Source organism: Emys orbicularis, chromosome 7 (assembly GCF_028017835.1).
Source record: "Emys orbicularis isolate rEmyOrb1 chromosome 7, rEmyOrb1.hap1, whole genome shotgun sequence".
NCBI classification, from domain to species: Eukaryota; Metazoa; Chordata; order Testudines; family Emydidae; genus Emys; species Emys orbicularis.
The window spans coordinates 66101104-66172872 of record NC_088689.1 but is presented as its reverse complement, the minus strand read 5'-3'; the positions used below and the strand labels follow the sequence as shown (position 1 = coordinate 66172872).

Here is a 71769-nt window from a genome sequence, read left to right as displayed (position 1 = left end):
AAAGAAGTCTCTAAAGTCTGTAGGATTTAAGAATATTCCTCTAGAGCTCTATTGGGGTTCAGCTCAGAGGGATCTCTGGACATTTCTGACGAACATCGAGGTGGCAGACTCTGGTGAAAAAAGAAGTTTTGAAATACATCGTGGAAGACTTTGAAAAATGGGGACTCAGTGGCTTGCAATGCTTTTGCCAAATGCAAGGCTGCAAGTTTAACAGGAAGGCAGATTTTCAATCTGCAATTAACAGAAGAAAAAAATCATTATACCTTAGCAACTGGTACCTATGTGCTATTTAATATGCTGTCACTGGCACGTTACATGGGCTTTCCACAAGCCCTTGGTATCCCCTCTGAATCTGCTGTTGGCAACTCAGCATGTGTCCAGTCCAGAGTGGGTTCTTTTCCTCCCCTAGTTCTTTTCCTAGTCACTTATGTCCAATGGATAAACCCTACAGCTTCTCTGTGTACTGCTGGATTAAGGTGTTGATTCTCCCTGATTTAAAATAGCTGTGGTTTTAAGTCTTGCTACCAGCAGTCAGAACTGTGCTACACGCTGTAATTAGGAAAGCACAACAGCACCGTCCAGCTAATAGTTTATTTACTGTATGAACTTCATTCTGATCTTATAATAGCCACGGTAATGGAGCAAGGAGGCTGTGAATCACGAGATGCTCAAGAAGGAGGATTCCCTTAAGACAAAGTACTCCTCAGGCTGGAAGAATTAGAGCTAAAGCAAGAGAAATAAAGTGACCTTGACATTGCTAACAGTCCACCAAGTGCTGTCACAGTGTTCAGATTTCATCAGTGTCAAAAACTGTCAATAGGTATAAGGTACATCAATCCTGATACAAACGTCGATGGGGAGAAAAGATTGAAAGAAAAAAAGTCTTGCAAGGAGAAGGAAAGACAAATAAGCATGTTAATATCCTGCCATTCAAAAAGGTTCTAAAGCACTTACCCTTCTCCAGGCAGTGCAGATGTGTGTGATTGTGGATTAAAAGGTCTTTTACTTCTACTTGATTTACTCCTTGACCAATTTCATCTGGCTGATGCTGTCAATAAAAAGATGACAACGCTGTCAAGCTTGCAGGATTTCAGAATATCTGACGGCACGGGTAAAGGCTTTTGATATTCCTCAGCAGTACAGCGAATGGCGTTCTCTACTGCTTACTTTTAAAGGAGCTGGGAGAAACAGCTCAAAGTGCCTTCCCTCCTTGCAGCTTGCAAGATGAGCATGGGAAAGACACTCTTCATCAAGTGTGCATGGGTTTAACTCTCTGGGCTGGAATTTCAAATGAAAAGACTCCAAAAACCTCTAGGCTGAGGAATATCCTGGCAGTCAATTTGTTGGGACAAATAATGTGTCCTTCAGGGAACAATGTCAACTTGGATTTTACTTGGATATTTTTGAAATTGAGTAATTAAAAAACAATCAGGTTTCCGATAGCACATTCTTTAAATAGGATTACAGATTTTTTTTTTAAATCCTTCAAAATGTGTTTTAATAAGGGTGTTTCTGTTCTCTTGGTGATGTTTATAATGGAGGAAGCATTGTATACTAGTTAAGGCACTGAATTAGAAATCAGGAGACTTGCTTTCTATACCCTCCTCTGCCACTGACCTGCAGTGTGACCTTGGGCAAAACACACTACCTCTCTGTGCTTCTGTCATGTCTATTTAGGTTGCAAGCTCTCTGTCTCTCACTGTGTGTTTGTTTAGCAGCATAGCACCCAGTTCAGGGGGTCCTGATTTTAGGGCAGCTAGGTGCTACCAGAATATAAAGAATGAGAATAATTTTTCCAGCAAAGGAGAGTTAGCAACACCCCCAAACATGCATTGGTCCCCCCAATTCTGCTTCCTCTCTTTGCAGTTGCCTGCCTGCTGCCTTTTCAAGTTGCTTTCAGGTTTTTTGCTTTTCCTGGTAAACCCCCCCCCCTTTGTGTATGTGAATTCTGCCCAGAGCAGTCCATGCAAATGACAAGCAACAGAACCTGACTATAACAGAAGGGGCTTCCGAATGCATCAAGTACACAGGGAGGAAATATATTTGTTCCCCCAACTCTGCATCACTAATTTCTCCTCCATCACTCAGCAGAGGAGCAAAACTATTCTTCAGATCATTTTTAAATTTGCATTCTGCAATGATTCTGACACACTGAATACCACTTTCAAAGTGCTAAGTGCCGTCATCTCCTATAGACACCAATGGAACTGAGAGCACCCTGCATCTCTCAGAATTGGGCACTTATATTACAGACATTATATATTATTCACTATCTACTAATTGCATCTGTTGTCTATAACACATGAATATGGATTGATTCTTTCATATAATAGGCCGAACCCTAACACCTCTGAACTTCGGGGGAGTTCAGATTTTGATTTGGAAATCCCACTGGCAGGAATTCAACGTCCAAGGTTTTGGTTCAGTCCACTGTAAAGCTATGTACTCAAGGCCAAATTTTTAAAGGCATTTAATCATCTAACTCCCATTGGTGCCTAACTCCCTTTAAAATATCTGGCTTAGTTCTGCAACACACTCCGTGCTGGAAGGCTGAAGGTTCAGGGTACAAATGATGATGCTTATAATGTGACGGGAAGTTGTTGTACATAATAGACTTTGAGAGGAAGGGGTGGTCCAATGGTTAGTGATCTAGCCTGTGACTTGGGAAACCTGGTATCAATTCCTTGCTTGGCTGCAGCTTTTGTGTGACCTTGGCCAAGACACTTTCTCTGACTCTATTCCCCATCTGCAAAATGGGGGTTCTACTTCACATAGGTGTTCCGAGGATAAATACATTAAAGTTTGCAAGGTGGTCCGATACAACGGTAATGATGGGCCACCTGAGTACCATAGACAGAGGATGTTTGAGCTGATCTCAGTTTCTTACACTGCAAAATCTAGTGTTTTGCCAGTGCTAGTACTTTTCTCATCTAACACATGTAGCTTCAAATAGCTCTTTTACCGAAACTCCTTTTTACTTTCTTCTGCGTATTGGAGTTTCTCTTAGATTTTCCAGGCCAACTTGTTACTTGTTCTGTATTTAGTGTATTGTGAAGCTCACTTGACCATTTCCTACTATGTATTTGTACAGCGCCTGGCACAGTGAGGCTCTGCTCCTGTCTGAGCCCTTTGAGTAATATTGTAATGCAAATAATAAATAGACTTGGTCAAACGAGAAGCCTATTTTCATGGGGGCGAAATGTGAAATTTTGAAGCTGTCATCATTTCGGAGTATTTGAAACTGCTCCATTTTTCATCTTTTAAAAATTTTGCCTGAACTTTGTTTTTGATTTTACTCTCAACATTTATATCAAAAATGATATTGAAAACTTTATTGAAATTGTCCTTGAAATGTTTTATTTACCGAAACCTGGTTTTCAATAAATAAAAAATGTCAACCACCATTTCAGTAATGTTTTCAAGAACGCTTTTAATAAAATTGGGGAAAATATTTGGAAAAAGAAAATGATTTTTTTTTTTGCCAAAAATAAACATTTTCAGCAATGTCAATTTATTGTGAAATATTTCACTTTTGAAAAAAGACAATTTTTCAATGAAAGTCTTTGTTCAAATAATTTCCCTAACTCTAATAAATAATAATAGCCGCATAGTAATGCATTATATGTCTTTCAGACAGCTGATCATGAGTGTGGTTCTGTTTTGCCAATTTCTTACTACTCACATCTTAGAGCATCTAAGCAACAGTACAAAATTGTGCATTCAAGAGTGAGGGTTGGTATATTATCTATAACAGTATGTATTTGAAATATAGGTTTGTTGTGCTTTTTGATCTAAGCCAGCACCACAAGTCGTTTCATGGTTATATAGGGAGTTCCTAAACAGAGAAGTAGCTTCTATTTGTTCATAGTGCAAGATCCCCAGTATGATTCATAGCTCTGCATAAGGACAAGAATTATAACTACAAGTATCAAAGATGTTTTTTGCCGATGAGCTGTGTGTTCTTGAAAGCAGAAAACCTGAAATGTTAGCAAGAGGAGCTTTTATTCAAGGTGTTTATGTTGCATTGGAATGCAACCCATGTGTATTATATTGAAAATTCAGATTGCCAACATTTCACCTGGAGCTCTTTTGCCGTTAAAAACGTTTAAGAAATGCAAGGCCTGTAAAACAGAGGACGTTTTGCACCATTCTGAATAGTGGACAGTTGGCTGAAACGCTGTAATACTTCATTCGGCCAGGAGATGGCAGGAAGAAATTATTTTGAAAGATTTATAAAGGAGTGATAGAGTAAGATCATGATTGGATTTTTAAAAGAAATGCATTATTGACACACAAGACACAACATTGACTGGGTGGGAGAAACACATGGGATTAATTCTGATAATAAACTATGTAGTCACAAACTGAATATGGTAAGTAATAATCTACCCTGCATTTTCTGTTTTAGAAAAGTTCTGCAATGGCACCTACTTCTCTTAGATGAAGCAATGACCTGGTGCAATTCAAACTGGTTCTTGCTTTGGTGGCAAAAATCCTTGGTGAATGAAATCCATTGTACCAGAGCAGACTGTTGAGTAGTCCAGGATATAATGTAATTAGCCAAAGTAAAAAGGAATATGATTTTTTTCCTGTTTTTATTAATCCATTCCTCAAATGTATTCCCAACAAAGATATTTGTGTCTGATGACCAAGAAAGTTGCAATATTTCCCCTCTTGTTTTACAGACTGATTTCCAGAAAGATTAGATTTGTTTCTGGCAACTTTATTAAGTTGCATAAAATTGGAAATCGGTTGCTGAAATCTGTCTAATACATCTGTCATCTGGGCACTGAATACCTTATTAAGATTTGCATGAAATTTGTCTAGAATGGAAACTGCTCTTGGTTACTTCCAGGTGTCTGCTTTCACTTTGATAGTTGAAAGTTTATCCGTCAGCTTCTGCTACTGGGGGAAGGAAGACTTCTGCTCTAAAATCAGAGTAATCAATAGCTTCAGCATCCTTCTGTGATTGCAGTTGTTTTTGGGTCATAAGCAGAAAGACAGTCTATAAGATGTTTAGCAATCAGAATGTAAGCCTTTTGGAAGAAAGTTTAAGTGAAGGTGCTTTCATTCCCAGAGAAAGAGCAAAATAAGGGCAGTTATTGGAGATGACCCAACCAGGACTTTGTGTCTAAATCCGTTTGAATAGTCTGGATTCAAATCCTCCAATCAGAGCTCACATTTCTGGTTTTATTTCCAAGTCAGATCTAAAACCAAAAAGGTGTCCATTTTCTGATTCTGCCTTTGAGGTGGTAGGGTGCATACACCTTGGAGCACCACCTAATGTGATGTCACCAGTATCTTTGGCTCCAGCATCTCCTGCAGGCCGGGCCGTCTGCCTCAGGTTCCAGGTCTTCTGTGGCTCAGCCCTCTGCCCAAATCACGTGAAGTTCACACCCCTTCCGGGGTAACTAAAGGTCCAACTCAAAGTCCAAAATCAATATCCAAAATAGTAGTCTTTCTGCCCCTTTGGGGTTCCACTTTCTTGGCCCTTTCTAGCCCCTACAGAGCTTCTCTCGTCTTGCTTCTTCTCCAGCGGGATTCCCTTACTACTTCTCTTCCTCAGGGATTACGATAGCTTTCCTTAGGGGTCTCTCTGCTGCCGAGCTTCTTTTACAACTAAATAGTCTTTCTGCTTTTCCTGGGCTTCCTTGTAGGTCCTACCTCAGGGCTCCCCCCCAGAAGCGTATGATATTCTCAGCCTGACTTACTCAGGTTCTTCCCACAGGGGAACTCCCCTTGTTCTTTCCTCCAGGGCTTGGCTACACTTGCGAGTTACAGCGCAATAAAGGAGCCCCGGGCACCCTAGCTCACTCCCCGTCCACACTGGCAAGGCACATAGAGCGCTCTGTCTCCGCGGCTACAGTGCTGCTGGTACTCCACCTCGGCGAGAGGAATAATGTTTGCTGTGCCTTGGCTGCAACGCATGGGCATCAGTGTGAACGAGGTGTTGGGTTACTGCGCTCTGATCGGCCTCCGGAAACGTCCCATAATCCCCTTAAGTCAAGTGGCCACTCTTGTCATTGTTTTGAACTCCTGTAGGAATGCGGAAATGCCCTTTCAAAGCTCCGTTTCTGACAGCCGGCTTGCAAGCCATTAGTGTGGAATGCTGTGTGTGAGAGAGAGAGACGGGGGGGGAAGGGGGTCTGCTGCTGTCTGAACTTACAAGACAGCATGCTGACATGCTCTCCCTCAGCCCCCCAAAACCCCACTCTCTCTCTCCCCCACATACACACAACACACTCCCTGTCACACTCCACCCCCACCCATTTGAAAAGCACGTTGCAGTCACTTGCATGCTGGGATAGCTGCCCATAATGCACCGCTCACAATGCTGCTGCAAGTGCTGCAAATGTGGCCACTCCAGTGCGCAAGCAGCTGTCAGTGTGGACAGACTGCAGCGCTTTCCCTACTGTGCTCTCTGAAGGCGGGTTTAACTCACAGCGCTCTACATCTGCAAGTGTAGCCATGCCCAGGATCTTCCCCCATCTACTGAGTTCCCAGCTCTATTTAAGTCCTAACTCTGCCTCGTATGCCAGAAGGCAATTAATCAGTCGCCCCCCAGGTGTGCAGCCTGACTCATTGGGGTCAGTTTCTAATTAAGCCCCATTACACCCAGTGAGGTGGGGTGTCACTAATTAGCTATTATGTTGCTAGCTCATCAGAAAGGCCAAGTGATAGCTGCTAATGGGCAAGGCTGAGACCTGTTTGCCTCAGAGGGTTGACAGGCTGAAATCCGTTTCAATGGGACACTGTGGATGCAAGAATGAATAGCTGCATTTCCTCCTGTCGGAAATAGGGCAGTGACAGAAAAACATTGTTCTGTGTGGTGTTGGTACCAGGATCAGTGTTTCTTTTGTCCATGTAGCCCCATGTCCAGATGCCACCACGGGAATCCTATTTACCATGGTCTGGAAACCTAGACAGAGAGTTTAGGTGTAAACTTTTGGTGCACCAGACACAAGTAGTCAGTCTGACTTATCACATGATGCCATGAATGCAGGAGGCAGCAAGACTAAGTATAAAATATAGGGGTCTTCCTCAGCTCCTCATACAAAAAACACTTGTTTGGAGGATTCCTAGACACTAACAGTATCTCTACAGAGTCATGGTTGGTATTGCCAGGGAGATGGCAAAGTAAGTTATCTGTGATTTTTATGGTCTAGCGAAAGCCTCCTTCCCATCGAGGAGGCTCTAGATTTAAATAGGGTTCCCAAAAATGCATCTTTTCATGGGCATTTGAAATACATAGCAATATGAACAAAGTAACTGAGAACAGTGATTCATCTTCGTGCCAAAGTCCGCAGATCCATTACAATGGATACTTCAGTCCACTTGCAGCGTAGGGGCAGAACCAGACCTGTCAGTCACTGTCAGGAGGGGAATGCCCCACCTACTGAAGTTCCCTCCAGTTGAGATAACTTCCACAGCCAGGACTCTACTTTCTTAATTTACAGATTATTGAGGGTTTTTCCCTCAACGTATATTTAAAACAATTTATCCTACTGCAGAGCATGGTAAATTCCACCTAATGATGACAGACCCAATTACTTAGATGTCCATTTCCATCTCAGTTCTGGATAATCCGTTTGTCTTCTGGGAGAGCTGGATCTGTGGACCTGATTACTCAAAGAAAGGAAATATTCAGGTAAGCATAGCTAAACTTTCCTATACAGGTTTGATTGCATCATAAAATGTTTGTTTTTTTTCCACCCCATTAAGTCCCTATTTCTTGGAACTTTCTCTTGTGTATGTGGCTGAAAAGAAAATCCATTGGTCAGTTCTGGCATCTCAGAGCCACAGTTTCCCACTGAAGCTTTCTCCAGATGTTGGAAGAGACAGTCAAGCATATATACAGTAGCTCCCACACAAGTCTTCGCTATTTAATTTCTGCCTCTTGATGGCATTTCATCTCCTGCCTCTTTCTTGCTGTGCATGAGCTAGCATCAAATGCTAATTAGTTTTATCTAACCTACCAAGGATGGTGGATCAGCTAACATTGCCTCAAGCCAGCCCTGGACAATAGTTTTAACAGAAGCTTATGCACACACATTCCACTGCAGAAGTTTATGGGTGAGGTTCCAAAACTGTTTAGGGGATTTGGATGCCTAATCTTAATTATTTTTTATGGGAATTGGATGTCCAAATAATTTAGGCTGCTCTGAAAATCTCAGACTACAGTTTTATAGAATACTATAGAAGATGCTAATTGACAAAAGCGGAAGGGGAAGGACAAGTCAAGCATCAAATCTACTAATTTCCTATTCTAAGATCTCTACCACCCATTATAATGCCTGTGTGGTCTAGGGTGGAACTAAAAATTCGTATAGCTCCCTAATATCTTGTATGATTTGCCTCAGAATTTTTTCTGAATATAATGGAGTCAGGACAGCTTAAGGTCCTAGACCAGGGGTAGGCAACCTATGGCACGCGTGCCAAAGGCGGCACATGAGCTGATTTTCAGTGGCACTCACACTGCCCGGGTCCTGGCCACAGGTCCAGGGGGCTCTGCATTTTAATTTGATTTTAAATGAAGCTTCTTAAACATTTTAAAAACCTTATTTACTTTACATACAACAATAGTTTAGTTATATATTATAGACGTATAGAAAGACCTTCTAAAAATGTTAAAATGTATTACTGGCACACAAAACCTTAAATTAGCGTGAATAAATGAAGACTCGGCACACCACTTCTGAAAGGTTGCCGACCCCTGTCCTAGACTGAGGACAGGTCTACACTACAGCCGGGATCGATGCTCTGAGATCAATCCACCAGAGGTCGATTTAGTGGGTTTAGTAAAGACCCGCCAAATTGACTGCAGATCGCTCTCCAGTTGAACCCTGTACTCTACCCCCGACGAGAAGAGTAAGGTAAGTCGATGGGAGATTTTCTTCCGTCAACCCCCTGCGGTGTAGACCCCGCAGTAACTCGACTTGAGGTACATCGACTCAGCTATGTTTCACATAGCTGGAGTTGGGTAGTGTAGGTCAACTTACCGCGATAGAGTAGGCATAGCTTAAGGCTCGTGAGATCTGGGTTCATTTCCCAGCTCTGACACAAAGGTCCTATGTGACTTTGGCCATGTCACTTAGTCTCTCTGTGGCTCAGCTCCCCATCTGTACAATGGGGATACTAATCCTTTCCTACCTCCCATAGATATTTTGAAGATAAATTCATTGAATTCATGAGATGCTCAGATGCTATGGTGATAGTACCATATAATGACTAGATAGATAGAAGAGAGCAATTGTAGCATTTCAGGTAGGTTGCTTTAAATGTGGTGAAGTTAGGGGATGGTCAAAGTCAGGCTCAGAGCTGTATTCTTAACAACGGAGAGAATCTAAAATGTCCCCTTACTGTATGTGTTCTGAAGATAAATGTTCTGTAAATAACTTCCATGGTATCAGAAGCTATAGGTGAGGTTGAACTCCTATTTCCATTCTCCTTCTTTTCACTTCTTCAATTTCCCATAACATTCTTAAATGAAAAATTGCTGTTGAGGCTGAGATTTTCCACGTGAGACTCAGCCCAGGGGTGAAATTTGGTTTGGAAAGTTTAAGAACATAAGAATGGCCGTACTGGGTCAGACCAAAGGTCCGTCCAGCCCAGTATCCTGTTTACCGACAGTGACCAATGCCAGGTGTCCCAGAGGGAGTGAACCTGACAGGTAATGATCAAGTGATCTCTCTCCTGCCATCCATCTCCACCCTCTGACAAACAGAGACTAGGGACACCATTCCTCACTCATCCTGGCTAATAGCCATTAATGGACTTAACCTCCATGAATTTATCTAGTTCTCTTTTAAACCCTGTTATAGTCCTAGCCTTCACAACCTCCTCAGGCAAGGAGTTCCACCCACAGGTTGACTGTGCACTGTGTGAAGAACTTCCTTTTATTTGTTTTAAACCTGCTGCCCATTAATTTCATTTGGTGGCCCCTAGTTCTTGTATTATGGGAACAAGTAAATAACTTTTCCTTATTCACTTTCTCCACACCACTCATGATTTTATATACCTCTATCATATCCCCCTTTAGTCTCCTCTTTTTCAAGCTGAAAAGTCCTAGCCTCTTTAATCTCTCCTCATATGGGACCCATTCCAAACCCCTAATCATTTTAGTTGCCCTTCTCTGAACCTTTTCTAATGCCAGTATATCTTTTTTGAGATGAAGAGACCACATCTGTACGCAGTATTCAAGATGCGGGTGTACCATGGATTTATATAAGGGCAATAAGATATTTTCCGTCTTATTCTCTATCCCTTTTTTAATGATTCCTAACATCCTGTTTGCTTTTTTGACTGCCGCGGCACACTGCGTGGACATCTTCAGAGAACTATCCATGATGACTCCAAGATCTCTTTCCTGATTAGTTGTAGCTAAATTAGCCCCCATCATATTGTATGTATAGTTGGGGTTATTTTTTCCAATGTGCATTACTTTACATTTATCCACATTCAATTTCAATTGCCATTTTGTTGCCCAATCACTTAGTTTTGTGAGATCTTTTTGAAGTTCTTCACAGTCTGCTTTGATCTTAACTATCTTGAGCAGTTTAGTATCATCGGCAAACTTTGCCACCTCACTGTTTACCCCTTTCTCCAGATCATTTATGAATAAGTTGAATAGGATTGGTCCTAGGACTGACCTTTGGGGAACACCACTAGTTACCCCTCTCCATTCTGAAAATTTACCATTTATTCCTACCCTTTATTCCATGTCTTTTAATCAGTTCTCAGTCCATGAAAGGATCTTCCCTCTTATCCCATGACAACTTAATTTATGTAAGAGCCTTTGGTGAAGGACCTTGTCAAAGGCTTTTTGGAAATATAAGTACACTATGTCCACTGGATCCCCCTTGTCCACATGTTTGTTGACCCCTTCAAAGAACTCTAATAGATTAGTAAGACATGATTTCCCTTTACAGAAACCATGTTGATTTTTGCCCAACAATTTATGTTCTTCTATGTGTCTGACAATTTTATTCTTTACTATGACCGGTACTGATGTAATTGCTGGGATCACCTCTAGAGCCCTTTTTAAATATTGGTGTTACATTAGCTATCTTCCAGTCATTGGGTACAGAAGCTGATTTAAAGGACAGGTTACAAACCATAGTTAATAGTTCCGCAATTTCACATTTGAGTTCTTTCAGAACTCTTGGGTGAATGCCATCTGGTCCCGGTGACTTGTTACTGTTAAGTTTATCAATTAATTCCAAAACCTCCTCTAGTGACACTTGAATCTGTGACAATTCCTCAGATTTGTCACCTACAAAGGACGGCTCAGGTTTGGGAATCTCCCTAACATCCTCAGCTGTGAAGACTGAAGCAAAGAATTCATTTAGTTCTCCGCAATGACTTTATCATCTTTAAGTGCTCCTTTTGTATCTCGATCATCCAGGGGCCCCACCGGTTGTTTATCAGGCTTCCTGCTTCTGATGTACTTAAAAAAACATTTTGTTATTACCTTTTGAGTTTTTGGCTAGCTGTTCTTCAAACTCCTTTTTGGCTTTTCTTATTACGTTTTTACACTTGATTTGGCAGTGTTTTATGCTCCTTTCTATTTACCTCACTAGGATTTGACTTCCACTTTTTAAAAGATGCCTTTTTATCTCTCACTGCTTCTTTTACATGGTTGTAAAGCCACGGTGGCTCTTTTTTAGTTCTTTTACTGTGTTTTTTAATTTGGGGTATACATTTAAGTTGGGCCTCTATTATGGTGTCTTTGAAAAGTGTCCATGCAGCTTACAGGTATTTCATTCTAGTCCCTGTACCTTTTAATTTCTGTTTAACTAGCCTCCTCATTTTTGCATAGTTCCCCTTTCTGAAATTAAATGCCACAGTGTTGGGCTGTTGAGGTGTTCTTCCCACCACAGGAACGTTAATGTTGTTATATCATGGTCACTATTTCCAAGCAGTCCTGTTATAGTTACCTCTTGGACCAGATCCTGTGCTCCACGCAGGACTAAATCGAGAATTGCCTCTCCCCTTGTGGGTTCCTGTACCAGCTGCTCCAAGAAGCAGTCATTTAAAGTTTGAGCAAAATCAGGTCAGCTGCTTGGAGTTAAGTGAAGAAAATGCTTTCCTCAAATTTTCTGAGTGACTTGTTTGTATTCTCATCATTTACAACTTAAGGAAACCTCACACTTAGCTTGTGTATAGGCCTCCGTGTGGGAGAACGGATGGCCTAGGATGAAAGGGTAAATTAAAATCATCAAGACCAGGGATGGATTCTGACAAGCTCCATGGATCCACAAAGCTGGACCATTGCCTAGGAGTGAATTCTTGGTCCTATAAAGTTTGGCTCCAAGGTGTATGACCAGAGAGGATCATTCCACTGCTGACTACAAGAGCTAGGGTGGAACATTTTGCCAAGAGTTAACATTTCTGGAACACTTTGTGATTTCTGTCCACCCCTGCTGTCTTCTGACCAGCTCTTTTGATTATTTTGGCAGATGGAAGTGAAGCCTATGGGTGGTGGTGGAGACTATAAGTTGTTGCAGGGAGCGAAGAAAGGCGGAGACAAACAAATATAGGGAAGGAAAGGAAAGTGAGATGGGGTGGGGGGAAAGGGCAGTGATAGCTGGGGTCCTACAGGTGCAATGCTTTCCCACTGAGTGATTCCCAGTGCAACAATGAGGCACATAATAATGATAAAATCTAAGCTAAAAGTTCAGGTTCAAACTTTCCAGTGATGCCTCAATTTCCGGGTGCCCAATTTCAGAAACCTTAAAGGTGCCTGATTTTCAGACAGTGAGTGCTCAGCATTTTCTAAAAATCAGGCCCTGTTAAGCTGTGTCAAGTTGGGCATTGTAACAGGGTATACTGGCCCTTAAAGGAAAAGAGTAATTAGGAAGGAGGTGGCATCCACTGCCAGGCTATTCTGTTCAAAGTAGACTCCACTGAATGATGATGTTGGGGACAGCTGGGGTAGACATGGGGAGAGAGAAGATGGTTCTGGGGGAAGACTGAGTCTCAGGGAGAAGACATGACTTTCTTTAAGGGCCCCGGGCAAAGAAGCCTTGTAGCATAGGATGGGGCAAGACTCCCCTTTCTCCCAGTCAATCAGTCACCGAAGCAGTCAAGACAAAACCCTGGAAACAGCACAAAAAGCTCCCTGCTGTCACTGTGAGGAGGGGAAAATAGAGATGGACTGTTTGCCAGTGGACTCTACTCCTGGAGGGAAAGGGGTGACCTGGAGTCCCCTTCCCAGGCTGCACAGGTAACTCTAGTTTGCAGCCAGCCCAGGGGGAGCTGAACAAGAGAAACTTAAAGAACCTGCCACAAAAGAGAGGGAGAGAATGGCTTGAAAACGTGAGGCCTTCGTTACTACATAAAAGCTGCATTTCACCCTTAAAGATTGTGCAAACCTCCCATTTATGCCTTTGGGGGTTCTGCTGTGGAAGGAGGAGAGCACGGAGTCCTAAATGTACAGCCCAACCCATGGACCATTATTTAAAACAGAACTTGGACCTTTCCACTGAATGAAAGAGACATTGCTGTATTACAGTAACTTGCATGTCTATCTATACAAGGCAGGTGGTAATAAGTGCTAGAGATTCACCACCTCCACCATTAGGTGTCGCTGTGCGACCACACAAGGAAAAAGAGAAGTGAACAGGTTCTGCAGGAAGCACTTATAGGCCCTGATTCAGCCAAGGAGTCAAACTTGTGCTTAACTCCAAGTACATGAAAGGTCTCATGGAAGTCAGGGGAATACTTACAAGCTTCAAGTTGAGCATGTGCTTATATCAAGCTTTTGGTTGAGTTGCTGCCCTAATTGCTGCAGTTTTGCAGGCGACCCACACATATAGTTGCTTGTCACTAGGGGTTTGAAAAGGATTTGAGGTTTGGATTTTTTTTTCTTCTGGTCAGAGTCGGGGGTGTGTGAATTAAAATCTATAGCTGTCTTCAGCGCTGAATTTTTAAAAATTACTATGAGCCAGTAAAGGGCACATAAAGAAAGAGCTAGAGATGGGCCTGCACCCAAATCCCACCCCCTACACGCCCCTGAACTCTGACAGAGTTCAGCTCTAGTTCCAAGCTTTTCAGCTGGCCCCTCTAAAACCAGCTGAACCGACCCCCTAGATCTGAATGTGCCTGAACATTGGGGAATTTCATACCAGGATTGGAACTTCCAACCTCTGTCCCATCTCTAGTAACTAAAGGTCTGTAGAGCTCTTGTGAATAGGTAGTTCCAGAATAGCTGCCATTGAAGTGTATAACTCACGCACTGAACTACCAGTGTACGCTTTTCAGGCTTGCAGCAAATTAATTACTCTGGGTCTTTTCGTGATTCATTTCAGAGTGGTAGCAAGAAGGTGAAGGACAACCTCACACCAGAATCAAACAGGGAGAAGCAAGAAGAAAAGAACGTTTCTGCATACCATTGTGCTTTCTTTCTGTTGAATGAATCTACCGCCTGCCCCGCCCAAGGTCCGATAGCATTTTATAAGCTTGTGTCATATTTTGCTAATGACTCATCAAGCAGGAGTACACACTATATCTGACACCCTTTGTGTTCAGCAGCAGGAGCCAAGTTTGTCTTGTGGGGATGGGACTAATCTTGTATGGTTATTGCCCTCACTACTGTAGTCCACATTTTACAGCTTCCCTGTTCAGTCTCAGCCTCTCATTAAGGGAGCATATTGGTTCACTTTTGTGGATTCAGAATTAACCCACTCCTCCTTCATGCACAGCTCTGCACAATTAGAATCGGATCCAGCAGAGTACTTAAGCACATGCTTAACTTTAATTATATGATTAGTCCCATTGGCTTTAATGGTAATGCTCACATGCTAAAACTTAAGTACATACCTAAGTGCATTGCTGGATCAGAGACTGAGCTGGGTACGTATTCTCCCTGTTCCCTTCCTCTGACACCCTTGCAAGTGACCAGTGCCAGTGGACTGAATAGAAAGGCCAGTGGCTCCAATCCAGAAGGCCAAATCCACTCCAAAAGCAGGGAGTTCAGTGCTGGTTCTACTTAGTTACGTTCTTTGGTCTCTCTTTGGCAGCAGCAGCACCAAAATACTGTTGCCAAGCCTGCAGGATCGCTAGCCCACAATAAAGCCTGTGCTACCACGTCTACACTGCTGTTGTGACCATGCGTGTGATGTAGAATAAAGTCTACCCATGCTATAATCACACCTTCCTTTGCAGTGTAGACATATTCTGTGTTACATATTCTGGATTGTTATCTGGGGGCAGCTTATCTAGTAACTATAGATAGGCAGATACAGAGCACTCCTGTAACTCCTGGTGATCAAACCATTGGCACCATTTGGCCGAGGAGTAGAGTTTGCCTCCTCTGGAAAAAAAAAAATCAAGGGTTTGTCTATTTGAAAATTTGGTGCATAGCAAGCTGGGGCATAAGTCTACTTCAACCTAGCCTGCTGTGCACTAAGTGTTCACATGGACCCTGCTGCCGCTTTAAAACAGGAGTAGATTAAAGCACATTAGGGAACTTCTAGTGCACACCAGCAGGGTCAACATGGACCCTTACTTCACAACAATCTGAGGTGTAAATCTACCCCGCACTAGCCAGCTGTGCACTGTGTTCATCTAGACAAGCTCCAAAATGTCAGTGGCTGAGTAGAAGGATGGGTATAGAGAGAGTTATAGTCAAGGTATTAATTCTTATCTTAAATCTGTATTTCATTTCTAGATGCTATGGTGATTGGTGCCCTAAGCAAGATAAATATATCTAAGGGTGCAGGGGGAGAAATGGAAGGTGTTTCTGAGTTCCAACCTGGACATGAAAGACCACTCCATCCCCCCACCACTCATCACATTTGTAGCTGCGAGTTTCAGGGCAGGCTACATGTTCACATCATCATCATCATGTTCCTATTATGCCTCTGGCGTTTAGGGGAGTGACGAAGCTCCTCCACTCCTGTCTGTTTCTGGCAAGTCTTTCAATGGTTCCCCAGCTGTGCCCCAGGTTTTTCAGCTCCGCTTCCACAGCTCTTCGCCATGTTGTTTTCGGGCGGCCTCGTTTTCGCTTGCCTTCAGATGTCCATCTTATTGCTACTCTAGTGATGGAATCAGTTTCAATCCGAAGCACATGACCGACCCATCTCCAACGCCTCCTGGCAATGATGATGCTCAGATCCTCTTGGCTGCACTGTGTCAGTAGATTTTGGTTTGAGATTGTTCTGGGCCTAAAGATACGGAGGATTTTTCTGAGGCAGGTTGTATGGAATGAAGACAGTTTGGACATGTCATACTTTCTCATTCCCCAGCATTCTGCACTATAATGTAATATTGAAAGTATGCAGCTCCGATAAATCTTGAGTTTGGTTTTGGTGTTGTATTTTGATGATTTCCAGACTGTATTTAAGCTCCTGAAGGTGTTCCTGGCTTTATTGATTTTGTTCCAGATGTCCTGGCTTGTTCCACCATCCGGACTGATGGTGCTGCCAAGTATGTGAATGTTTCTACATTGATGAGAACATAATCCTCTATCGGTACTGGTGATGGTGAGGCAATATTAAAGGTCATGATATCTGTCTTATTGCGGTTGATTTTCAATCCAATTTGCTGGCTGAATGCGTTGAGTTGAGTTGTTTTTTCTTGTATATGGTGTTGGGTATGTGATAGGAGAATGACATCATCTGCGAAGTCCAGGTCTTCAAGGGATGAGAAGAGTGTCCATTTAATGCCTCTTGGCATGTCTTCTGTTGTACGCTGCATTACCCAGTCGATGTCAATGTTGAAGAGGATTGCATACAACACACCCCGACGTACTCCTGTTTTGACTTCAAAACTGAGCTCACTGTGATCAACACTGCATGTAAAATTGAAATAGAAGCTTTTGATAACGTTGATTATACGGAAAGGAATTCCATATGCCCGCAGAATGCGCCATAGGCTGGACCTGTGAATGCTATCAAAAGCTTCTCAAAGTCTATGAAATTTATGTAGAGTTCCTGTTGCCATTCTAAGCACTGTTCTATTATGTTTCATAGAGTGAAGATCTGGTCTGTGCATCCACACCCTTTCTGAAAACCAGCTTGCTCTTTTCTGAGAACGCTATCAACTGCCTCTGAGATATGCCAGACTATGATCTTACACAATACTTTGCTTGGCACAGATAAAAGTGTGATACCACACCAGTTATTACAATCACTGAGAGTTCCTTTCTTTGGTATCTTCACTATAACATGTTCCCAGTTAGACTATAATCGCATAAAGACCATGCTTCCTAACTTTAAGTATAGCAGGCCATAATTTAACACCTTTTTTTTTAGCAACCAGACAACTCATTTTCTACCTTTCTCATTTTCTTGTACCTCTTTGATATCACTATATATAAATATTATATAGTAGTATAGAGAAGGTAGATGCAAAACTTTTATTCACTCATTTTCATATTAGGAACAAGGGGACATTCAATTAAAAAGAAAGATATCAATTTTAAAATTGATCAAAGGAATAGTTTTTCCAAACGGGAAGATTTTCAAAGGCACAAATGGGAATCTATGGAGGTTTGGCACCTAACTACTATTCATGCTTTTGAACCCCATCCCACACCCCACCCACACTGCTTAACTAGCCTGGGGAACTGATTGCTACCAGATATTATTTGTATTATCATAATCATAGGAGCCTGCACCATGGACAATGACCCCAATCTGCTAGGCGCTGTACAAATACAGAACAGAAAGACAGTCCCTGCTCTGAAGAGCTTACAATCTAAATATAAGACAACAGATGGATACAGACAGACCCATAAGGGAATACGAAGACGCACTGAGACAATATTGGTCCACATGGTGCAGTGGTCTGAACACATTAACAGCCCAACCAGTGTCAGGTTTTTGTGTAGCCTGGCAAAGGAGAGGTTTATGGTAGGATTTGAAGGAGAATAATGACATGGCTTTGCAGATCACTGAGGCCAAGCGTTTGACAGGCTCCCAGGAAGGATGGATAACAAGAGTACTCAGAGTTGTTTTTCTAAGGATTAAAGAAGCAAGAATTTTTGAAAGAATATGTTTCAGGGCATAAGTAAATCTCTCTTGTAACTATACAAGTCCAGCTGGTGAAAACAATCTCAGACACAATGAAATGAGTTACGTGTGAAGTGCTGAAATCTCAAATGTGAAATTATGCAGAAGGGAAAGAGGCTGCAGTAGATAAAAACAGCCCATTGTGTTATCAGGGGTGCACTTTGCTTTTGATGAATGCTAAAAGAACCTTTAGCCTTGGAAATAAAGAAGATAATTTCTCTCCAGGTAATGGCTGCTCATGCAAGTCATAAAACAACCGCACCGGAGCCCTAATTTTATAGTGCTTTTTAAATGATTTTGAAATGGTCCAGCTGCTTTGTGCCACAGTGACACAAGGCAGAGATATTCACACTGCCGATAACAAGCATGCATACGCCTGCCCAAGCTGCTCCCAGCAGGCAGTCTGCAGTAGCTGTAATACATATGGAAAACTGGTACCTGCCAAAGTTGATGGATCACAATAATCTCTTGGTTAGACCAGTCCTGTGAAGTTGCTTTTCCACCAGACACCTGGATATTGTGTCTTGTTTGAGGCAGATCTGTGAGCCACGGGTCATGCATTGCTTGCAATTTTTGTTCTATTTTAATTTGTGACAGGTTGCCAATTATGTGTGTCTCTGAGGCCACACTGTCCTTGAATAACGGAGCAATTTTTATACACTGGGCCTGATTTATCCCTGGGTAACTCCATTGGTTTTGTTGGGTTGACACCAGGAATGAATTTGACCCATGAGTTTAAATTCATACTTTAGCCAGTTTCCATCTGTATAGAGGTCCACACAATGCAGATGGGTGCTGCTAGATACAGCTCTGCTAAGGTACTACAATCCTGACCTATAACTCCTTCCTGCTATTCCAACATTGGTCTTCCAGGATTTCAGTTTAAGTCAGCAGAGGTAGAACAACAGCTTGGTAGCCCACTTACCCCACCTAACCATGATGGCCTAGATTTTTATAGGTGTCTAGGCGTTGCCGTGCTTGGTGTCACTTGGGAGTCTAAATTCCCTCAACAGTCAATGGGAGATAGACGCCTATGTGCCTAAATCCCTTTTGAAAATTAGATGTAGGCTCCTATGTCAGTTAGATGTCGCACCGCTGAGCACAGCAACACACAAATACCTTTACAAATCTGGGCCGGCGACTACATTTTTCCCATGCCAGTTCCAAGATGGGAACTGTGGGGTCAGGGGGTGGGGAGGGAGAATGGGGAATGTGGCTGATCCTGTGAATTTGGGGCATCATTTGTATTTTCTTTATCACTGCAGTTCTCTGTCTCTGTGCAAGGGGCTGACAAGGGAAATGAGAGATGCCTTTCTGCTGGGTAAGTAGCGGAGCTGGGTGGAGTGCCAGTCTTGCTTTGTGTGGTGTTTGTTTCCTTTAAAAAAATGCAAATTAATCTCCTCAGACCTCAGATTTTCTCGCATTGCTGGGTCCCATGCTACTTGTGTCAATATACTCAAGAGAGAATTTGGGGCTGAAATGGTGAACCTCTGGGATAAAAAGAAGAAGAATGTATGGCAATTCTAAGTAGGATGCTCAGTAGCTATACAACTGTAAAGTGTTGGATGGGATTTTCAAAGGGGCCAATGCCTAATTCCTATTGAATGTCACGGGAGCTGGACAACTAACTCTGCTTTGATCTGCCAACCATGATCTGTAGGGACATCGTATTTTGTAATTGTTACACTTGGTTTTTACTCGTTCTGTGGTCCCCAATTCAGCTTTTGTTCTCAGGCCCCTATGCAGCAGAGCAGTTCAGCATGATCTGTCCAAGCACTGGAGCAGGTACCTAATTTGGTGGAGCAGGTGCCCATTTCTCACTGAAGTCGATGTTTAAGTGCTGGGCTGACAGGGACTACTGACCTGGGGCCTCAGACCTTAACTTGCAGGCGTAGCTCATGCATGTTGAGAAGTGAGGATGGGCAAGTGGTTGGAGAAAGACCCAAACCAGACTCCTGTTTAACTGAGCTGAGTCAGAATATATTTTAAGGTTTGGTTTTGTTCAGGAAACCAATTACATTTCTCCCTGTTTATCTAATACAAGCTACTCTTTGTTCTGAATTTAGTTCAGACGAATGATGCAAAATTGGCAGTTCTGGAGACTGAAGTCTTTTGTTTCCCTGCAGAACAACTACAGCATGGGCAGTGGCAGTGCATTCTTCCTCATGTCGCCCGTCTGATGCTTCTCAGTTATTTTCTTCTGGGGTGAGAGGGGAGGTCAGTCTCCACAGATTGTGGGGTCTTTGGCCTCTCAGCTGGGAACACTAACAAGAGTGAAAATTTAAGCTCTAGCACTGGTGGTGGTTTCAGTAATATGGACATTTGCCCAGTAAGAACTGGAGCCTACCACCTTATTTTCCATAGGCTACCACACAGCCATTGGATGGTAACAGTCTCTGGTTACTACCACCTTGGCTCACCATTGATCACTACCACCTTGAAATGGCACCAGTGAGGACGATGGCTCTGTATCCCACCCCTAATTAAATGTTTAAAAATGCCCTTTACCCCCCACCCTCCTCTCCTTCCATCCTTATAGACAGATATTTGGCTCTTCTTCAAAAGGCAGCTGGCCCTTCATCCTCACCTAGTCCTTTCCTCTGTCTCCCCCACCCACTCACCTGCTTTTCCCATCCACAGATCCTCCCCACAGCTGCACTCTGCCTCTGCTGCTGTTGGAGCAGCATCATGCTCTCTAAACTAGGTGCCATTTCTTCAGAACGCCTGGTTGTGGTGTTTTGGGGATCACCCAAACCAGTAAGGTTCTGTTTCTGCCTGCCCTGTGATCTTGGGTGCCTTCGTGCTATGCTGCTGTGTCTTAGAGCCCTGACACCACTAGCCAGACCACGAGTCTAAAAGTCTCACCCTGGCTTCCACCAGCCTGGTTACTCTTTGCAGGGTGACCCCAACAGCCTTTCTGGTCGCGAGTCTCATCAAAGCCGTCTACCCCAAGTTAACTACCAGACACTCCGACTTTTTCCCTTTGGTTCATCACCCCTAAAGGCATGAAACGAGCCCCAGAGTAATCAGTTTCCTTTGGCCCACACAGTCTGCACACCAGAGGCTTGCTTGGGGTAAAAACAAAGAAAAGGTTTATTTAAGAGAAATATCACAGATTCAAAGCTGAAGTCTGAAAGAAAAGCAAACACATACAAGTTACACAGAAAATAAAAATAAATACACAACTTCAGGCTTTATGCCTCTACATTAGACAAATCCCCTTTTCCAATATGCTACCTATTGCCTCTGAAGAGTTTCCTGGCATGCCACTGGTCTTAGAGGAAATTTCATGGATAGCTTCCTGCACCTCAGTTTCTGGATAAAAACTTCAGATAAAGTTTAAGGGCTTCCACCCCCTTCCCCACCCTCCCTGTCTTTTTTCCCTTCCTCTCCTGGCATGGTGACTCATGGTTATTTAGGGTGGGGAAATTCTAGCTAGGATGTCTCCGTGTTTTCCTATTAACCCTAACGGCCCACCATTTGTCTGCTCCTGGATTGTACAATGCTAGGTGCTTGGAGCTAGTCTTGGTCTGGTTGGGGAGGCAGGCCATCCCTGCCTGCCTGCCCACTCCCTGTTGTGAGGTGGAGCTGAATGTTGCAGCACAGATTATGATCACCATTTCATATCTACACAAATACATAAATTCATAACCACAGTCCATATAGCTCATAATGACCAAGTTCTGAATGTTACAAGCTTTGGTAAAAGACCTTACTTGAAATATTTTTATACACAATAACACTGTGTGACTCAATCGTTTGCTCTTTTGGGTTCTGCTCTCCCCGTAGGGTGTCGGGACCCTGACTGTCACAATGATGTATTTTTGTGGTGCCTCTTAGCCAAGGCAGTTCCACAAAATATGGGATCACAAGGCAAAAATGGTCAAGGAAGTTGAGATGCGGCGGTAAAAGGGCTGGGATCAATGGAAGGTCTGAGGATTATAATTTGTTTATATAGAACCATCGGTGTGTCTGGTGCTTTATAGGTGAAAACAAAAAGAAGAAATCTCTGTCTTAAGGGGCTTATGTCTTATGAGATAGAACAGCAGGACAGCTGACAGTGACAAGGAGGGTTTGGGGAGCAAAAGGGTTGGGGCCAGGGAGAACACTCCTTGGAAGATATAGACTCCCACAGGCAGCAACCAGTGCTTGCTTTTTTGGTGTTTGTTTTTTAACATAATGACATGTATAGCTATTTTTATTATAGAGGGGAGGCTACCGACTGGGAAGGACAGCTGCATGGAGTGGGATTGGCTGGGGAGCAGTTGGCATCTGGGCAGTAGTGTCATCATCGCTGGTGAATCTGTAGTTGGTTTGCATGGCTGTCACGGCTTGCAGTGGATGGGAAATATAACCCATCTGAAAGCCTAGATGTGTAACTGACTCATCAATTCACTTCAGTTTTATGTGAATTAAAGCAGGAGTTTGAAAACTGATTACGGGGCAGAGAGGAAAGCAGGTTTTGCTGTACGCAGCTGTCAGGTCATTCTTCAAAGAAGCATTGATAAATGTCAGGAGCCAGTAACCCCCAGATCTCTGTTTTAAACATTGTTTTCTGCATCTGAGAAATTCTCCTGTAATAACCAGATGTATTTGCAGCAAGGCTGACACTGCCCTGATCCTCATCAAATGAGAATAGAGGCCCTTTCACCTGGTTTTTTTTTTTAAGAAACCTGATATTTGCTGAATGAAGAAAAAAAAAAAAGTGAGTCACTCAGATAAAACGGTCAAAAGCAAAGCTTTCCAAAGCACAGTGTAACTGTATACACATTCCAAATAAATGAAGTTTCTGCATTAAAGTGACACTGTATATATTTTTCATAGCACGCCTAACAACTGTACTTAGTTGCTCTATGAGGGTATTAAAACACACACAATGCAGAATTACACAAGAATGTCAGGTTCTTTGAAAAACAAGAACACCCTTCGTAACCAAATATATCCAACAAACCAAGAACCAGACACAGGGCTAGAGTAGTTGCACAATGCAGACTGCAGCAATCTCAGGATTTGATGGACAATCAGAAGGTGTGAGCTCCAGGCTATATGTGGGCCAACCCAGCCTCTTCCAGGGAGAAGTCCACAAGAGAAGAGAGAAAATTCCCTAAGGTTCCACTTGCAGAGTTTCCTGTCAGTTGTGCCTAATAGGGTGTGGGGGAGTCATCCCAACCTCATAGATCTTGGTGATTCATGGGAAAGAGACTCCCTTCCACCTCTGAATCCTTGTGTGGTTTTCTGTGACATCACAGCACTGGTACTGGCAGAGTCTCCCTGCAGCTGCTGAGCAGCAGGCACAGAAAGGAGACAGAGAAAGTGAATACAATTTAATGCAGAAATCTGGGCAGGCTGCTCTGGATGGTGCCAAGGAGCATGTGGCCACTCCCCAGCTCCACCCCTAAAACTCCATGAAGTCACAATGAAGGGGCTTCTATAAGGTGTTGGGGGCAGTGCCAAAGCAGAAACACTGCCAGCAAAAGAACTACCCATGGAAATACCCCCAGGTGATTACATGGAGGGTTGTTCCAGGCCCACGTTAACCAGGGATGAGTCAAGTTGTTTGACATTTCAAATCCACGAGAACCCTGTGAGTTTGCAAGTTTTGGTTCAAATATGAAGGAGAGGCTGGAAAAGGAGTGGAAAATGGGAGCGAGGAAAAATATCCCTAGGGGAAAATGGAACAGACAATGGACAGAGTACCAAGAAAATACAGCACAAGGGTAAAAAAAAATAAAAAATAAAAAAAAAAGAGGGGAGGAGAGAGTCTCTGATTTGTAAAAGATGTAAGTACAGTGCACTTGTAGCTTGCAAGGCGTCCACTCAGGCCAGCCTAGCATTTGATAGATTTTTCTCTCCTTAATATAGAGCATAAATGCTGTCATTTACAGAGAAGTTCATTCCCCCCTCCCTTTTTGAATTGACTCTTCCTTTGGGGGAGCGGGGGTGGGAAATGGGGAAGCCATGGGTTTAAATTGTAGAAAAACCAAACATTCACACATACACACAAAAGTGGCACATCCTCAAACTCCATGAGAGGAGAGCCACCCATCTCTAATATCAGCTAAAGCAAACTGCACCTGACCAAGAATTAGGGTTGTTGCAGGGTTCTCTTCAGCCAGGATTACTGCGAAATATGGGATCAATCCCAGAAGGGCAGCAGATACAAATGGAGACTCAATAGGTGACAATTATCCCAAAGATCAGGATTAGTCAGATCAAGGTTAGAGTTAAGCCACTTTGAGGGAGAGAGGAGATAAGATGTGCAATTCAGAGCCAGATCCAAGTTCAGATTATGAGATCCCCCGTCACAAAATTTTGGAGAGGGGTAGGCTTTGGTACTAGAATTTTGGTTCAGATTCATTTAATCTTTTTACTTCCTTTAACACTGTGGGGCACTTCATATTTTGTAGTCACTATTGATCTTTTTTCTTCCCCCCATATTATAAGAGCTCACACAGGTTTGTCCTGTCTTGCAATTCAACATCTAGGTCGTGTAGCTGTTTCAGGAACCCTCGGTTTGGTGAAATGGCTCGGTGCTGGATGACACGTTGGACAGCATCGGTCAGTGAGAAGTGATGGTAGATCATAAGGTAAGCCAGCACCAAGGTGGCGGATCTGCTTTTACCAACAACACAGTGAACTAAGATCTTTCCTGAAAAAGAGAAACAAAGATGAATTGTGCTGCTCCAGTCTGCTCAGAAGTGTCACAATGGGTCTTGGGCCGCTCAGCACGTTGATCATGGACTACCCTAGTTTTCATCTCTTGGACACTGCTTTGAATACATCCCGGGTCAATGACCAAAAACCATTCTAATGTGATCGTTATTCATCCTCCAGTATATGAAATAGGTTGCGGGTCTCAGGCAAGTTAATTCTGGACAAGTATCTCCTGCTCAAAATGCAGCGCTATTATGTGGCATTGTTGGCAGTCTTGGCAGAGAAGCCAAGTACTCATTGAAAGCATCGTCAATGCTTTCAAATCCAGAGGCATTCCCTCAATAAAGGCACTGAGGAATATTGTAGGGGTATTGTGGGAGAAGCTTGTAGTGCTACTGCTGCTGCCTGTGCCAAACATTTCCTGTGGATAACTAGAGGTCAGTGCTCACCATATGGTGCCTCTCATGGGTGTTTTAAAAAAAAGTATGGCACTCAAGATGAAACTGGGTCACACAGGTTCTTATACTGGCCTTACAGAGCCAGTGCCTATTGTGTTTCACCATAGCTAGTGCAATCTCGCAGCATGCAAGAGGACTCCTACTAAATAGAGGGGGTCAGACTTCAGAGTCCACGAGATATTAGGTATCTCTGAGGTAGATTCCCTCCTGATTCACATCATCTTCTACGGAGCATGGCCCCTGAGGCAGAAAATCCTCTCAGAGGGCAGGGGAGGCAGTGCCGGCAGAAAGTAGCCCCAACCTACCTTCCATTAACGGGCCTAAAAGGAGCTATCATGGCCCAAAACTAAGCTTGTGGTGGTTGGAGAATTGGGTGTGTCTAGGGTTGCAGGGAGGTGTGTTTATTCAGCACATCCCTACTGAAGCCTCTGTCAGAATCTACAACTGCCTTCCCTGGTGGATCCTTTTGAGGAAGGTCACGGGGGGCGGGGGGAAGGGGAGGGGAAACACTGTCTGCTTTCTCCTTTGGGATGAATCTGCTCTGAAGTACAGCTCCACCGTTGGCTCTTGGAGGTGCAGCTGATGTTAGCTGGGGTGAATCTAGCCCTCTAAATAGTACAGTGATCCATTCCATAAGTGAACAGAAATTACTGGTAATGTTGTCCTGTGTCCTGATGGATTTATAACAGAAGGAAACAGCATGACCCTGGACCTTGTCAATGGCTCATTGACACATCTCTCTGTGATAGCTGGTATCACAACATCACCTTATTGCAACATCTGCTCTTGGCTGTTTTGTAGTCAGAGAAGGAGTGATTCATGTGCATTTGCTTTCTGATGAATCAACGCAGAACACTGGTGCCATCATATCCCAGCTGTTATATATTAACCACTCTCTAAACTACATCATCATCCTCCGTAGGCCTTTTTCCTTCTGTTCAAAGAAAGGGAAGCTGGTCTAGTGATTACAAGGGGGCCATGTGGAGCCTGGATACCTAGCTTTGCCACTGACTTGCTGTGTAACTTTGTGTATGCTATTTAACCTCTTGGTGTCCCATTTCCCTCCCATCTCTAAAGGGAGACAGCCCATCAGGGCCCTGCTGGCCCAGATGAAAGGAGCTGCAGGTCTGTAGTAGGCCAGTTCCTGGCTGGGACCAGACGGATGAGGAAAGGTGCACCCCTCTGGACAAAGGAGGTTGAAGGATAACCAGAGTTTTTGGTTCTGGCTGCATTGTGCATAGCTGGGTTTCCAGGGGAGAGAGGACATGAGAACCTTAACCCTGAGCTAAGGGTGAAGCTCAAGAATACAGTTAGGAAGAGGCCCAGGGAACAAGTGGCAACTAATTGGATTGAGCAATACGTGGTGGCTCTTTACTGGGTTCCTGGGCTGGAAACCCAGAGTAATGGGCAGGCACGGGTTCCCCTACTGGCTACAGGTAAAGTGATATAAACCCCAAGAAAGGGATGGAGCTTATTTGGGAGCCTGAACAAAGGGCTGAATTTAAAGGGTCCAGAGCCGGGGCTGAAGACCCTAGTGAGGGCAAAATAGACCATTTATTTATTGGACTCTTTAATACCCTGGAAGGGGTTCATTCAGACTTTGTGACTTGGCCAGAGGGCCAAGCCATTGAAGACACAGCAAGGCTGGCCTGCGGGGGCCAAGAAAAGGACTGTGATACCACACTCTGCCACTTGGAGGCGCTCCAGAGGTGAGTGCGCTTTGGTAGTCTGTCTCCCAGTGGTGTTGGGTAATGTTTGTATGGCAGCTGATGATCCTGGGATAAAAGTACTACGTAAGCACAGAGTATTATCAAGAGAGGCACTTACCGTTCAGAGCACTCAGTGCTTTATTAATATACTCGGAGGCAGGGTAGAAATGCTCACGCAGGTTAAAATCAGTTGAATCTTCTGCAGCTATTCCACAATAATGGATTTCCTGGCCATAGAAGGCTTGGTCTCCTTTACTTTCCCATGTGGAATGTGCCGCATTCAGTACATGGGTGATGCCAAGTTTCCTCAGTTCTTCCTTGTCATGTGCAATCAAGCTACCAAGAATTAGGTATAAAAGGTCACAAGGAAAAGTATTAAATGAAAGAGTTTGATGTGGTCAAGTCCCTGATGCCTCTTATTCAGACTGAATGTCACTGAACAGTTCAGGACCTGTTACACTTGGAGATCTGTTGTTTGCATGCCATAACACCAAGCATGAGACAGAAAGTTGTGATTTCTAATCTGATGATCACATAGGAGCTGCACATAGAAAATATGCAATTGCATGTAAATATGAAAAGAGATTTCATGTCTACGAAAATAACCTCTTCTCTCTCTCTCTCTCTCTCTCTCTCTGTGTAAGTTCCTATGAGTTTTAATGAGAATTAAAAGCCCAATCCTGAGAGATGCAAAGCTGCCTTCATTCCCACTGAAGTCAAGGGGTTTTGTTGGCCCTGAGCTCTTGACAAGGTGGTTCACTTCACGAATGGGTTCAGATTGAAAGGACATAGTCAAGCTTTTAGCTTAGTCTGCAGCCATTTCGCCTCGATCTGTAATAATTTCCGAATGCATTTTTGCAGGACTAGGGGTGTTAGCCCATGGAACCTGGCTAAATTCCAATGGTTAATTACATTCTGCCTGCTTAAAATTCAGCAGCTAGATTCATTTGTGGAAGGCATTCTTCATGTTTTGCCCTGAACTGTTGTGCAGCATTCCTCTGCACTGTTCAAGGCCTTCAGCCTTCCACCCCAAAGGGCACTGCATTTCACTATGGGTGATGCATGTACATCAATGTAATAGTCAGTTTGTTGAGCACTTAGGATCCTCTGTGATGAACGGCAGCATATAGCAGGCAGCCATTAGTATTCTGCTTTAAAGGAGAGAGGTTCAGGTTGTTTGCACAGTATGAGATAAGAAATTTGGAAGCTAGCTTTCAAGATGAAAAAGGCTTTATTAGCAAAATATAGTCTTAACTCTAGATTGTTCTTTCATTTCCGCTTGCCAAGCAGCCTCCTGGGTGATTATACAGGGCTAATTCCCAGGAAACAGGCCATCAAAACTGTAAATCTATGATAGCGCTACGGACTACTGTACCGTATGGCACCGTTCAGATGCTAATTAATCTCCACTGACACAGGCTTGCTCAGAAAGGGCCTGATCCAAAGCCTATTGAACTCAGTGGAAAGACTTCTATTGACTCCAATGGACTTGGGCTCTAACTTCAAATTTCTTTCTCTTCCCCTCCTAAGAAGGTGCTTACTCCAGAGAATAGTTGATGCCTGTGCAAATGGTCCCACTGATTTCAATAGAGGGGAAAAATCCTGTCTGCAGTTCTTGATAAATTCCAGTTAAACTCTGTAGTTTTGCTTTTTACTCATTTCAATTTTTAAATAACTCTGTGTTCTTCTTCGATATTCAAGATCTGCTGCCTTGTTCAGCTGCTCAGCCCTTTCTGCTGTTGGATCTTTGCGGAGCACACACAGACACTGTTCTCAACTGTGAATGGAAACCAGGGATTTTTTAAAAATGCTCTTGAAAGAATAGAGATTTCCACTGACATTATTAAACCCTTCAACAAAATAAATGCATTTTAAAATAAAAATGCAATGAAGATGGCCACCAATTGTGGCATGTTGCCAGCATGACAAGGCCTCCATTATACCATTGCAGGATTACTGGCCTCAAATCCAACAGGTTTGGAAAGCAGATTAGAACTCATGATTTGCACTTGCAGAATTTGAAACATAAAGTATTGTTTCAATTTTTAAAACATATGGTCTTGTTTCCCCAGCACATGCTTGCTCATTATTTTATGCTCTGTTCGATTATTGCTAAGACTTCCAGTTTTCAAATATAATCACAGGGAAATGTGGCTAAAGAATCACTAGTAGCTCCTTCCTTCTCTTATGGTAATTATCATGATTATTATGTCCAAATATTTAAGCCCGCAGGGGGACCTGTTTGATATAAAAACAGGGTTCTAGACTTGCACAGTTGGCAAAATTAATGTTTCTTTATGCATCAGAAAGAAGCAAATACAGGGTGAAATCCTAGCGACCCTGCACAAAATTCATGTCAAAGGGCTTTGTGCAGGTGACCTCTGTAGGGCTGGAATGAAATCCTTCTCTCCCAGTTGTACCGCCCCTAATGACACTTCTCTATTACGATTCCAGATCAGGAAGCCCTCCGAGCATGGAATGTTTATCAACCCCAGTGGGAGTTCTGCATGCAAAGGGCTTTCAGGTTAGGGCCTAATTTATCCACCTTTGAAATTTAAATGCCTTGATCTAGCAAATATTAAGCATGGGAATAGGCCCACTGGGACTAAGCATGAAAAGCACATACTTAAATACTTCCTAAGCAGTAAACACTTATGTTTTCTTTTCTGGATTTCTGTGGCCAACAGTGCAGATTGTATAGTTGATTATTTTAAAGCTATAATGCAAAGAAGTCGGTGTGTGTATTTAAATAAGATAAGAAATTTTGCAGTTAGGGAAGAGTTGAGAAGCAGCATAGAAAGTGTTAGGAAGGTTAGAGTCTTCTGGGGGAGCTGTAGGAAAGGGTTAAATTGGGCTTATAAGAAAAATTTCATCTATCTTAAGGCCTTGATTCAGCAAAGCGGTAAAGCACATGTATAACTTTAAGCACATTCTTACATCTTATTGACTTCAATTGTATTTAAGAACATACCTAAAGTTAAGCATGTGCTTAAGTGCTTTGCTGAGTCAAGGTCTAAGAATGGGATAGCTACCACAGCTCCAAAATAGAGCAAAAATATTCCAAAAATAACTTTGTAACAGGGTGCTTGTAGGTCCGAGTGGCCTAATGATTGGTGTGCCCAACTTCCAACCCTTTGTTTCCTTGGTCAAGGTGCCTCAGTCTTTCAGACTGTGGGGGGTAGGGGTCCCGGACCCTCCCACTCCATCAGGTCCCAGCCCAGGGCCCTGTGTGAGTTGACTCCTGAACAGGGGGCATTCCAAGGAGGGAATCTAAATCCACTGCCCTGGGCTACGTTAGGGTTGCCGGAATGCCCAGTCAAAAAGGGACCCTAGTGTCTCCGGTCAGCACTGCCAACCGGGCTGTTAAAAGTTCGGACAGCGGTACTGCAGGTCTAAGGCAGGCTAGTTCCTACCTGTCCTGGCACTGTGTTGCACCCCGAAAGCGGCCAGCAGGTCCGGTTCCTAGCTGGGGGGGGGCCACAGGGCTCCTTGCACTGCCCCCACCCCGAGCACTGGCTCCGCACTCCCTTTGGCTATGAACCGTGGCCAATGGGAGCTGGGGGGGGCGGTGCCTCTGGGCAAGAGCAGCACACGGAGCCTCCTGGTCCCCCTGCCTAGGACCCGGACCTGCTGCTGGCTGCTTCTGGGATGCAGTGCTTAGCCAGGACAGGCAGGTAGCCTACCTTAGCTCCGCTGCACTGCTGACCAGGAGCTGCCCGAGGTAAGCCCATGCCCCAATCCCGAGCCCCTGCCCCAGCCCTGAGACCCCCAAACCTGGAGCCCCCTCCTGCATTCCAAACCCCTCATCTCCGGCCCCACCCCAGAGCCTGCACCTCCAGCTAGAGCCCTCACCCCCCTGGACCCCAACCCTCTGCCCCAGCCCTGCGCCCCTCCAAACCCAGAGCCCCCTCCTGCACTCCAAACCCTCCATCCCAGAGCCCCTACCCCTTCCTGCACCCCAATCCCCTGCCTCAACATGCAGCCCCCTCCTGCACCCCAAATCCCTCATCCCTGGCCCCAGCGCAGAGCCCGCACCCCCAGCCCAGATCCCATATCCCCTCCCACACCCCAGCCCCCTGCCTCAATCCACAGCCCCCTCCCAGATTCTGAATCCCTCGGCCCCAGCCTGGAGCCCCTTCCTGGACCCCAAACCCCTCATCCCCAGAGCCCACACCCTGAACCCCTCATTTCTGGCCCCACCCCCGGAGCCCTCACTTCCTCCTGCACCTCAACTCCCTGCCCCAGCCCAGTGAAAGTGAGTGAGGATGGGGGACAGCGAGCCACCAAGGAAGAGGGAATGTAGTGAACAGGGCCTCGGGGAAGGGGTGAGGCTAGGGTGTTCGGTTTGTGCGATTAGAAAGTTGGCAATCCTAGGCTACTTCCTACCAGTGTTCCTTCAGTTTGGGGCATGGCCCATATAGTCCAATTTGTTGGGATGGCTTGCCTCCCTTGGCGCCTTCTCGTGGATCTTGGGCTGCATCCTGCCATGTTCCCACACTCCTTCAGGTGGGGCGGCTGTAAGTTTGGTGAAGCCAAACCCCACAATGTCTCTGGGGTGCAGTCACCCAGTTACTGGAGGCGCCTAGCTCTTCTCTGCAATCTCCCTTGTCTGGGAGACAGAACATGCTCCATAGTGGCTGACTTGGCCTGTAGGCTAGTGATCCTTCCTTTCAGGTAGGGCTGTAGCTAGCTCCTGCCTCTTCACCAGTCAGGGCTGGTGCAACCACTAGGCGAACTAGGCGGTCGCCTAGGGCGCCAAGTGGTTGGGGGCGTCTGGGATTTTTCCTCCCCTCCCCTCCCTTCCCCTCACGCAGAGTGTGGCGTGGCTGATTGGGCGCCTGGGCCTGATTTAGCCGCTCCCATTGGCCTCCAGCAGGCAGATCCCCTCCCCTGCTCCCCCTGCCTCAGCGTCGCGTCACCAGCACTCTGCGGGGGAGGGGCTGTGTGCTCAGCAGCTTGTTTGGTTTGGCTCCACGTGGAGCCAGCGGCTCAAGTGGCATGGTGGTAAGGGAAGTCCCGGGGGGCTATCAGGGAGCAGGGGGAGGGTTGGATGGGTCGGGAGTTCTGGGGGGGCTGTCAGAGGGCAGGGAGTGATTGGATGGGGCGTGGGAGTCCTGGGGGTCTGTCTGGGGGCGAGGGTGTGGATAAAGGTTTGGGCAGTTAGGGGACAGGTAGGGGGTAGGGTCCTAGGGGGGCAGTTCGTGTGGGGGGGGTCTCAGGAGGGGGCAGTCAGGGGACAAGGAGCAGGAAGGCTTAGGTAGGGGGTGGGGTCCTGGGGGGCAGTTAAGAGCAGGGGTCCCAGGAGGGGGCAGTCAGGGGACAAGGAGCCGGGGGGGGGGGGGTTGGAGGTTCTGAGGGGGGCGTGAAGTGGGAGGGAGTGGATGGGGGTGGGGCTCGGGTGGGGCTTTCCCCCCCGTCCTCTCTTTTGATTATTGAAATATGGTAACCCTAAAAAAGTGGTGCCCTGGCTCGGCAGGGAGGAGCCACCTTCAGGAGGCACCAGAGAGCCAGAGCGTCGGCTTGCGGGGGTGGCGAGCCCCAGCCATGGAGGAGCCTGCGCGGCGCAGGGGGGCAGCAGCCCTGCAAAGGCTGTGGTGCTGCTAGTGGGGAGCAGCCGCACCTCCTGCCCAGGCTGTGGCCCGGCGCCCCCCCCCCCCAGGGGCTTCTGCAGGTTGCAGCGGATCCATGCGGGCACCGGCCCCCGTGTACCCCCTGGTTCCCCACTCGCCACGCTTGGGCTCTACGGCTCCAGGGCATGTGAGCCACCGCCAGGGCGCGGGGCCCTGAGCCTGCTCTGGGAGGGGCAGCGGCGGTGGCGGCTAACACTCCCGGGAGCCGCAGAGCCCGAGTGCAGCAAGGGAGGAGCCGGGGAGGGACACAGGGGTTGCCGCCCACATGCATCCACTGCAGGAGCCACCGGGGGGGGGGTGCCGGGCGGGTCATAGCCGGGGCAGGTGCACCCCCCCGGCTTCCCCCTCACTGCGCTCGGGTTCTGCAGCTCCCAGGCATGTGAGCCACTGCTGCACCTCCCGGAGCAGGCTCAGGGCCCTGCGCCCCGGCAGCGGCTCACATGCCCGGGAGCCGCAGAGCCCGAGCGCAGCGAGGGAGGAACCGGGGGGCACATGGTGGGGCTGGCGCCCGCATGCATCCACTGCAGCCTGCAGGAGCCCCCGGGGGGGGGGGGGTGCCGAGCCGCAGCCTGAGCAGGAGGGGCCTCTGAAGTCTATAAAGGCTAGTTGGGATTTGCCCCTCAATGAACCGATGTGGGGAGGGGGGAGGGGGCGCAATGTGGAAGTTTCGCCTAGGGCGCAAAATATCCTTGCACCGGCCCTGTCACCAGTCAGCCCTGAATTGAGCCTTTTCTACCCCCTCCAGGCCTGGCATTGGCGGCAGGCTTAGCTGGGCCCAAAGGCTGTCCTTAATCCCTGCCATGCTGGCAGGCAGTTTCTCTGCTTCATCACAAACTTATTAACCAAAAGTTATGGGTCCAGTTTAATTTAAAAAATGGTTATATTTGTGAGCAAAAAAATCCAGCTGAAGATCAGTTTGCTCTAAAAACAAATTTTAGAATGTTAATTTTTTTTAATGTGAAAATATCCATTTCATGGAAATCTGTTGAAAAACAAAACATGTCTCATGAAATGAGAAATATTCTATACCAAATTTAGAGAGCTCTGTCACAGTTGTATGCACAACTTGAGAATGTACTGTTTGTAGTATTTGTAAAATCCATTAAAAATAATTGTAATAATTATATAAAATAATAGAGAAAAATATTGCATGTGGGAATTCTTTTCTAACTGTATTCTTTGGTATGGTAAGTACTTTCTTTAGTGTGTAATGCACACTCCAGTTCTAATCTAAAAGTCAATTTTAAAACTACTAGTTGTTTTACAGATATCACCAAGTAAAACAGTGAGACAGCTTACATTGACAATCATAAAGAATGGCTTAGTTTCAAATAACACTTACATATCACCTATATACAGGTTAGGCCACACTTCATCCACATGATTTAATTCCATCCTGCAGCTGTCCAAAACATGCTCCAGCTCTTTGACCGAAGGAGTGGCAGATGGGAAACGCTGATGGTTTGGAAGGTTCTGACCGTTTTCAGACATTGACCCTTTGGTTATGTATTGATTTAGCTTATCTGAGACCCGGTCAGATACGGTTGCTGAGGAATTGATAGTGGAGCTCCTGCTGAACTATGCTTTCCTTGCTGACACTTGATGTTTCCAAGCAGCTGTATCTCTTCAAATATGGCAGGCCTTATTCCAGCCCCTCTGATTCACTTGGCGCCATGTCAGGGCTGGAATGGAAACTTTAACTGACAACACAAAAGTATGCAATAAACAAGTGTTAATTACAATATTGCACTGCATGCCCGAAGTAAACAATGTTACTGGAGCTCAGAAGATCAGCCAGAGCTCTCTGCAAAAGAACTGTCATTCTACTCCAGCACTGTTCTAGTATTAGTGGTAGTCAACTAAAAACAGGGAGACAGTTCATTTCAGAGAAAGGTCCAAAATAAACAAACGTCAGTAAGTTTCCACTGGAGATTTACGTGACTCTATCTAAGCTAAATATAATTAAGAAGGACTAGTCACCACTTTGCTTACAAGTTTCTATATCTTTAACAACAAAATAATAATTAATGATCACAATGAGCTTTGCTGAGACTGAAGTAACCAGAAACAGGCATGACACCCACCCCATCAAATCACCCAAATGGAAATGCAGGAAACTCAGAGGAACGTCCAGCCCATCGCCTGTGTTTCTGACCCCGTCTCTCATGGTTGGTGAAGTTTAACAAAGCACAGCTTGCTCCCATAATCACAACTGAGATCAGCCATGCCTCCTTCCAGGAACTTCCAAAGTCCCTAAAGATCCTGAGTGTCTAGTCAGTCCTGAACTTAACCACTGTATACAATGGGAAAAATGTTTTGGCCAACACAAGAAAAGCAGCCTGCGTTTCACCAGCTCTTGTCTAATGTGGGAGCCAACCTAACCTCCTTCATTGTGGGATCCTATATAACTAGGGTCCCCATCAACAGGGCAACCATACGGGGACTGTTTATCAGAGTTTTGTGTGGGATGATGAGAATTTCCCTGTATATACTCTTTATAAAGGACCTGACTGTTCCCTCTGGCATAGCCCTACCTGTAGGTGGGGCTTAGTTGATAAATGTATGCTTTGGATTCTTCTCTCCAAGCACGCCCCAGGGCAGTAAGAAGTGGGTATTTAAATAAAAGAAAGGAAATAAGGAAAGAAAGAACAGATTGGGGCAGGGCTGGGCAGAGAACATATGAGTGGGATTGTATGACAGGATTGCTTTTGATGGTGGCAGCAGGGCTCAGCAGTTCTGGAGGTCCCTTATGGTTTAGGTCTTAAAGCTCATGCAGCAGGGTGTCATCTGGTCACCTGCAGGAGTCAGGAAGGGATTTTCTACACACACCCGATTCCCCATGTTGGATTTTTGTTTTTTGGTCTTCTTCCTCTGAAGCATCAGAGATGGCCATGGCTGGAGATGGGACACTGGACAGGGAGGGTCAGGGCTCGGAGATGGCACCAAGCATTATTTCTCTTAGCTGGCTATTTCTTGCTCATATGCTCAGGGTCTAACCAATCACTATATGTGGGGTTGGGAAGGAATTTCCCCCTGGGTCAGATTGATCCCTCCTATTTTTTGCCTGTGGCATATAACAGTTTAATCTCCGGTGGGCTGTAAAACTTTGGTCTCATTTTGGTTATTGGGTTTAGTGTACGGGTGCTGGGTGGCCTGTGATATACAAGAGCTCAGGCTAGATGATCTGGTGGGCCCTTCTGGCCTTAGACTCTGTGACTCTAAGTGCTGGGGCAGGGAGTGCCATGTGCCCATTAACGTTAGTGGCTGCGGAGTGGAGGTTGTCAGCACCTCATGGGATTTGGCCTTGTGTATAAAATTATCAGAAGTGCCTAAGGGTCACGTTTTTAGAGATATTTAGGCACCTAAAGATGCAAATAGGCACCTACTGAGATTTTCAAAAGCACCTGGGCACCTAACTCCCATTGAAATCGATGGAAGTTACGTGCTTTTGAAAACCCCACTAGGTACCTACATCTTTAGGTACCTAGGAACCTTTCAAAATGTTCCTAAGTGACTTAAGAGCTCCTCAGTCATTTATATGCTTTTAAAAATGGTACCCAGTATGAACAAAGTACAAGCTGTGGTGCAGTATACTTGGTATATATGGTCTTGTTCATTTGCCTGCTAATTTGCAAAATTCAGTCACTTGCAATAACAGCTCTTCCAGTTATTAGAGGGAAATGGTGAGTGTAGACTAGTAATGTAGTATCACCTCCTGGCCCTTGAGTAGTCATGAATGGTAGTGAGGACGTTTGTTTTCTTCCAGTAGGCTGCAGCAAGGTGTTTTCTCTCCTTAAAATAATATGGGTCTGATTCTATCACCCTTACTCATGTAGATTGGTGCCTTATTCCACAAGAAGTGCCATTACAATAAATAAAGCTACTCCTGGGGTAAGGCAATACTCAGTGTTAGTAAGTATGGGGCCCTTTATGAGCAAATAGTAAATGCATAAAATGCTGACTTTGCAAATAAAAAATAATGATTTCTCACTGACCAGCTCTTCTGACAGGAGAACATCATTGTGTTATTTCTGGTATGGATGCCAGTCCAGCTCAGCTTCACTTTGTACTTCTCTCATCTACACTACTCAGGAAACTACTCTTCAGGACAGTAAATATTAATTTATAACAGGAACAACTTCTGCAGCTGTGACTTCATGGGACAGATGTTAGGGAGCACGCAAAGCATTATTCTGACAGGGAATTCCATTAATCTCACTCATGTGAGTAATTCTGTCCAGCCGAAAGCCATTAAGATACACTATTTCCCTCACATATATTTTATATTTTTGATGCCTTCTCTTCCAAAGACGTAAAGCCTGAATTCTATTGTAATGTGAATGAGTGATAAATTATGATGAAACATTGACTCATACAAATCCCCATTAATCCAAATGGAGAACTTCAAAGCAAAGACATTTCCCCCCGCTCCTTTGTGATGTATAAAGGTTGGCTTAAGGCAGTTGCTGTTTTTCAAAACATTTTCCGCTTGTACTTTTTTTAACTTTGCAATGCCCCCCCTTCTATTCCATGGAGCTCCTTGGCAAGGTTTTGGAGAACCTGAATAGTCATGTCACAAAGCTGTGATCTGCACTCACACCCCGATTCAGCAAAGCAATTGAGCTCATGTTGAAACAAGGTATGGGTTTAAGCATATGCGTAGTGCTGAGTTGAATCAGGATCCAAGCCTCGGGCTTTGTCTACACTGCCCCACAGTTCGGACTATGGGGATCTGAATAACAGAGTGCACCAAAGTGCTGCGCTGTAATTGCCCATGTAGATGGTGAAGGCGCAAATGAAAAGGTGTCCAGTTTGCGTTAATGTAGTCCTGTTGGGAAAGGACTCAATTAACGTGCACTAGGAACCTTTTAGTTTTCACCTGCAGCATCTGCACAGGGGAGTTACAGTATAGCACTTTGGTGCGCATTGCTATTCACTCCCCTGCAGTCCGAACTGTGGGGCAGTTCCTTAGACTCTCCAGGAATCAAGTTTCACAAAGCTGTGGGATAGAAGAGAGGCAGCTGCTTAGTTACCACTATTCAAGTCCCCCAAAGATTTTGCAAATCACCTGCAACAAAGACAGGGAACTGATCAGTCCTGATATTTCAAGAGTAAAAAAACAAGGAGAAATGTGTTTACTTAATCTGGTGGGGGAAAGTTATTATAAGGTCATTTAGTCAATAAATCATTCTGAAGTAACGAAGGACAAAAGCAGATTTAGCTTTGTTTCAGAAGGTAACTGGCTAATTTCCAGATAGATTGGCGGTGCCAAATTTGAATACCTTTATATTAAAAATGGTATAGTTTGTAGCTAAAAGTGTGATTTATTTTTTTTTAAACCAATGGTACAGAATGTTATGTGGACACCCTTACTTTGATTTAAACCTGGTTTGTATCAGTTTATCTTAACTAATGATTTAAATGAACTTAGTGTCTTATTAGGCTACATTGTATGTAACCAGGTTTAAATCAAATTGAGTCTCAAATTGAGTCTCTTTGCTCCAGTTTAACTAAATTGGTTTTAAAACTGATTTAAAGTTGAACCAGTGAAACTTTGCACATAGACAAGGCACTAGGGTTAAGCATGGATGCTTGGGAGCACGCCCAGGAACAGTCTCAAGCAGCTGGGAAGCAAGACAATAACTCGTTTCAGCAAAGAGTCTTAACCTTACACACCTTCCCTGCTACCAGTTCCAGTCCTGACCCAGAACCAGAGAGAGGGAGGCGGCCTGTGCTTGGGGCTCAAGCTGGAGACCAGGAAAGAACTGAAGTGAAATTAGGTGTCAAATTGTAGGGAATGTGTTCTAGCAAGCGGGGAGAGGGTCTAGCGCTTGCCTGACTGGGCTGTGGTCTGGTTTTGTTGGTGGAGGGGAGCAGCAGCTAAGAGGGGCCTGGAAAGTGGTGGGGAGGAAGGGAAAAGGGAGATGCTAACATCAAGTATACTCATCAGTGCTTCTAGAGCAGTGTGGATTAATGGTATAACACGGGAGGGGGAGTTGGAAACTTCTGAGTTCTGGTTAAATTGAGCAAGTAGCTTAAACTCATGGGGTGCTCCACTCATTACTAGGCTGGCGCCTCTGCCTGGCCACCCTGTTGATTAGCTCGTGAGGTCTATGCTCCTTCCTGTCGTTGCATAACATCACTCTGTCTCTCTCTCTGGTCTGCAGCACCTCTCTTGCTCCAGGAACCACACCGTCCTCTTCGTGATTTGGCCTCCATTAAGCCTTTCAGAGTGAACACCCCATCACACTCACTACCTCCATTAACCCCTTCAGAGTGAACACCCCATCACACTCACTACCTCAGTTTTCCCATCTTTAAAATGGGTGTGAGGATTAATGAGTTAATGCTTGCAAAGCATTCTGAAGATATAACACCTATTATAATCATAGAATCTCAGGCCAGGTCTACACTACCGCGGTAGTTCGACGGCTGGCAATCGAAGTTCCGGGTTCGATTTATCGCGTCTGGTCTGGACGCGATAAATTGATCCCGGAAGCGCTCGCCGTCGACTGTGGTACTCCAGCTCGGCGAGAGGAGTACCGCGGAGTCGACGGGGAGCCTGCCTGCCGCGTGTGGACCGCGTCTGAACCGCGGTAAGTTCGAACTAAGGTATGTCGACTTCAGCTACGTTATTCACGTAGCTGAAGTTGCGTACCTTAGTTCGAATTTGGGGGTTAGTGTAGACCAGGCCTCAGAGTTGGAAGGGACCTCAGGAGGTCATCTAGTCCAACCCCCTGTTCAAATGTAATTTCCTACATCCTATTCTCTGCAAACTGTATACACAAGTAAGGGTTTGCTGGAAGAGCCACCAAATTGGCAATGCCCGAGTCATCACTCTGACAGCTATTTAGTTGCCCGCATGAGCTGGTAGTCTTAGGACAATTTCAGGAAGTTGCTGAGACAGAGTGGGGAAAGTTCTCACTAATGCTGTTTGCCTCAAGTGAACTATCAGCAGAACAATCAAGTACCTTGCAAGAGCAATAGTGAATGCTGAATGTTACTGAAATTTACATGAGTGTATTGGGTGGACTTCTGAGAAGCTTCCATCATCACTGAAAGTGGGAAGCATAATGAGAAACTGTAGCCATGGGCCCATATACACTACAGTTGTAGCCAAGTCAGGGGACCAGGTTACAACATGCTCCCAGTTTTTAATGTAGATGAGACCGCAGCTGTATTGCACAAGTAAATAAAATCCTTGGGCATGTCCAAGGCATTAGCACAGCTCAAGGACTGCCCAGACCATCTAGACTACACAATGGAACCATGTTGTAACCACACGGGACAGATATATAATGACGAATTTGTGCTCCTAGTGTAGATGAGGCATAAGCTAGAAAGAGCTGTGCTCTTCTTAGAGGGCCTGAGGTACCCCCCCAAAAAATCACTTAAATTACTATTTATTACAATCATTTGTTTGTTTTCTAGTATGTATTTTTATTTGTTGCCAATGTGTATTGCTAATAGATACATTTAATAAGTGCAATGATTCTGAAGACCAAATCTTCATGAACATTCCTAGACATTTAAAAAGTGACTTAAAGATATTTTGGATCTATTCACTGATCAACAGCCTCTTGTTTGCCGTAGCTGAATGTCCAAATTTCGCAGCTGTTTTAGAAACCCTCTATTGGGTGAAATCCATCGATGTTCCTTCACTGCTTTGATGGCTTTGATCAACGGGAGGTGATGATTTATCATGAGATATGCCAACACCAAAGAAGCTGACCTGCTTATTCCAACCGCACAGTGCACCAAAATTTTAGCTAGTAAGAGAAAATGAAAGCAAGTTATGGCTATGGAAGATCAGCAATATGTCAGATGAAGTTTAAATTAAAGGGGAGAAAAAATCCCAGAGACTCTGAACAAAGTAGTTAGGTTAACAAGTTTGATTTCTAACCCTGGTAGATACATCATATGAACTGCTAATAATCTGGAGTTCAATCCTGTTCACAAAAGTAATACTTATTCATACTTGATATCTCTTTTTGATAAGATTACAAATTTGGTTGATAAAGGTAATAGTGTTGATGTAATATACTTAGATTTCTGCAAGGTGTTTGACTAGGTATCACATGACATTTTGATTTAAAAAAAACAAGAATGATATCAAATTAACATGTCACCCATTAAATGGATTAAAACTGGCTACTGCTCGCTCTCAAAATGTAATAGAAGTGGGGAATTGTCACCAAGCGGGTGTGTTTCCAGTGGGGTCCCGCAGGCATTCGTTGTTTGCCCTGTTCTATTTAACATTTTTTATCCATGACCCAGATCATCTCTGATAAAGTTTGCAGATGACACAAAAATTGGAGTGGTAAATAATGAAGAGGACAGGTCACTGATTTAGAGCGATCTGGATCACTTGGTAAATTGGGGCTTAAGCAAACAGTATGCGTTTTAATATGGCTAAATGTAAATATATACATCTAGGAACAAAGAATGTAGACCATGCTTACTTGAAATCAATGGGGGCTACCCCTATAAATAAGGGTTGTAGGATTGGGCCTGGATGGATGGAGAAAACACAAGTTAAACTACAAGATAAATAAGAGGTATATTGCCACCAGATGAGGATCTGCTTTTTGTGGACTGTTGTTAATTGTTATTCTATTGCGGTAGTGCCTAGGGACCCAGCCCATTTATCCTAGGCACTGTACAAAGCGGTTATTCACTAGATTTTGTACAATGCATTGAAGGTTTCTGTAGTGCGGAGTGTTATCCTTCATGGCCCAATCCTGCAGCCCTTACTCACATTGGAAGAATTCCTTAGCAATGAATAAGACTCCTCACACGAGTAAGGGCTGTCGGATAAGGCTGTCTGTCTTTTTACACATTTGTGTTTATTTAAAAATGTATTTTTTACAATATATAATACATTGAAACAACAGACCAGCTAAGGCTGAATACAAGCATGACTAATAAAAATAAATAAACAAAACACAGGGGCGGCACACAATGCACAATCACCCTGTGGAACTTGTTGCCAGGGGATGTTGTGAAGGCCAAAACTATAACCAGGTTCAAAAAGAACTAGATAAGTTCATAGAGGATAAATCCATCAATGGCTATTAGCCAAGATAGTCAGGGATGCAACCCCATGCTCTCGGTGTCCCTAGCCTCTGACTGCCACAAGCGGGGAGTGGACAACAGGGAAAAGATCACTCGATGATCGCATGTTCTGTTCATTCCCTCTGAAGCACCTGGCATTTGCCACTGTCTGAAGCCAGGATACTGAGCTAGATGGACCATTGGTCTGACCCACTATGGCTGTTCTTATGTTCTTATCCATCTTGGACCATGTCTATGAGCTTTTCATACAGAAAATGAATACATCAGGCCAAAACACCTGTCAGAGATGGTCTAGAGAATACTCAGTCCTGCCATGAGTGCAGGGGACTGGACTAGATAACCTCTTGAGGTCCCTTCCAGTCCTAGGATTCTATGATTCTATGAAATCACGTTACAGAATAATAGGTTTAAAACAGGGCTACCTTTGTAAATGTCTTTTAGCTATGCATCCTTATTCTTTCCTCCTCCTTTCCTCTTTTTTGTCCTAGCCTCATACGTTCTTTCTATATATTTTAGTATTGTTTCTTTGCTCTCAGCAGGATTCATGGTGTCAGTAATTTGAATCCATTTTAAATGTTCATATTTCCTCTTCTAGATTCAGCCTCTCTTCCCAGCTATTTTCAACTTGATTTTTCTCTCCCTTATGTTCTACCCCAATCTCTCCTCATCCTTTCTACTGTGAGTTGGGTCTTTTTTCTCCCCTCCACTTCTCTGCATCCTCCCTTGGTTCTTTTGAGATACTGGGGCTGGGAAGGAAAAGGTGCTGAGCACAGGTTGCACTCACCCTCCAAAGAGTGGGTGGTGAGTGCTCCAGAGAGTGAGCAGGTGACCATGAGTTAGTGGGTATCACCCTCCAGATGTGGTTGTTGACCAAACTTGCGGGACCAACCTGTCAAAATAGCATGTAATCTAATACCAAACTGAACAGCAATGATTTCATACCTCCTGGTGTGTTCAAGGCTTTATGAATAAACTCTGCTGCAGAGAAAAAGTATTGGCTTATGTCGAAGTCTGGAAGGTCATAGGCTGGTATGCCATAGTAATCAATGGTAGTGCCATAAAAGTCTTGGCCTCCTTGACAAAACATTGTGCCATGGGCAGCATTTAAAACATGAGTAATGCCCATCTTCCATAAACCAAATCTGTTGTGAGCTGTAACTCTAAGGAAAAGACAAACATAAACAAATAGATTTGCAGAGATATTTACAGAGTAGGAAAACTTTTGTGGTTGCATTTTCTAGGGCAGAAATTAAGACATCGTTTCTCCAGACTACACAACAATTAACTACCCAATCATAATTTTATCCAAAATAGATTTTAAGGACTGCACTGTTCAAACCGTCATCAAATAACACAACCAAGAACTGCCTCAATGCAATATTCATAAGCCATGCTCACAATAAACAGGAGCACCAGAATTATAGCAGTCTGAAAGAGGCAAAAAGTACTGTGTTGCTCTTAAATTCTACTGAGCCATTCCATAAAGTTATACTTACAGGTCTCCTAAGAAGAGGTTAGGCCATACTTCATCAGTGTGGTTACAAGAAGATAATCCAGTATTCAAAAGCTGCTCTATATCTTTCACTGTAGGGACCTCAGCTGTACATGTCTCAGAACCTTCAGGGTCCTTTGTGAGCAACACATCCCCTTCAGCCATTGTCATTCAAACAGAAACTTTGCTCTCAGAAATCTGAGAAACTGAACCAATGCTGCCTTGTTTACTTGAATTTTGCCAACATTCCCAGCTGTCATTTTCATTCATGGAGACTAGTGGAAACAGGTGCTGATCAGCAGCATGGTAATATCCCGTTCAACATACTGTAAAAGAAATGCAGTAGCCGTATCTTCCAAGACAGCCATTAAATGATCAACAGCACTAGGGTGACCAGACGTCCTGATAAAATGTCCCGATATCTGCCGGCAGCACTGGGGTTTTTTTTTTTGCTCAGCCGGCAGGACTTGCCTTTTTCTGTTGTTGTTGTTCTGCCGGCAGGCACCCCCACCCCCATGTGTCCCGATATTTTCTTCCCCTCATCTGGTCACCCTAAACAGCACTAAAAAGCAAAGGCTAATCAGTGCAATTATCATTTAAAGTAGGGAAAATATTTTAAGCCACAGTGAGCTAAAGAAGAGTATATTTGTCGTTAGTGCTTCGTCTGATCTCCCCATCTGGAGCACCACTTCCCACCCTGGCTGTCTTGTTCTCCTTTCCCACAACATAATGAGGCCCCTGCCAAGTGCCAGAAATCCCCTCCTCCCAGTGGGCTGCTGGTCTCATTCTCCCCACCATCCCTAGCTTCTTGTACAGCCCCTCTCTGGACTCTGACATTTTCCCCCATACCAGAGTTCAACTTCTTATGCAACCCACCTTCCCCTGCTGGTTGTCAGCCTAAAGGACTTACTTGTCAGGCATTGCCAGCAGGGGGAAGTGGGTTGTACTGGGATGGCAGGTCAGAGGTCGAGGTCAGGTGAGTCTGGAAAATCACTGCAAGCATGATTCTTAACCTACTATGCTCTCAGCAGCCACAAACTCTCCCTCCCCCGCAATCCTAATAAGTTTACCAGGACCCAGGCACACCAACTCCCAGGAATTAGCCACTTAAGGATTAACATTAAAAAGACCAACCTTGAACAGTGCTCATCTCATTTAATTTTTTTCAACTAAAATTATTTAGTTGAAAAATGCATCCTAGATACAGCCAAAATTGCTCCGCCCCTTCCACAGAGGTAGCAATATCATAGTCTTGAGCCAGGGACTTCAAACTTGTGTGCACACGCTAGCTCCCTGCCTGCAATATTCCCATCTCCCAAGACAGACCTGTCATTACGCACTATGAAATCGCAAACTCAGCAGCTGCCATTAAAGACATGTAGCCCTATATTAAGTGAATAAAAGGCTTGGTGAAGAACAAACCTTCCAGTCACATTAATAATTGTCCCCAAGATGCACAGAGGCTATTACAAATGTAACTGTTACAAAGCCATACACTCAGCTCAAGAGGTTCCAGTGACATAGTAAGCATAAGGATGACTGTTGAGTAGATTATGATGTCACTAGCTATCACCCATGCTCTCGTGCTTTGGAGTGGCTCACTGAATGAACTACTGACTTTTCATCTTTGGGGGGAAAATCTGAGTCTAAATGTGTCATGTTTCATATTCTATTACTTATGAGTATAGTTTATCAGTAAATCATATCTGCCATAGGATTATATTGTTACCCAGGGTTCTTGCAACCCAAAGCTCTTGGTAACTTTTACTCTGTGCGAGGTGGTGTCAGGAAATAAATCAGGGGAGACACGGCCATCCAACCGATAGATGGCTGACACAAACAGGACAACACAAGAGTGCTTTCACTTAAAGCTAAACTTTACTTAGGCTCAAGCACTTACACACGTCCGCAACAGGTTAGTAACACACCCCCAATCCTCGATAATTACCGAAGCTGAGTGTGGCTCTCGAGTGACACAGAGGCAGCCTGTCTGCCAGTGGGGAACACAAGATGCATCCAGAGGGAGAGACCAGTCCCGAAGAGTCCCACTACCTCAAACTTTTCCCCCTTATTTATACATTAGTAATAGAATGACATGTCCCTTAAAGAAAACTTGTTAAGTAAGCAGTTCCAATCGTCAAGCAAGAGGATCCTTCTGATTATTGATTAACCAGGTGTGGGTTTTTCCAGAGTTTGTAGCCTTGAGACCCCAATAGACATTCCTGGGGCACATCCTGCTCTTCTAAAATGTATCAGCAACTTCAACACAATTCTTATCAGGAAGGATGCGGGGTCAAGCTGCCCTTTCTGTGGCAGCCAAAACTCCCTCCCCTCCTGCCTTGGTCAAGCTGAGTTTGCTGAATGGCCAATTTACAGCTTGCTGACTAGGCTGTCTTTAACAATAAGCCATAGTGGTTTCAGGCACCTTACTGGTTTGCCAAAATCTCCCTGTACAATATGACCAGCATTTTTGTTGAGAAAACCAGGGATAAACTGGGATACAAAGTTGCATAGGTGAAATTTACCACTCCTGGGGTATATTCTCATCAGGATGCATGGAGGGTCGCATGTGTAACTCCCACTGGGCTAGACTGTAATCTTACAATCTCCTCTGAATCAGGGGCAGTGATTGCACATAAACATGTGCAGTCCTTGGCATGTGGTCTTGCAAAAGTCAATGTGGCTCTAGAACAGAATTTTGTCTAAACATAATGGCCCAAAGCCTGAACTCCTTATTCAGCTATAAAACTTTCATTGATTTCCATGACAACTTTGCTTATGTAAGAACTGAAGGCCACACTGCTCCTTCCAGTGGAAAAACCTGTGGGTGGAAAACTGTGAACCTAAGCTGAATGATGGTGGGGTTTGATCTCCACACCCTAAAGACCCATGGGATCCACTCTAGGGCAGGGCCACCTGCACAGAAACTCTGTACCTCCACACTGTCTCCTGCTCCCCTACTGTTGTCTGTAAACATGGCTTTGATGGAGCTTCACCTGCCAACAACTTCCCTTGGAACTCTCTTAAAGGGGTAGGAGCATCTACAGTCTAAAGGAGTTCCTTCAAATACTGCTCCTAGGAGGAATCCAGCTAGTGCTGCCAACTCTCAAGAAGTAAGAAATAATGGTACGAAGTATTAAACTGAGTTTGTTTTAAAAGTTTGTTCTGGACTATTTTCAGACTTTAAGCTTTTGGAGCAGGAACCATGGGCTTGATTGTAAATTGCCTCCCCCTCCCCCCCCCCCCCCCCCCCCGCATACTCCTTTTAAATCTCTGCAGAGTAGGTGTAAAATGTTATCATTCTGAAATGGTGCCCTAATAAAGAGAGAGAGAGAGTAGTTTGCCATGAATTAGGAACATTATGGGATCCTAGATCAGTTCTGAATAAATGACGTTGCTCAGGAATTTGGGACAGTCCCTTAAAATTTGGGATGGATGGCAACTCTAAACCTGGCCCAATGTGATGAAACAAATAGAGCTAGAACAGTGGAAACTTACACTAATAGTAGAGTATGCAAAAGTTTAAGGGCAGCCTTTTTTTAAAATCTGAAAACAGCTTCATTTTCAGTTGGAACAGAGGAATGACTCATTTGGGAACACCTAATAAATCACATCTGTTTAATTCAATGGATTGTGCTCTTGTGATTACAGTGTAGGTGATACTATGGGCAATAATCTAAACCAAATACTGTGATAACACAAGGGGTGACACTGAAACTCCTGAGACCTTAGAATAGCCACTTATTACCAAATATTCAACTTGCTTTTTTCCCCATTTACTTTATTTTCCAAATATTTCAGTTCAGTACATATGCTATGACAAATGACCTACCATTTTTTTGCCATGACAAACAGCCATCGTATTCTCATTACCAATCCCTTTAGCCATCCAGCTCTTTTTCTTCTAGCCTGTAATTTCTGTTTATGGGAGTCAGAAAGAGGCAGTAGCTGGATGGTAGCAATAGCAGTGTTGTGCTTTGCAGTTAACTACGGTGATTTAAAAAACTAAAACTGGTCAGTACTTTGATGAAAGATCACCAAAATTATAATGGAATGTACAGAGCAAATGTATTCTTGTGCACCAGATTGTTGCTTACAGTTCTCACGTAGGACTACAGTGCTACTGGCAAAAAAAAAAGTAAGCAGATTCATTTTCAGTTAGTTAGCCCTGCTAGTTCTGGATGCATAGTTACCAGGTTTAGTTTCTTTGCTGGAACAGAGTCTTCACAAGCCAGGAGAATCCTTAATTTGTCCTTTATTCACCTGGATTGTTGTATATGTTCTTCTTCTTCTTCTTTTTTTTTTTTTGAGACATACACATTTCAAATGACTATACTGACTTTTAACAGTATTACTTATTTTATGAAAGTATTAAAAATACCCCTTAAGTTTACATATCCCATTTTGTATCACTGCATTTATATTGTGACCCTATTGTAAAATATAAGCAGGGAGCGTTAAGATTGCTATGGGAACCTTAACTCTGAATTTCCTGATTTAAAACCCTGAACCTTAACATTGGCCTAATATAACACTGCATATCAGTGATTTTGTTTTTAATGTAAAGCTCTACCCCATAATTAAAACTTGTAATTGTTTTAAACAGCTGTAGTATAGCATTTGGTTTAAATTCTTAGGCTGACACACCTACATTGCCACAACATGTCAAACTCAGTCATATCAATCAAGTCACTTCATGTGGCATGAAGTGACATAACATGAAGTGACTGAATGAGGTTTGTTGGAAATTGCTGTTAAATAAAGCCTGAAATGTTTAGCTCAATCTTTTAAAAATACACCAAATTTAAGCAGGCAGAGGTAGTTTCTAATTTTGAAATTTAATGACTAAATTACAGTTACATTTAGAAAAAAAAAGTATCGAATTGTGCTATTTGTCACTTTTCTATACAGTAATTTGGCAATTTATGAAAATAGCTGTTAAACAATGAAACAAGGGAGAATAACAACACCATTACCAGTGAAAACTCACAATAAAACCCAATGGCCTAGGTTCTTCCCAGTGGTTTGTGCCAGGCCAGCAGAGCAGAACAGCCCTAAAGCCAGCAGGGCCAGCATAGATGTTTCTCTGTTACCCCTATCTCTATGGCTGGTATAAGGCGCAGGGTCACAGTTCTGCCCCCTGAAAATCCACAGCTGCTGTAACAGCACCTTGGGGCCTGTAATCAGGTGCTGGTCCTGGGCCACATGCACACATCCCTGCATCTATTCCAAGATTTGACCCTTTAAATTAAGGGGACTAAGTTCAGGGAGCACATGACAGGAGTCATGTGACTGCAGGTTGCAAGAGATGCCAGCTATAACTAGAGACAGTTTGCCCATAGTAGAGAAAGACCTGGGAGGGTCTTTGGATACTCTCCATAGTATCTTGAAAGCATGTATTCTCTTCCCTTCATCGCTGGTAGAAAGTGGAAAAGGATCTAGGCCTTAGTGGTTTGTATTTTTTGAGCCTTTTAATCTTCTGTTTGATTAATAAGCTTGCCCTAAGGACAGGAGTATGTGGAGGGGTTTTCGATTGCCCCAGATGCTGAATCTGCCTCCTGGGATACAGGGTCACTAGCAGCCAACAGAATTTGGAACCACCTTCAGCCTGCTCTAACTTATTATGCTAGGAACTGGACCAGAACAGTGCACAGCTGAACCAGAATCTAGGAGGCACATGCGTGGCTTAGGTACACCTCCATCTCTGTGTTTTGTTCTTTGCTTCTTGTTGGGGCTTATTTGTTCTTCCTCTAATACACTGTTCTCTAAATTTCATCACAGAATCTTCAGCCCCATCCGCACAGGTATGTTCTTAAATTATATGGAAATTTGGGAGGTGGGCCCTCCTACTGCATTTAGGGGCTATCTCACTTCTGTCTTTTGACTTCTCACTGCTGTTTACATTAAAGCAAGCCACTTGACATTCAGGAGCCCCCTACGTTTTTTCTATGATTTCAGCACTGTTCCTGGTACCATATTATGAGCACACAACTAATGTGGTAACAAAGTGAGTCCTGCAAAAAATGGTTTCCCTTTATTGCTTACACTATACCCTTTGGGTCCTGTGGAAACCTCATACATTCAAATTAGTGAAAATGGCAAAGTCTTTCATAGGACCATCCTTACAAGCTTTTGTCCACAAGCTGTTAAAAAAATAGGCATGAAAACATGTAGTATTAGACAATATTACATAGTACCGGGAACATATGTATGAACAATCCCTTGCTGAGATACAAAAGTGCGGGGAGAGAACAGTGAATAGAATTAAGTCCTAAGTACCCAGGAGTGGCGCCAGGGTTTTTGGCGCCCTAGGCGGGGGTCCTTCTGCGCTCACGGTCGTCGTCAGCAATTCTGTGGCAGGGGGGTCCTTCCGCACTCCTGGTCTTTGGGGCACTTCGGCGGCGGGTCCCGGAGCGAGTGAAGGACCCACCGCAGAATTGCCGCCGAAGACCTGGAGCGTGGAAGGACCCCCCGCCGCCAAATTGCCGCCGAGAGTGGCAAAATGCCGCCCCCCAAATCCTGGTGCCCTAGGCGACCGCCTAGGTTGCCTAAATGGAAGCGCCGGCCCTGTAAGTACCCCTGGAAACCACATGAAATATCAACTTCACTGGAAAATAATCAGAAAGTACTTAAAATCTGTAGGGAACTGGAAGGCTCAGGGGATTGGCTATGGGAGATGGAATTTTTTGCTACCTATGTCACTAACTGAAAGGTGGTTGAGATGACTGAAATTAGTAGCTGAAGGCTGTTCAGTGGCCTTATGTGAATTAGTAGTTTCAGTCCAGTTTCCAAAAAAATCAGTTACAACTGGAACTAATGGGCCTCTTTAATGGGTTGGCAGTGTTACCAGAGAGGCCAAGGATCGATGCTTGCCAGTGTCCATGCACATTAGGAGAGTGATGAAAGGGGTTTGAAGTCAGAGGCCTTGGAATGGGATATGGAGCCTTTCAGTTCCAGGTTGCTGGTTTGCCTACAGGCCAGTTTTGGATTGTGAGTTTGGTGGTCTCCCTCCAGTGTCCATGTCATAAAAATGACCATCACGTTTAGAACTAATAGGCACCCTTGTTAGCATTCTCAGGGGAAGTTACTGGTCTGAACAGACTTGGAGGCTGAAGTAACCTCTCAGTTCTAGAGCTGGTTGCTCCAGAAAAGTTTTTGAGGCACGCTTAGCTTAAGAGTTTTCTTCAAGACAATGTCTGGCTTTGCTGGCTTGCCTGTAGGCCACCACCTGCTCAACTGTTCGGGGGAGACTGTGGCAAATTAAGGTCCCAGGGTGTACCACAGAGGGGGAAACATTATTACTACAATCAATCGGCTGAGAGGTGGTGGTGTCTGTAGATGGAAGTGAAAGAGAGAGAGAGCATGGCAAACGTCTCTCCCTTTTATCATGTCCTTTCTTCCCTCTTGGCTTTGTCCCCCCCCCCCCTTCAGAGTCAGGTGAGCATTACCTCCTCGTAGTCCCAAACTGACCAAGGGGGGGTGACTTACTGGAGAGTCCAACAGATCCTTTGTTGCTACCTTGGCCAGTGTCCTTTGTTCCTGTGAGGCTGGGCTGATGAGGTGTGAACTGCCCCTCTGCTCTTGGAGAGTTTTGCCTGGGCCTCTGCTCCTGGAGAGTTTTTGTTTGGGCTTGTTTTAAGCCATGAGGACACATTTTCAGCCTCATAACTATATACATGAAATTACAATCTATAACATTACTATAACAATAATGTTCAGTGCACCATGAGCATAGGCGCTGACGCCGTGGGTGCTCTGGGGTTGGAGCACCAATGGGGAAAAATTAGTGGGTGCTCTGCACCCACTAGCAGCCATGCTCCCCTCACCCCCACCTCCTCTTCCTTCTCCCCGAGCGTGTCCCGTCCCTGCTCCTCCACCTACCTCCCAGCGCTTCCCGCCCAGCCACCACCAAACAGCTGTTTGGCAGCGTTAGCTCACTCTGGGAGTGGGGGGAGGAGCGGGAATGTGGCGCGCTCAGGGCAGGAGGCGGGGAAAGGGCAGGGCCGGGGATTTGGGGAAGGAGTCGGAATAGGGGCAGCGAGGGGGCGCAGTTGGGGTGGGGCCTCATGGAAGGGGTGGAGTGGGGGCAGGGCTGGGAGCAGCGTGGGGGGGAGTTGAGCACCCACGGAAAAGAGGGGAAGTCAGTGCCTATGATCCTGAGCCTTCCGAAGACACCCGACATGACAAACTTTGCATTGGATACCACAGAATCATATTATAAGGATGAACATGGGGGTGCAGGGTGTTCCCCCAAGGTACAGAGCATCACACTTACCCAGTGGTGTAAGTTATGCACGGAACAATAAATGGGTCAGAATACCAAACTCCCTTTGATTTCACTGGGATTTGTGCACATGTAAGGATTGCAGAATCAGGTTCACTGTTATAAACGAGAGGTCTCAGAAAACAAAGGCTGCCAGGATACAGGCCAATTTGTCTGCTGGTGGCATTCCATTAACTTTGATGGATTTATATTAGCACCAAAGTTTGTTATTACTACTGAAGCTAGAATGTATTAAGCTTTTGTTAGGCATGGTGGTGGCTATATAACCAATAAAGGTAAGCTGTGCAAGTTCCTCAGAGCACATTATGATGTTGCAAAGGCACTGTATATTAACAAGAAGACTGGTGGGCAAAAGTAATTTCTTTTTTGGACACCTTCTGCTCCCCCAAAATTGGTCCCCTTATGTAATTCTGCCTCGTTGTCCCCTTTCTCAGATTATTTATAACTTTGGAGGCACCTAAAGTTCTGGTACTTCATTATGGTCTCACAGGTTACCTGAGCTGTACACCCCTGCTCTTTGAACCATTTCAAATAAACATCCGACTGAGAGCTTTTGGCTACCTGCCAGTTTACTCATTTTTTCTTATATAGGTACCAGGAAGAGCAATGAAGCTAAAATGGTACACTTCAAAGATAAAAGAATATTTTGTAGTAGTTCCATGATATGAAAATAGACATTAGTGTTAGATGAGACAGCAGGTGTTTTCAGCAAATGTATCCAGCAAGCATGTCCTTGGGTGAGGGGTGTTGCATTTATTGACCAGTTTATTGATAGTTCTTTTTGTTTTCAATGGGAAAAGAATTCTCCCTTTCTATGCATGTATTACAGAGTTTAATAGGATTATTCAGGTGCAGGTTTGTGGGACTGAAGAAAATTCTACTCAGCACTTTCATTGTGTTGTTTTTTTTAAATTGTAGATGATGTGTATAAGAGCCAAAAATATCAAACTGGATTATCAAAACTGATTTGTCAAAAGTAAGCTTGAGTGTCTGTATTTATTATAACTAAATGCTAAAACCTACTTTAACATAACTTAGTTATAACTGAAAATCTGAACAGCAAAAGAGGATGAAAACCCTTCACGTTTTCCTGCAGGCAGGGCCAGTGCTACCACTAGGCGAACTAGGCAGTAGCCTAGGGCGGCAAGTGGTTGGGGGCCCCCAGGACCATCCTCAGGCATAGGCAGCTGGGTAGAGCACCTGAAAATTTGGGGCACCACTGGGTCTTAGTGTCCACCCTACTGGTTTTCCTATCCCTGTTCTGACCCTTCCTGCAGGCTCTGAGTCTTCCTGGGAAGGGGATCTAGTAGTTAAAAGAGAAAAAGTCTCCAGCCTACCAGACCTATTAGCACAACACTGAAACTGTTAAAGAGCCATTTAACAGGCATTTGCCAACCCCCAGGTATCTACTGTCAGTTTCTGAATGTACTGACCAAAACAGTTGTGCATGACTGTAATATTTACTCAGAACATGTCAGTCTACAGGACCTTAGTTTAAAATTTGCTTTAAAAATATTTCATTAGTGAGTTGGTGAAGATTATAAAATCACATCTCTAAAAAATCCTTGCATAGATTTTTAGATGCACAATCATCTTTAGCCTTAAATGCTTGGATCTTCAGACATATGGTTTTTTAAATAACTTCTTCAAAAGACCACCCTTATCTAAAATACACATTTTAATTACTATAGTAAAAAAACTTACTTCCAAAGTCTTCCTGTCCTTTCTGTCCATCCATTTCTCCCTTCCCCCCCTTCCCCCCCCCTCCCCATTGAAGGAAGCAACAGCCCTTTGCTTCCAGATAGCTGGACATAGAGTTTCCCTTTCTTTACTTCTGACTATCTGATGAACTAGTTTTAAGCAAAATCAGTACCTTAGTAAGATATAAAATCCTTTGTTATGCCTAAAATCTTTGGAAACATATTTTTTTAAAGTTGGTGAAATTTCATAAACATGTGTATTGTTATGGAGATCACACACAGTAAATTAGTGTTCCCTTTTTCTAAAAGCAATGAACATTGTTATGAACACACTAAACCGCTGTGACTGATTAATTTAAAATAATGTCTGCTTCAGTGAGTTAAATATGTAGCAATCTGGAATGATTACTTTATGAAGGCTTAAGAGTACAATTAAAATATAAAATCAGCTTAGAAATACTGATTAAGAAAATGTAAAACAGAGAAGAGCTGCATCATGTATTCCATAATATTTAATGTTGTATTCAGCAAGACAGCGGACTCACCCTTACTACAAAGTTTTTGCAAATAAATGTCTGACAAACTTCAGGGCATATCAAAAAGCCTGTGACTGACATTTTTTATTCCCAAGTTTAGTGCTTTTAATTAGGTACCTTCTGCATGTCCATTCTGCATGAGGGAGAGGGTACAGGGGTCTCTGCGGGGAACTGTGACTCTCTGCCACCGTGAGGCGGGTTGGGCGTCTTGTTATTCTTTCTTCCTTGTCCCTCTGCCCACGCCCACACCGGGCTGCAAGCTCAGGCTGCTGACGGGCTTAGGGGCACCAGTTTAATAATACTGCATAGGGCCCCATAAATCCTAAGGATGCCCTGGGGATGCCAAAAAGCGGTGCCCTGGCTCGGCAGGGAGGAGCCGCCTTCCGGAGGCACCAGAGAGCCAGAGCTTCAGCTTGCAGGGGCGGCGAGCCCCAGCCATGGAGGAGCCGGCGCGGCGCAGGGGGGCAGGAGCCCTGCAAAGGGGGCGGTGCCGCTAGCGGGGAGCAGCTGCACCCCCCCGCCTCTCCTGCCCAGGCTGCAGCAGATGCATGTGGGCAGAGGCCCCCGTTTGCCCCCCAGCTCCCCCCTCGCCATGCTCGGGCTCTGTGGCTCCTGGGCATGTGAGCCGCCGCCAGGGCGCGGGGCCCTGAGCCTGCTCCAGGAGGGGCAGCGGCGGCGGCTCACACTCCCGGGAGCCGAAGAGCCTGAGCGTGGGGAGAGGGGAGCCGGGGGGGGGGGGCGCAAAGGGGCCTCTGCCCACATGCATCTGCTGCAGGAGCCCCCAGAAGGCAGCTCCTCCCTGCCGAGCTGCTGCAGCGGCCCAAGCCTGACAAAGCCAGTGAGTGGACTCGGGGCGGGGGCCACCAGGGTGGGGTGGGGAGGGCTCGCGGTGGGGCTGTGCACCCTCCAGGGGAGTTCAGGGGGCGGGGAGGGGGGAACCTGGTTTGGGGAGCAGCCCCTGGGCACGGCTGGCCCCTGGGGGCTATAAAGGCTCTTTGGGATTTGCCCCTCAATGAACTGATGTGCAGGGGGGCGGGGGCGCAAGGTGGAAGTTTTGCCTATGGCGCAAAATATCCTTGCACCGGCCCTGCCTGCAGGGCCTTTTCCTTTACTCCCTTATCCCTACTTACATACACTTTCTGTACAGGCCTGCTCTGCTGATGCTCCTCCACTTCACAAAAGGGAGAAACTAATCAGTGCTTCTCACCTAGCCCTTCCATTGAACTAGTTCAAGACTTGTAAGATCCCTTTCTCCTCAGACAACCTGCAGAAAAGATACTGCTACTGCATCTCTGGGGTTTGCATGCCCTTTCGCAGATCAAAGGGGTTGTGAAGAAGTCTGGGTTACTTGACAGCTCCAGTTCTACAATGAGTAGTGAACCACAGCCTTCTTGAACTACTGGACTCTAATTTCAAGGCTGTTTTGTTTAGCTAGACCTCTAGGGTAAGTTTAACGAAAGGGCCAATGGGGGTTACTTTAACTCCCGTCTGGCGCCCCAGCTTTGGTGCCATAGCATAAGGCAGCAGTTTCTCATGCAGGTTTATGTCGCTTCAAGTCATAATAAACATGTCCTTCTAGAGAGCACCTTTCGTACCAAACTGCTAGGCAGCTAAACCCCCCTCAGCAGAGGCAGCCACCTCTGGGGGAGAAGATGGTAGCTGCTCAGGGGTACAAAGGCATGTGACTGGGTGGTTTATTAGGACAGGAAGTGAAGAAGAATCCAGTACCCAGGGGGCATTGTGGGGAGTTGTTCGGCAGAGCGCAGGGACAGAGGTTGGCACTAGGTCAGGCCTTGCTTGCACAGAGTGGGGTGCGTAGGGATGGGGCATGGCTGTGCCTGGTTTGCCTTGTCCCAGGGGGTAAGTGCCAGTGATGGGGGTGCCTATGGGCTGGCTCATGAAGGGTCCTGGGCCTCAGGCTGCCATGGCTATCTGAGGGGGGCTGCCCAGGAGCCTCTGCGGGGTAACGAGCAATGGGGGGGCGGGGCAATGGGCCAGCTCGCTCCCGCCCCCTTGGTCTTGCAGGTGTGTTTCCCGGCACAGCCCCGCCCCCGCCGGGCTAACGGCCAGCACGGCCCCGCCCCCACCCCCGGCGCTGCTGATAGGGCGGGAACTACAGCTCCGCCCTGCCTCTCACAGGAACCCGTAGGAGCCCGAGCACCGCCCCTCTCTCCGGATCCCGCCCCTTCCGCTCGGGACGGGGGCGGGGCTGTCCGGTCTTCGCTGGCGGCACTTCCGCCCGTGTGATGGGGCAACCAGCCGCCCGGGAACGGGCCTCTCTACATCGCCGGGTAGCGCTCACGGTCCCGCGGGGAGGTAAGGTCCGGTCCGGGGCTACAAGGGGCGGCCCCGCTGGGAGGGGTGCTCCGCTCGAGGGAGGGACGAGCTGGGGAGGGGGCTTTGCTCGGGGGGAGGAATGGGCTGGGGTGGGGGTATCAGACCCCTTTCCCGAATCGGTTATCCCATCCCTTGGGGGCGGATCTCTCCCCTCCATCTCCTGCCTGGTGTATGGTAGATGCCAGCTGCTCAGCAGTGCTTCGTGCTGGGGGGAGGTTTCTCTGTATTTATTAATTTAATGTTAGGGTGACCAGACAGCAAGTGTGAAAAATCGGGATGGGGGTGGGGGGTAATAAGAGCCTATATAAGAAAAAGAACCAAAAATCAGGACTGTCCCTATAAAATCAGGACATCTGGTCACCCTATTTAATGTACAAGCCACATTCCCCACCAGCAGCGCAGCGCTTGGGCCCCTTAGTCTCTGTGAGCCCCACCTCTGGGGGCGATGTGGTCACTGCTCGCTGGCTGGGTGCTGTTCTGGCTGAGATTGTAGAGTATCCGTTTAACATCTGGTACTTCCCCTCTCTGCAGCGGAGCGATGATATAGACTTGGTGATGTAATATTATAGTTCTTATTGCCCAATACTATGACCCTGGGAACAAGACGCTTGGAAAATAATTACAAAATTCAAACAAAAAGAGTAATTTCTCTGTTGTTTACAATATATAGCCATACATGGTATATTTCTTAAAAATGGCACAATATTTTTATAGGAAACCTGTGTTTTGGAATGTGCCTATTTTAGGAAATGCTGTAAAATTGTGTTGAGGTTTGTTGCTGTTGAGCACTTTTTGTTGCTGCCTTTGCATGCAGATCCACATGGATAATTGCTCTATTGCAGGGCCGGCTCTGGCTTTTTTGCCGCCCCAGGCGAAAAAGCCTCCGGCCGCCCCCCCCACCCCCACCCCCCCAGCGGGGTCCGTAGGGATAGGGCATGGCTGTGCCTGGTTTGCCTTGTCCCAGGGGGTAAGTGCCAGTGACGGGGGCTCCGCTCTCCCCCCGGTGGCCGGGGGGAGGGCGCCGGGGGGGGAGGGCGGCGAGCCTGGCCGTGGCCCCGCTCTCCCCGGCGGCCGGAGCGCCGCGCCGCCCCCCTCCAGGTGCCGCCCCAAGCACAAGCTTGGTGGGCTGGTGCCTGGAGCCGGCCCTGCTCTATTGTGAATAAGGTACAGGAGATGCTATATACACACAAGATTTGGTTTCAAGGTCAGAACTTCATTGCATACTAATTGCAGCCAGTTTGTCCATTGGTGTAACACTGAAGTCTTGACACAAACTTTTTAAAAAAGTTTTTAATTTTTTTTTTAATTTTCTCTCTAGGAAATTGCACATTAGTTGCACAAGTTATTTGTAATGTATGCTTCCTTGGGTACAAGGGGAAGGTTGCCATGACAGTCTTAACTTTAAATGTTCCTAGGTTTTGGTGACTTGTCATGTTCATTTTATTTTAAATTATTTTGTGCAAGTTTTTTATATTAACCAAGGTAAGGAGGAAAAATCTTTCCTGGAAAATTTTGATACATACCACAGAAGTGGCAAAATATTTAATTAACTGGTCTATGTTCTACATACACGCAGTCAAACTTATGCTAATGTTTGACAGTTAAGATGCTCTGCTTAGTAGGACCCTTATAGACTAAAAGGAGAGCTGACCTAATTTGATTTTATTCTGTCACCAGACTTCTTTATATCAAATTATTTCTAAATAAAATAAAGTATAATTTTGGTAACATAAGGATGTCGCTATTTGCATGAGCATGAATAATTATTGTGACAGTGTGGTTTTCCAGTTTTTGCTCAAAACTCGATGGTAGTTGATACCAATTGGGGTTCTGTTTCATGTACTTAAGAGAAAATTCAAAAATTGAAACAGTTTGGTCATTCCACTTGAAGATCATATTTGAATAGCAAGGCACTGTGGAGAAGCTTGCACTAATGCTGCCTATGCTATTGTGGTTTGGTAATTAAATGGAGGATTTGGATTTCCTTTGAAGTAATGTACAAGCATCGTAATCTATTAACTTCTAACTCTTGAAATCATATTTTAAAAGTGGCTATTCCCCCCCCCCCCAACTTTGTAAACAAATGGAAGAAAAGGCAATGGTCAGAGGAAGCATTAATGTGTTCCATCTCCCTGTTATATGGTTTTACAAATAGTTATGTTAAGTCACTTTCTTAGGGTTTTCTGCATGACTCTTGCCTAGAAACTTCAGAAAAATAGCTGTTCAGTCTCACTCAGATTTATTTAAAGCTGTCAGCTAAAATCTCGGACGATTCTATCTGCACTGAGTGTACTCCATCCCCACAGAGCTCCTTCATGCTGCTGGATGGCACATGCACTACCCCACAGTGGATACCCCAGGGTGGCAAGAGCTGAGCAGAGCTTTTCCTAGCCTTGCTCCTCACAGTAGCCGGGGCCTGCTGTACTGCCAAGCACAAGAACTGAGAATAAGGAGCCTCCTGTGCTCTCATTAATACAACTCTTCCCCCCCCTCTTCCCCCCCCCCCCCCCGATCCCAGAAATGTAGAGGAGGAAGCAGCCGAACTCAAGGAGAAGAACATGGAAAGGAGGTGAGGATGGGAGTACTGGGGGCAGGAGCAAAGCAGGGAGAAGAGCATACAGAGCTGGAGGGAGGAACAAAGGATGGGAGGGGACAGAGGCAGGATCCAGGAGGAAGGGGGAATAGGAGCAGAGGAGAAATGGAGGCAGGAAGTGGGGAAATGATCTGGAGGCAGGAGCCAGGGTGAAAAGGGAGAATAGAAACAGAAGGTGGGGCTGGGGAAGGAGGATTCATGGCTATGTAACTAGAGCACACTCCCTTCCAGAACCTGGAATTAAACTCAAGATTCCGGAGTCTCAAAATTTCTTCTGCGGTCTGGTAAATAGCTGTGAAGCACACTGGCAAAGTCTCATTACCCTATAGATGCCGGTCCACATGGAGGATAACAGCCTGTTCCTGGTACCCATTACTCCATGAGCTCAAGTACTAGAAGTTTGTGCTCTGAATCTAAAGGTCCCAACCCTTCTGATAATCCTCATATGGTGCACTGTAGTTCTACATGATGGAATTCTGTGTTATCTTTTAAAAAGCATAGGAAATTAAACTGAAAAACATAATTTTCTGTTTTCTTATGTAGAGCCTGAATATATAGTGAACGGTCTTCTGACTTTCAGACAACTTCTTAAAACCTGTTCAAAAACAGGATGTAAACACTTCTGATCCTGTTTGTCCATAGGTTACAGGTAGATCTTTTATTTACCCTCATAAGTATATATAATCTCTTAGGCCTGTCCATTTAGGTCCTGGCAGAATGAATGGATGAATATTACATTTGCCTGTGCTTCTAATCAAATTCTTTCCTTTATATGCACTCAGTTCAGTTTACTTTTTTTCCAGCCTTTTAAAGGATCTTTTGCATTTGGGTGTGACAAACTCTTTATTTGATACAGACCAGTGTCTATTTGTTTACATGCCAACATTCATATCCGAGTTCCTTCATGTGCAGTCCTTTCTCAATTCATAATTTATTATTGACAGTACTATGTGACATTCATAAATCTTAATCTGATCCTAAAATTCTTTTACGTTTGTAGGCCATGACCCTGCAGTAAGGACTGCACGAGTGAACTCCATGCACCTGCATAGAGCCCCACCGAAGTCAGTGGATGCTGTAAGATAGTTCTTTGATTAGCTAGTGGAGCATCAGAGCCCTTGGACTTTCACCTACTATGATAATGCCATACAATCTGGGGTAGCACACATTTTCCATGACATAACATTTTGGAAGGTAGGAAGTGAAGAATACTTAAACTTCACAGGAGAGTTAAATAGACTAAAATGCGACTACTATAGCTAGAATTTTTCCCACATGTTGAGACTAATCACCTCTGTTCTTGCAAAAAGTGTCATGTGATCTTTGGCCATAAGTAAGGCTACAATTTTGTCACAGAGGTCGTGGAAGTCACGGCATCCATGACGTTCAAAAACCTCCGTGATTTCAGCCCACGGCGGCTGGGAGCTGCAGGGTCCTGCTGCCTTCCACAGTGCCTGGGAGCTGTGGCGGTGGGGATACCTGGCAGCTCCCGGCCACCATGAGGGGCGGAGGTCCCGGTAGCTCCCCGCAGCCACCAGCAGTGGCAGGGGGACCCCAGCAGCTCCCAGCCTGGGTGGAGGGGACCCAGGAGCTCCAACCACCTTTGGGTGGTGAGGGTCCTGGAGCTCCCAACCGGCCACGCAGGGCTTCCATGAATTTTTCTTTATTGCCCATGACCTATCCATGACTTTTACTAAAAATATCCATGACACAATCTTAGCCTTAGCGATAAGTGGTTAGGATCTCTGTTCTACTTCTCTGAAAGATGGTGGCACCTGCACCAGATAACCATGATACATAACAAAATAATTAGCCCCAGTGAAGCACCAAAGTTACGTTTACAGGAATAAATACAGTTATAACTGAGTCTTAAAAATCTGCACTTTGGATACACAAGTAGTTATGGTAGTCAATATATATTTTCCTACTAACAGGAATAACTCCAAAGGAATTGCTTCATTACGCTCAGTATAGAATTTTTTTTTTTTTTTTTAAACTGCCTTAACTGTTCTCTGTGTTTAATTAGCTTGGAGTCTTCATAGTCTCTCTGGGAACTAAATATAGTTGTCTATATCCATAAATTGTAACTCTAATCGTTTTTATTTTTCTGGGGATTTGACACAAACCAATGGAAGTGAGGAGTCAGTTAATACTGATGATCCTTAATATAAATTGTTGGGTCATTTTGTGGGGTTTGACTTAAGAGCAGCAAGTCCTTCTGTGTCACAATCTTGACACTTATTTAAATATAGCTTTGCTGTATTTAATTGTAGCTCCTGATAATTTAGGTCCCAGTCCAACATTGTGATGTGCATAAGCAGACCGTATTCCTATACAGTCCCCCTGGATCACTTTGCAAGATTAAGTCCTTAGTTTTTGTGGGTTCCCCCCCCCTTTTAACAAGGAATGACTCTTCCTATGGCATTCTCATCTTGAAGGTTACTCTGCCTTTTCCCATTCTGTTTTGTTGCAGTATGAGCAAAATTGTGAAATAAGTGATAAACTTTTCAGGTGATTGGGCCACCATGTTCTTTATTTTAAAAATATGTGAACTGTGAAAGTTTTTATTAGAAGGCACACTGTTGGTGGTGGTTAATGCTAATGTTTTTGTTGATGGTAGACCTATTTATCTCATGAGGGTATTAAGATTGATCATTAGGCCCCAGTTCTGCAAAGATTTACACACACGTTTGATTTTATGCACTTGAGTAGTTTCATGGATGTCAGTGGGACTCGGGTATGTAAACCTTTTCAAGATTGGGGCCACAACTGATAAAGGGCTTTGAAAACAAGGCATATTATAAATGCAAATAGTCTTACTCTTGACTACTGGTTTAGGTTTTTTTACGTTCTTAGTACCAAACAATTGATATGATGATGATGCAGTGCTCTGCTAGAAGTGATTTTTTTTCGTTTAGAAAAGGTGAAAATATTCAAATTGATCTGTTTAGGTGGTCCCTTGCATCCCTTAGAGCCCAACTGATGTTAACAGAGCTCTGCAAGCATACAAAAGTCTGTTCATACAGATCAGCTGGCAAGATTGGGGCCAAAGTTATTTTATCTACAATGGAAAGACACCCATGGGAAACTTGATAAACTAGTAGGATATGGAACTTAAAGGATACTTTATTTTGTACCTACATGTGGGAAAGGTTCCGTAAACCTGTTATCCTTGATAGCCTTTCAGTGGTTAATATAATAAAACAAATATGGAAGCCTAATACTTCTAATCCTTCTGGTACTTCTAATCCTTCTGGTATAATTTTAAAGTGTCAGTCGTGTGTGTGGTGTACAGCACCAGTGCAAGAGATTCCCAAGTCTCTGGGCACTTACACAATGTAAGTATTTAGTAATACACTACTTGTAAGTCATGTGCATAGTATCTCTTCCTTCTCCTTTTTATTTTAATAAGTATAATAAGCAGGGTGGATTTGAGTTAAATCAGGATTTAAATCACTAGTCAGGAAGACTCGATTTAATCATGGATTTCTACATGAAAGTGCATTCTTGTTGGTTGTTATAACCTTAATACATATTCTTCACAACTCAGAGATGGATGTAGGTTTCATTTTTAGAAGGTACACACTATACATTTTTAAAGTGATTTATTTTGAAAACTTTTCAGATTAGATTTACAACTATATCAGAAAATGAATGATTGTTTGGTTATTTCATTTACCAAAGGTAATTGAAGCAGATATTTATGAAGTCATTGGGAGGTGAACTATCTCCAATTCAACCGGTTAATCATTAATATTTGGAGGATTTTCTTGCCATGCTGTATTAGGAGGAGAACTCACCAGACAGACATTTTAATTGTTTTATTTAACTAAAACAACAACGTTACGTATTCTGGATTTTTTTCTTCAACAGCAAACGTATAATATTTTAACAAAACAACCATATGAATTTTTGAATTTAGTTAAAACATTCCAGTTTTTTAAAATCAGGTTTGTTTTTAAAATTGTTTTTAACTAAAATAGTTAAATCATAGAATATCCGGGTTGGAAGGGACCTCAGGAGGTCATCTAGTCCAACCCCCTGCTCAAAGCAGGACCAATCACCAACTAAATCATCCCAACCAAGGCTTTGTCAAGCCTGACCTTAAAAACCTCTAAGGAAGGAGATTCCACCACCTCCCTCGGTAACCCATTCCAGTGCTTCACCACCCTCCTAGTGAAAAAGTTTTTCCTAATATCCAACCTAAACCTCCCCCACTGCAACTTGAGACCATTACTCCTTGTTCTGTCATCTGGTACCACTGAGAACAGTCTAGATCCATCCTCTTTGGAACCCCCTTTCAGGTAGTTGAAAGCAGCTATCAAATCCCCCTCCTTCTTCTTTTCTGCAGACTAAACAATCCCAGTTCTCTCAGCCTCTCCTCATAAGTCATGTGCTCCAGCCCCCTAATCACTTTTGTTGCCCTCCGCTGGACTCTTTCCAATTTTCCACATCCTTCTTGTAGTGTGGGGCCCAAAACTGGACACAGTACTCCAGATGAGGCCTCACCAATGTCGAATAGAGGGGAATGATTACGTCTCTCGATCTGCTGGCAGTGCCCCTACTTATACAGCCCAAAATGCCGTTAGCCTTCTTGGCAACAAGGGCATACTGTTGACTCATATCCAGCTTCTCGTCCACTGTAACCCCTAGGTCCTTTTCTGCAGAACTGCTGCCTAGCCAATAAATAAAATATTTTAAAAAAAAAAAAATTAAATAGACTGTCAGGTTAACATGAGAAACTTAAAATATTGGCTTCTCCAGCTAATTCAGTTGTCTTCACCTTCATTTTCCTGTTCATAATCTGGAAAAGAAAAACAAGCTTTCGTGCTTTTTCAGGTCCCAAATGATTTCTCAATTTGGAATGAATTAGTCCAAAGGAAGAAAATATTCTTTCTACGCTGGCAGAAGAAGCTATTGCTGTTAAAAGTGAGATTATCACTTCAACAGTCTCTGAATCCAAGTGCTTAAGTGACCTCCACCAGTTCACTGGTGTGACTTTCTTTAAAACATCATCAGCAAACATATATTTCTTGAATGGTTCAGCCTTAGCTCTGAAGTTTTATAGTTGTCATTATGGAGGGATGATTGCTGGATGTCCATGTCATAGCCAACTCCTCTTCTTCAGCAGTTAAGGTTTGACCCTGGTACCGAGTATTGAGAATATTTGCAAGAAAATGAGCTGGAAATAGTGCTTGTCCCATTTGATTTTTTTAATGCTTGTAATTTAACTCTGTCATTGCATATTTCTCTTTTTAAGATTTCACTCAGTTCCTTCCAAATTTCAACAGCATCAGCAATAAAACAGCTAATTCCCTGTATTTTGTTCAAGGCTACAGAAATAGGCTTCAGGGTACTCAGCATGCGTTCAACATTTCTCTTAAGCCCAATGTTGAAAACTTTGGCTGTGACAGTGCCATCTATTTTTTCACGATTTTGTTCACAAACTCATCAGATTAGGCCAGTTCTTGATATAGTGCTCAAAACTATCCACTACTGAGTTCCAGCGCACATCTTGTGGGAGAGTTAGCTTGGTTCCTCCCACTTTTTTCAGAGCAGCTGCTGCAAAGTGATTGTTATGGAAGTATTTTGCAATTTCAACATTAGCCTTTATTCCTGGAACACTGAAGTCTTTCGCTATGAGGTGCATCAAATGAGCACTGCAACCGTGTGTCATTAGCTTGGGACTCTCTTCACTCTGTTCTAAATTTCTTCTCAACTTGGATACATTTGCAGCATTGTCTGTGACCAAGCTGAGTACTAGACATTTGAATTTTTTCACAGTTTGTTATAGCTTTTACTGCTACTTCTTGTAAGTAGTCTGCTGTGTGTTAAATACTTAAAATGTAGAATGCTCACAGCTGCTCACTGAACTAGAGAGATCAGATTTTAAATGACAAACATTTGAAAAATAACCTCAAAAGCAACCTCTCATTTTTGGTACTCTCTTCTATAGCTAACAAATTTAACAGGGGATGCTGATTCCTTCTTCCTGTTTCTCTTATTTTGATCACCATAGAAGAGGGAAGATGTAAACACAAACTGCCACTTTGATATAAGTGTATTTTGTTGAATATTGTGAAAATTGGCACATATTTCAAAATTAAATCAGCATATCAGTTCTTCAAATGATTGCATGTGTCCAGTCCTTTAAAAATTGGAAGTTAAATCCTGCTGAGGAAAATAGAAAGGAGCATAAGCTCTGGCAAGTCAGGGAGGTCAAAAAGAATATGAAGAGCAACTAGACGAAGACTGAAAAACTAACACTAATTTTTTTTAAGTACATCAGAAGAAGGAAGCCTGCTATAAATAATCATTGGCGTCATTGGACAATTGAGGTGCTACAGGAGCACACAAGGAAGATAAGACCATTGTGAAGAAGCTAAATGAGTTCTTTGCATCGGTCTTTACTGCAGAGTATGTGAGGGAGATTCCCACACCTGAGCCATTCTTTTTAGGTGACAAATCTGAGGAACTGTCCCAGATTGGGGTGTCAATAGAGGAGGTTTTGGAACAAATTGATAAATTAAACAGTAAGTCACCAGGACCAGATGGTATTCACCCAAGAGTTCTGAAGGAACTCGCATATGAAATTACGGAACTAACAACTGGGTTATTTAAACTATCATTTAAATCTTCTTCTATACCAGATGACTGGCGGATAGCTAAAATTACACCAACTTTTTAAAAAGGCTCCAGAGGTGATTCTGGCAATTACAGGCTGGTAAACCTAACTTCAGTACCAGGCAAATTTGCTGAAACTATAATAAAGAATAGAATTGTCAGACACATAGATGAATACGATTTGTTGCGGAAGAGCCAGCATGGCTTTTGTAAAGGGAAATTATACCTCCGCAATCTAATAGATTGCCTGCCCTCCTTCCCTCTCCCAGTAGGAAGGAACTGAGGGGGTTTGGGGCAGTATGGCCCTTTATACTTGTGTGCAGTGGCGTGACTCACCGGAGGGTGCCCATGCTGCCTCAACAGTACTGCTGAGGGGAAAATCTCCAACAATTGTGCATGAGGCAGTCAAACACCTACAGTGGAATGGACATGTGCAACACCTCTCAAAGAACAGCAGTTAGCTACCTTTCTGTAACTTTTTTTTCTCTGTTTGCTATGTAATATTTTTTGAAGTAAGAAAATAAATACTTGGCACTTACATAGTGCTTCAGATTTCTAAGTGTTGTACAAATATTAATAGAATGGTACAATAACATTCAAACATGTGTAAGTTACACTCTCTGGTATGGGAAGTAGGGTACTTAATAAGTTGGTTTCAAAATCCTTTGTCACTGCTTGTGCCTCAAGTTATAACTGTGAATGAAAAGTGTTTTTGTTTTTCGTTACTAGGCTAGAGGTCAAGCATTTCAGTGCTCAAATGAGCACTGGTAGCCCATGTGATTTAACAATGTGTAAGAATAAAGTAGCAGTTAGTGTGCTGTTCAGCTCACTGCAAAACATAATCACTTTCTGCTGGTTGCGAAGCCAACTTACATAGCTTTGAGTAATTTTTTAATACTTTCTCCATTTTATGTGCAGATATTACAAACTAAAGAGGCTCTCTTTAAACATAATTGAACTTTGGAATTAGCAGTATAAATCTTCTATAAAACATCATGTAGTTTAAGAAGTAAAATCTATTGAGAGCACTCATTTATTTTCATTACTGCAACTATTTGAAGAGGAGTGCAAGAAAGGCAATTTCTCCTTTCCAGTTCAAAATCTAGGGCACAGGTTGGGCTTCTATATTAAATACAAGATCGCTTAGCTTTTCTTCATAAAGTACTGCTTGCTTAGCATAACCTAAGATGCAGTGTTGCTGACCATGCCACTAGCTGTCAGATCAGCATTTTTGTAGTAACTGTATAAAAGCAAGGTTTTGTTAAGAAAATAAGGGTGTAACTTACAATATTGTTGTGTGTAAGAGTGTGTGCTTCAGGTAAACATTTTTCTCCCCCTTTCCAGTTTGTGTCCACCACCATATTCTTGATCATGCTCATACATACAATGGCACACATTGCTTGAAAAACTTAAAATCCGCTATTGACTGTGAAAGCACAGTAAGTTTGGATTTTGCAATATACTATATGTGGTGACATTTTGAAGGCAAAGTCAGGGTCAGCTCAATGCATTAATGAACATTCTTCAAAGACAAAATACTGCATTATCATGAGAGCTTTATTTGCTTTATATAGTTTGAGAACTTCACGGTACTATTCTGTTTAAAGAAAAGCTTGTAATAGCAACCTCTGTTGCAAGTTAGATGCAGAGCACCTTGGGGGAAAAGTCCTTTTAAAATAAAGGCAGTACTATGTAACTAGCTCTCCATGCTTCAAGCGTGGTACTACTAACTGGTGTATGAAGGTCGACTTCCTACTGCAGTCAGGATAGGTTCACGTTCCTATTGTTCCCTATTGTGTGTTCATGGCTTAGACACCATCACTTCTGTTGTTGTCTAAGGGTGTTTATCTACCAGTGTACTCAGACCCAAGTTCAAAGGGGGGAACCAAACATAGTTGTTTCACTTTTGAAGTGAGGGATGAAAAAAAAATGGATGCAAGCAGCATTTAAAACAGTAATGCCCATGCTGCTCCAGTCAGCAACAGTTTTTGATCCTATAATACCCATGCTGCTCATTACCTGGCACCAGTGATTTTATTGTTCACCTTTCCACAGAACCTTTAGTTTGAGAGTTATGAAGTCCTATGAATGCTTACATTTGGGAAGTTAGGAGCACAGGTCTGTTTACATGGCTGACTGCTGGTAATTCCAAAAGCACAGAGCTTCTGTCATTTTACTAACTTTGGATGATCAATGATAAGATACTGTAATTTTGTATATTTAAATATGCACTTATTTAGCAAAACAATTTGTTTAACACAGCTGGTTATGGTCTGTTTCATACAGAAACTTTGCTTTTTAAGTGAGCCATGGATATTTGTGGTTTGAGGGGTCAAAGTATTGGAGTGAAAGAGAACTGTGTATTTTTACAGAATGGTAACACTCAATAGATTCATTTTTTGTTTTGGGGGTGGTTTTTTTTTGTTTTTTTTTTTTTTTTTGCACATAGATCTTAAGCTTTAGTCACAGTTCAACAGTTGTACATGTCCTTAATTGAATAATTGTGAGGAAAGGGGGAAGTGGCATGCAAAAGGAGAGAATGACTGTTGATAATCTGACTCAATGGAAGGCCTCTGTAGCCCATAAGCACCTAAGAAGCTAGTTGCAGACGTTGCTGATGTCAGGGGAAAACATATTCCACCCGTTGACATTTAAGTTCTTTGCTTGCCAGGTATTACTCATAGTGGACTTAGATATTTGGCTTCAGCGATAAAACAGGCAATGTAGAAGGAAAGTAAATAGCTCTTTCTGTACCATTTCCTACAAAGTACAAGTCTAGTTATCTAGATGACTTCAGTCTTTCCAATTTGTCACTTTTATATGCCAATTTTCACTGTTAATATAAAATTTACTTTGATAAGTGAAATGTTTCACTCTTCTGAGTTAGAAGGATCAGAATAAAAGTTGCCAAGGAAATCCATATTCTGTGCAGTTAAACAATAGAAATTTCTTTAGATGCCTCCTATAGTCTAGCCAATCTGTTAAGGAGTTCCCTTGAAGGATTCCCCATTAATTAGAAAAGTACTATCCACTATAGTGGGGGAAAGAAGGGAGAATGAGAGAAGGAAAACCAACACGCACATGTATATTCCCAATCAGAGCTGTTTCCTACCAGTGAAGGGAGAAGAGTAAAAGACTCATTGATTCCTTCAGGAATTACATCATGCGGACCTTATTTTCTTGGTGAGCACACAAATAACATGGTGATGGGTAATACAGAAAATCCTAAAATTTTCAGTTTCAAACGTTTGCTTCCAACTGTTCCTGTAGACATAAGTTGAAAGTCTGCCTTACTTTAACTGCAGCTTAGTACTATGTCCATCAAATAGAGGGCAAGGAGCTTTTCCTGGGTTATTTTTTACACAATACTTATGTATACAAGTACAATCATTCCATATTTGCAATAACTTTAAAATGTTACTTGTTAATTTAACACTCAGATGGATCAGGATATGAAGAGAGGAATAAAACTATGAAAATTAATGGGAGTGGGTTAAAGTAGAGTTTGAGCTTTACAGGTTAGATTTAAATCAATTTTAATAATGATTTAAATCACCTAGTGGAAAACCTTGATTTAAATCATTGATATTAATCTTGTCTTGCATTTGTATTTTTTTAGTCTCATTGCTTGGTAGCCATTAAAATATGTTGATTTGCAACTAAAAAAGCCTTTACACTAAATTTGGTGGTACTTTTTGCTAACTAGGAGGATAGGCTATATCTCAACACATTTATTTAAGCAATATAGTTGCTTAACATAAATTTATTCAGATTTTTTTTTACATTTTGTTAGAAAATGGTGTATGATGCGTTTCTTATTTACTTGTGGTTTTTTACTCCTCATTTGTGTCAATCTGTGTTTGGAATTTGGAATTAAATTAAAAATCTACAGAAATAATTTATATAAAAGTTTTAAACTAAAAGTGCCCTATGCCTATGCTAGGCATATAAGAGTTTATCAAAACATGATTTGCATTTAAAATCAACTTGTGTTATACAGATGAAGTAGTTAATGAATTGAATAGATTTTTTTTTTTTCTGGTTGCCATTCCTTCAAGACTTTAGAACTAGTAGAGCTCATTCTCTTGCACCTAATTTTTATTCATAGATTGGAAGAGATTGCTTTTTAACATGCAATCGGCTTATTAACTTTCAGTGAATTACTTATTGAATTGAACTAGTTGAATTCATTAACTACACATAGTACTTAATTGATTTAATACACAGTAGGTTATATTACATTAGCAGAATTATTTTTATTGTGCACGTTAAAATGGCTTTATATGAATAATACATAAAAAGGGGGGAAGGAGCCTTTTTAGTTCAAACAGACTGGGGAAGATAACTGAACCAAAATTAACTCGCAACTATTGAAACTGGTAAAAGCTGTAGAGGGGGGGGGGAATTATTCCACACCATCACATAAGGGTTTGTTTCTCTTATAGTTTTTTTAATCTACCTATGCCCTACCTCAGTTTTCCCTCCTCTCCTATGCATTTGAAATTAGTAAGCAGCAACTATCAGTTGCATCGTACTTTAGATGTAGACCTTTCCGAAGTACAACCCTGCCAGTACTGACCTTTGATGTATTGGTATGTGCTTGCTCAGCATTATTAAATCACTCTTATTACATGGAGTTTGAGGGGTGATATTTGCCCTGCAATGTCAGAGGGAGAGATCTGTCTAGTGTTATAATTCTTGATTAAAAAATGTTAACTGAGTTCTCTGGGATTCCGCAACATTTTCTGAGTTCATCCTGAGGAATTGCTTTGTGATAAGGAAAATCAGTGGATTTTTGAGTGAATTCTTGGTGAGTCTAAGTTTACTGTTTCTCAAAGCCTTTGGCAGTGTACAGTATCCGTTACAAGAGGTATCGGAAGCAGCTACTTCAGTCTTCCCCCCCCCCCCCCCTTGTATTGCCTCTATTTCTGAGCAGGAAAAATCAGAAGCACATGTTACTGACTGATAGAAAAACAATTTGTAGGTGTTAACGCAAGATGCTTTGGTACAAAACAAAAAATCCTGTAATAGTTCATTTGGAATTAAGTATCAGAGGGGTAGCCGTGTTAGTCTGAATCTGTAAAAAGCAACAGAGGGTCCTGTGGCACCTTTAAGACTAACAGAAGTATTGGGAGCATAAGCTTTCGTGGGTAAGATCCTCACTTCTTCAGATGCAAGTAATGGAAATCTCTGCTAGCAGTTGAGGTGTGAACACCAAGGGAGGAGAAACTGCTTCTGTAGTTGGATAGCCATTCACAGTCTTTGTTTAATCCTGATCTGATGGTGTCAAATTTGCAAATGAACTGGAGCTCAGCAGTTTCTCTTTGGAGTCTGGTCCTGAAGTTTTTTTGCTGTAAGATGGCTACCTTTACATCTGCTATTGTGTGGCCAGGGAGGTTGAAGTGTTCTCCTACAGGTTTTTGTATATTGCCATTCCTGATATCTGACTTGTGTCCATTTATCCTCTTGCGTAGTGACTGTCCAGTTTGGCCAATGTACATAGCAGAGGGGCATTGCTGGCACATGATGGCATATATAACATTGGTGGACGTGCAGGTGAATGAGCCAGTGATGTTGTAGCTGATCTGGTTAGGTCCTGTGATGGTGTTGCTGGTGTAGATATGTGGGCAGAGTTGGCATCGAGGTTTGTTGCATGGGTTGGTTCCTGAGTTAGAGTTGTTATGGTGCGGTGCATGGTTGCTGGTGAGAATATGCTTAAGGTTGGCGGGTTGTCTGTGGGCGAGGACTGGCCTGCCTCCCAAGGTCTGTGAAAGTGAGGGATCATTGTCCAGGATGGGTTGTAGATCACTGATGATGCGTTGGAGAGGTTTAAGCTGAGGACTGTAGGTGATGGCCAGTGGAGTTCTGTTGGTTTCTTTTTTGGGCCTGTCTTGTAGCAGGAGGCTTCTGGGTACACGTCTGGCTCTGTTGATTTGTTTCTTTATTTCCTTGTGTGGGTATCGTAGTTTTGAGAATGCTTGGTGAAGATCTTGTAGGTGTTGGTCTCTGTCTGAGGGGTTGGAGCAGATGCGATTGTACCTCAGTGCTTGGCTGTAGACGATGGATCGTGTGGTGTGTCCGGGGTGGAAGCTGGAGGCATGAAGGTAGGCGTAGCGGTCGGTGGGTTTTCGGTATAGGGTGGTGTTAACGTGGCCATCGCTTATTTGTACGGTGGTGTCTAGGAAGTGGACCTCCCGTGTAGATTGATCCAGGCTGAGGTTGATGGTGGGGTGGAAGCTGTTGAAATCATGGTGGAATTCTTCCAGGGTCTCCTTCCCATGGGTCCAGATGATGAAGATGTGATCAATGTAGCGTAGGTAGAGAAGGGGCGTGAGTGGACGAGAGCTGAGGAAGCGTTGTTCCAGGTCAGCCATAAAAATGTTGGCATATTGTGGGGCCATGCGGGTGCCCATAGCGGTGCCACTGGTCTGGAGGTATATATTGTCACCAAATTTGAAATAATTGTGCGTGAGGATAAAGTCACAGAGCTCAGCAATAAGTTGTGCTGTGTCATCATCAGGGATACTGTTCCTGACAGCTTGTATTCCATCTGTGTGTGGGATGTTTGTGTAGAGAGCCTCTACATCCATGGTGGCTAGGATGGTGTTTTCTGGGAGGTCACCAATGCATTGTAGTTTTCTCAGGAAATCTGTGGTGTCACGG

The 71769-nt window shown here is 44.0% G+C and overlaps 2 protein-coding genes across 2 annotated transcripts; both read right to left on the bottom strand.

The window, feature by feature from the left end:
- Window positions 1-24451: 24451 nt before the first annotated feature.
- On the bottom strand, window positions 24452-33956 carry LOC135881832 (dual specificity protein phosphatase 26-like). Its single transcript, XM_065408546.1, has 3 exons — window positions 33808-33956; window positions 26954-27171; window positions 24452-24663 (listed from the first exon to the last, which is right to left on the bottom strand). Exons 1-3 carry the CDS (start codon window positions 33954-33956, stop codon window positions 24452-24454), a joined length of 579 nt encoding a protein of 192 aa, XP_065264618.1.
- A 6078-nt stretch (window positions 33957-40034) lies between these two features.
- Window positions 40035-43203, bottom strand: LOC135881645 (dual specificity protein phosphatase 13A-like). Its single transcript, XM_065408308.1, has 3 exons — window positions 43037-43203; window positions 42483-42700; window positions 40035-40234 (listed from the first exon to the last, which is right to left on the bottom strand). Exons 1-3 carry the CDS (start codon window positions 43201-43203, stop codon window positions 40035-40037), a joined length of 585 nt encoding a protein of 194 aa, XP_065264380.1.
- Between the last annotated feature and the right edge of the window lie 28566 nt (window positions 43204-71769).

Coding starts and splice junctions, on each gene's coding strand:
- LOC135881645 (XM_065408308.1), bottom strand. CDS start 43,203: ATGACAATGGCTGAAGGGGATGTGTTGCTCACAAAGGACCCTGAAGGT. Junction 42,701..43,036: donor AACCTCTTCTTAGGAGACCT/GTAAGTATAACT, acceptor TCTTTTCCTTAG/AGTTACAGCTCACAACAGAT. Junction 40,235..42,482: donor AGCCTTGAACACACCAGGAG/GTATGAAATCAT, acceptor TTCTCTTACTAG/CTAAAATTTTGGTGCACTGT.
- LOC135881832 (XM_065408546.1), bottom strand. CDS start 33,956: ATGTCTGAAAACGGTCAGAACCTTCCAAACCATCAGCGTTTCCCATCT. Junction 27,172..33,807: donor AACCTGTATATAGGTGATAT/GTAAGTGTTATT, acceptor AATTCTTGGTAG/CTTGATTGCACATGACAAGG. Junction 24,664..26,953: donor AGCACTGAGTGCTCTGAACG/GTAAGTGCCTCT, acceptor TCTCTTTTTCAG/GAAAGATCTTAGTTCACTGT.